The sequence below is a fragment of the Oncorhynchus kisutch genome, linkage group LG25 (genome assembly GCF_002021735.2).
Source record: "Oncorhynchus kisutch isolate 150728-3 linkage group LG25, Okis_V2, whole genome shotgun sequence".
NCBI lineage: Eukaryota > Metazoa > Chordata > Actinopteri > Salmoniformes > Salmonidae > Oncorhynchus > Oncorhynchus kisutch.
The window spans coordinates 8611459-8671415 of NC_034198.2; the positions used below are offsets into that span (position 1 = coordinate 8611459).

A 59957-nucleotide genomic window follows, 5' to 3' on the forward strand; every position below is an offset into this window, starting at 1 on the left:
TGACAATATTGGTAAAATTGTTTTTAAAAATAAACTGCAATGTTGCAAATGTTATGTTAAATAATATCTATATTAAATATTTCATATTCTTCTTTCAGTCTGTGGACATGAACCTGGCAATCGTCGACAAATTTGTCCCTAACCCTGTCAAGGTGTTGGAGTTGCTTCAACCCCTGTCACTTCCAGACATCAAAAAGCCCTTGACCACTATCCATGACAAAGTGCTGGACAACATCACAACACCCCTGGTTGATTCCCCAGTTAAGGTGGAAAACATCACAACACCCCTGGTTGATTCCCCAGTTAAGGTGGACAACATCACGACACCCCTGGTTGATTCCCCAGTTAAGGTGGACAACATCACAACACCCCTGGTTGATGCCCCAGTTAAGGTAGACAACATGGTTGATGCCCCAGTTAAGGTGGAAAACATCACAACACCCCTGGTTGATGCCCCAGTTAAGATAGACAACATCACAACACCCCTGGTTGATGCCCCAGTTAAGGTAGACAACATCACAACACCCCTGGTTGATGCCCCAGTTAAGGTGGACAACATCACAACACCCCTGGTTGATGCCCCAGTTAAGGTGGACAACATCACAACACCCCTGGTTGATGCCCCAGTTAAGGTGGACAACATCACAACACCCCTGGCCACTAATCCAGTCCACCTTAAGGTTACGGATGAACCAGTTGACCTCCAGTCAGGTGAGTTACATTAACACAGATCACTTTGACAGGTTTTCATTTCCCTCTGTAATATAAGGTATTAGCTATTGTTTTATTTTAACATGACAGTTTTATAACTAACTAATTTGTAACTAATTTAAGCTATTTTTTGGGTGATTGATCTTCTCCTTCTCATTTCCAGAAGATGTTGTGGTCATTAAACCAAAGAAAAGCAGAGTCATGAGATTCTTCCGTCGACTTTTCTGCTGCATATACGAAGATGATTTGATGGTGTGAACCTAACCAGCTTTTCAGAGGATGACTTCAGCTCACACACAAACACACTGGTGCGCACACACACACACACACACGCACACACACACCAGATGTTGTTTAACATGAGTTTCGCATGTTAAATATTTCTCTATAATTTTTCCTCATTAAATATTTTATTATGTCTTCATTCAATGACTATTTTTACTATTTACAGTAGCAATCAATTTGTATTGTTATTTTTTTGTAACTATTTACAGTTTCAATTCACATTTCATCACAAACTTAGAGTTTTTTACAATCGCTCGGACCCATTTCTCAATACTTAGGTCACTTTTTCAAAACTCTTCACACAGTGAGCATAACAGCAGTCTATGTGGGCTAAACTATGGATCATTTTTCATTGCTTTGGCACAAAATGCATTCAATGACTACATCTTTCAATTTTCATAAACTCTTTTCTCACTCAGACACAACCACCACCAAAACTCTATGTACCTACAGGCCAATTTGCACATGTTTACATACACTTTTCAAAACTGTTAAACTTAAAATCAAAACCTAAAATTACACAAAATTGAATAAGACATACATTTGCTACATTTCTACAGTAATAGCGAATTGAAATATTTTCCAAATCTATAAAATGAAATTCTATCAAAACAATTAGACCAACCACAGCTGATTCCCATTGTAGATGAACACCCACCCAGGTGTTAGTCTTTCAATTTCATTACCATCTATACAAAAGGGGACATTTTAGGAATAATGCTGTACTGTAATGTAAACATGGACCCAGCCAGAGATAGAGAAGTGGCTGACAGAGGAAGAAGAGTGGCTGGGAGAGGGAGAGGAGTACATATGAGTGGTGGAAGAAGACCGAGAGGAAGATCAAGAGCTGTAGTCTCAGATGAGATTAGGGCTACTATAATTGATCATGTAATATATTATGATCTATCAATGAGAGAGGCTGGTCTGAGAGTGCAGCCAAATCTGCAACACTCAACAGTGGCGTCTATTCTGAGAAATTTCCAGCAAAACAACAGGTAAGATGTGCATTCTGCAAGGGCATCTGACTGAACTGCACATTACAGAAGTGTATTGAGCAAAGCCTCCAAACCTACTTAACCTACTTGTAATTGTTTTTGTATTTCTGCTTAGGACCCAACGGTTACCTCCTACAGGCGGGAGAGGTAGGATTTTCACTGCTGTGCAGGAAACTGCAATCATTGATATGGTCACCAGAAGCAATGGCAAAAAACTCACAGAGATTCGGGACAGAGTGTTGGCAGACAATGTAAGCATGACAACTATTTCTAGAGTCCTGAAATAACATCAAGTCAGGATGAAGCAGTTGCGCACTGTCCCCTTTGAGAGGAACTCTGAACGAGTCAAGCAACTCAGGAACAAATAAGTCCAGGTAAGATGACTATAAAATATAGAACTGGTTTTGAACTAAACCAAACAGGGCAGAGGCAGAGGCACACAATGGCATGTTTTAAGGTATAATGTAAACTACCGTAGTAGCCTAACTCTTATGTTGTCTTGTGGATTTATTTTAGAGAGTATTCATCTTTGTGGATGAGGCTGGTTTCAACTTGGCCAAAACACGGTGGCGAGGAAGGAATGTGATTGGGAAAAGAGCCTCAGTGGATGTCCCGGGCCAGAGGGGTGCCAATATCACAATGTGTGCAGGGATATCCTCCGATGGATGGCTGTTACACAAACCTCTAATTGGGACATACAACACCGAGCGTCTCATTTAATTCCTGGATGACCTCTATGGAAGGGTTGTGCCAGGTGAGGAGAGGTTCACAGTGAGGCGAAAACGTTTGTAATTGTATGGGACAATGTGGCGTTTCACCACTCCTGCAGTCACAGAGTGGTTTGCAGCCCATTCCAGGATGATGTCATTTTTCCTCCTTCCTTATTCTCCGTTCCTCAACCCCATAGAGGAATTATTTTCCTTATGGAGGTGGAAGGTTTATGACCACCATCCACATGATCAATTGTCCCTCCTGGACGCAATGAAGGCTGGATGCCTGGACATATCTGCAGAAGATTGCCAGGGATGGACCAGGCATGAAAAAATATTATTTCCTAGGTGTATTGCCCAAGATGACATAAGATGTGACGTGGTTGAGAACCTGTGGCCAAATGCATATGACAGGGTTTACTAGCATTGCTACTGTATCTGTATCGGTAGATGGTGTATATACAAATTATTGTATTTTGGAATGACATGAGACATGTATGTAGTGTTTTGGTAGTTTTAGGGCATTTTGAACGTGAAATTAACTGCTGTGCCAAGCTGAAAGTTAGTTATGCTCACTGTGTGAAGAGTTTTGAAAGAATGACCTAAGTATTGAGAAATGGGTCCTAGCGATTGTAAAAAACTGTAAATGACATATTATTTATGCATCAACATGTATTGAACGTCTGTTAGCCTGAGTTTCCTAGTTTAATAACTGTATTTGTTCCGTTTTCCAGCAGATGGCAGTCTTGTCTAATATCTGGAGTCATGTATGTTACAGTAATTCGGATGACCTTGTGCCTTTGTATATATATTCTTAGTCATTATCATGTACTATAAAACAAATACTACATTGAATATATATATAAGTATATAACAAGCATGACCACAGTACAGTATTGACAAGCAAGACCACAGTACAAAGAACAATGGTCTTTATGTATATGCTATTAAACTAGTAGTCAGAAAGATAGGGCCATATCCAATAATCTCTCTTTCTTTGATTGCAAAATCTCTATGGGTAATAAACAGGGGTCCCTGTTGGACTAGATAGATTAGGGAAACCAAAGAAAGCTTTACAGTTTACTTTGCAGCAGGGAACTAGTAGGGAACCCCCCCCCCCCAGACCCATGCAGTCGCGGATCTACAGCTTCCGCCAATGCCCTCCATCCAGGTTTCCCACTTCTACTCTTTGACACACACACACACACACACACACACACACACACACACACACACAAACACACTGTGCCTGGCTTGCACTGAGGTGGGTTTCAAGTTTACAATGCACTTCTGTTGATGTCTGGCCAGTTCCTTTTTCCTTGTGAGGTATAAAAAGGTCACAAAGCAGCCATATGGCTCAGCTTTATAACATTTGCTGCTCTGTTCTCCACAATAACTCTTAGCCTCTCTGGTGTATGCTAAAGACTGTTCTCTAACGCTATGTAGCATATATCAGTGCTCTGTGGTCATCTCTGGTCAACAATCATATACATTATTGTTATTTCCAAATAGATTGTAGATGTAGGCTATATGCAAGTGTAAATAAATGTAGACTGTATTTATAGGCTAACCATTGCCATTGTCATTGATGTTTTGGTAATAAATACATGTTTGTATATTTAATTACACAGGAGTCAATCAAATCAAACAAATCATTTTGCTGACAATTATTCTTATGTTGATGTTTTCGTTATTTGATCATCGACATCATGCATTTTTGCATTAGCTTTTACGAGTGAGGAACGAGAGCGCAGCGCATCACCTATTATCGAACATGTAGCCTACGCAACAATACGCACAATCCATAACAGTATGTTCACAATCAATTTCTATGGAGATGGAATTTTTGATTTCTCCAGAATGTCAGAATGTTAGCTAAAAACATTAGTTTGCGCCAACCCAAGCACGAACACATTTGCGAATTAGCTACGATTACTCATCTTTATTTTGAGTTATTGTCAAAAGTCCATCTATCATTTCCTCAAATAATTCATGGATTTTAGCAATAAAATCCCGCGTGCCCTTTCTACATCTGCACAGGTAAATCCTATGATATATCTTATTTGAGTTTTAATAGTTCAATTATGTCCTTGTAGAAAGTCCTGGTATGTTTTTCTGTTCTCAAGATGTTCAGTCCGAGTGCTGAATACCGCCAGACTGTAGAGCGGTGCTGGGACAGGAACTACTACAATGAGCAGGTAAAATTAAATCATCTTCATTTCAGAAAACACTTACACCATATCGAAAGTGTATGTTACAGTGGAGTAAATGTGAATGTTGTAGTGAGTGAACGTTATTTATGATAAGACTTACATGGAGAAAATCGAACCATTCTGCAATTAAAATGGATGGCCCTCCCTTCAGCAAAATATATTTGACCTAAAATCCTACTTTAAAATATAGTGACCCTCCCATATACCCAAAATATTAACAAAAACAAAGTGGATAACAGATAACATGACTACCGTTTACCCTAACTTCTTGGACAGACAAGAGCTCTAGATTTAGGTTTATAAATTGTAACATGGGAACATGGCAACATGGGAATTTTGATAGCACACAGGGCTGTGGGCCAGAAGGTTAGGGGAACATAAGGACTGAATGCAAGTCTAATTTACACATCTCCATCTGGCTTTCTGGGATCACTATATTTTTAAATTGGAAACAGAGTTTTAAAGCAGCCTATCACTCTAATATCGTTGCTTTAAATCAGAGCACGAACAAGCAGTCTCTCCATCCATTCCATTCAAATTGCATACTGTTTCAGATATTTACAGTATATACTGTATATATAGCCTGTATATACAGTACCAGTCAAAAGTTTGGACACACCTACTCATTCCAGGGTTTTTCTTTATTTGTACTATTTTCTACATTGTATAATAACAGTGAAGACATCAAAACAATGAAATTACACATATGGGATCATCTAGTAACCAAACAATTATTAAACAAATCAAAACATATTTTTTATTTGAGATTCTTCAAAGTAGGGACCCTTTGCCTTGATGACAGCTGTGCACACTCTTGGCATTTTCTCAATCCGATTTTCCAACAGTCTTGAAAGAGTTCCCACATATGCTGAGCACTTGTTGGCTTTTCCTTCACTCTGCGGTCCAACTCATCCCAAACCATCTCAATTGGGTTGAGGTCAGGTAATTGTGAAGGCCAGGTCATCTGATGCAGCACTCCATCACTCTCCTTGGTCAAAATGCCCTTACACAGCTTGGAGGTGTGTTTTGGGTCATTGTCCTGTTAAAAAACAAATGATAGTCCCACTAAGCGCAAACCAAATGGTATCGCTGTAAAATGCTGTGGTAGCCATGCGGGTTAAGTGTGCCCTGAATTCGAAATAAATTACAGACAATGTCACCTGATTGGCTCAAACACATTAAAAAGGAAAGAAATTCCACAAATGCACTTTTAACAAGGCACACCTGTTAATTGAAATGCATTCCAGGTGACTACCTCAGGAAGCTGGATGAGAGAATGCCAAGAGTATGCCAAGCTGTCATCAAGGCAAAAAGGGTGGCTTTAAAATCTCAATATAAAATATGTTTTGATTTGTTTAACACCTTTTTGGTTACTACATGATTCCATACAGAGGAGGAAAAAGTATTCAATTGTCATGCTTGAGTATAGATAAAGATATCTTAATATAAAATGACTCAAGTAAAAGTGAAAGTAACCCAGTAAAATACTACTTGAGTAGAAGTCTAAAAGTATCAAATTTGAAATGTACTTAAGTACAGTGGTGGAAAAAGTATTCAATTGTCATACTTGAGTAAAAGTACAAAGTAAAAGTAAATGTTATAAATCGAATTCCTTATATTTGGCAAACCAGACTCCTTTTTTACAACTTTTTTAACTGCCATGGGCACACTCCAACACTCAGACATCATTTAGAAAGGAAGCATTTATGTTCAGTGAGTCCACCAGATCAGAGGCAGTAGGAATGAACAGGGACATTATCTTGATAAGTGTGTGAATTGGACATTTTTCCTGCACTGGTAAGCATTCCATTTGTAACTAGAACTTTTGGGTGTCAGGGAAAATGGATGGAGTAAAACATACATAATTTTCTTTAAATCAAATCAAATCCAATCAAATTTATTTATATAGCCCTTCGTACATCAGCTGATATCTCAAAGTGCTGTACAGAAACCCAGCCTAAAACCCCAAACAGCAAGCAATGCAGGTGCAGAAGCACGGTGGCTAGGAAAAACTCCCTAGAAAGGCCAAAACCTAGGAAGAAACCTAGAGAGGAACCAGGCTATGTGGGGTGGCCAGTCCTCTTCTGGCTGTGCCGGGTGGAGATTATAACAGAACATAGCCAAGATGTTCAAATGTTCATAAATGACCAGCATGGTCGAATAATAATAAGGCAGAACAGTTGAAACTGGAGCAGCAGCACGGTCAGGTGGACTGGGGACAGCAAGGAGTCATCATGTCAGGTAGTCCTGGGGCATGGTCCTAGGGCTCAGGTCCTCAGAGAGAGAGAAAGAAAGAGAGAATTAGAGAGAGCATATGTGGGGTCGCCAGTCCTCTTCTGGCTGTGCCGGGTGGAGATTATAACAGAACATGGCCAAGATGTTCAAATGTTCATAAATGACCAGTATGGTCGAATAATAATAAGGCAGAACAGTTGAACCTGGAGCAGCAGCACGGTCAGGTGGACTGGGGACAGCAAGGAGTCATCATGTCAGGTAGTCCTGGGGCATGGTCCTAGGGCTCAGGTCCTCAGAGAGAGAGAAAGAAAGAGAGAAGGAGAGAATTAGAGAACGAACACTTAGATTCACACAGGACACCGAATAGGACAGGAGAAGTACTCCAGATATAACAAACTGACCCTAGCCCCCCGACACATAAACTACTGCAGCATAAATACTGGAGGCTGAGACAGGAGGGGTCAGGAGACACTAGGGCTCCATCCGAAGACACCCCCGGACAGGGCCAAACAGGAAGGATATAACCCCACCCACTTTGCCAAAGCACAGCTCCCACACCACTAGAGGGATATCTTCAACCACCAACTTACCATCCTGAGACAAGGCTGAGTATAGCCCACAAAGATCTCCGCCATGGCACAACCCAAGGGGGGGCGCCAACCCAGAACAGGATGACCACATCGGTGAATCAACCCACTCAGGTGACGCACCCCTTCCAGGGATGGCATGAGAGAGCCCCAGTAAGCCAGTGACTCAGCCCCTGTAATAGGGTTAGAGGCAGAGAATCCCAGTGGAAAGAGGGGAACCGGCCAGGCAGAGACAGCAAGGGCGGTTCATTGCTCCAGAGCCTTTCCGTTCACCTTCCCACTCCTGGGCCAGACTACACTCAATCATATGACCCACTGAAGAGATGAGTCTTCAGTAAAGACTTAAAGGTTGAGACCGAGTTTGCGTCTCTGACATGGGTCAAACCATTCACAGAGACAAACTGATATCTTTCCGACAGATAAGATCTAAACCAGGCCAGACCAGGCCTTTAGGAATGTAGTGAAGTAAAAGTAGTCAAAAATATAAATAGTACTGTACAGATTCCCCCAAAAACTACTTAAAGTATTTTAACTTAAGTACTTTTCACCACTGATTCCATATGAGTTATTTCAGTTTTGATGTCTTCAATATTATTCTACAGAAAGTAGTAAATAATAAAGGAAAAACTGGAATGAGTAGGTGTGTCCAAACTTGTGACTGGCACTGTAGGCTACTTAACAGCTTCTACCCACAAACCATAAGACTCCTGAATAGCAAAATCAAGATGCTACCCGGCCTATTTGCATTGTCCCCACCCACCCACCCATTTTTACACTGCCGCTACTCTCACTGCTGCTACTCATTTATTATCCATGCATAGTCACTTTACCTCTACCTACACGTACATATTACCTCAATTACCTCAACTAACACACATTGACTCTGTAGCCCCGCACATAGACTCTGTACTGGTACCCCCTGTATATAGCCTGATACTGTTATGTTATTGTTGCTCCTTAGTTATTTGATATTTTTAGTTGTTATCTATTTATTTTTTACTTCAGTTAATTTTAGTAAATACTTTTTTAACACTTTTTTTTCATAAAACTGCATTGTTGGTTAAGGGCTTGTAAGTAAGCATTTCACTGTAAGGTCTACTACACCTGTTGTATTCGGAGAATGTGACAAATAACATTTTTGATTTGAAGAGCTTTTGCAAGCCTGGACTGTGCAATATTTGCACATTATTATTTCTGTTTTAATTCTTTAAGGTCTGTAGGAGGTGATAGGGATCATGGCTAGACAGCAATTTTCAAGTCTTGCCATAGATTTTCAAACAGATTTTCAAACAGGCCACTCGGGAACATTCACTGTCTTCTTGGTAAGCAACTCCAGTGTAGATTTGGCCTTGTATTTTAGGTTATTGTCCTGATGAAAGGTGAATTCATCTCCCAGTGTCTGGTGCAAAGCAAGTTTTCCTCTAGGATTTTTCCTGTGCTTAAATCTGTCCCATTTCTTTTTATCCTGATAAACTCCACAGTCTTTGTCAATGTCAAGCCTACCCATATAATGATGCAGCCACCACGATGCTTGAAAATAAGGAGGCAGTTACTTCGTGATGTGAAGTGTTGGATTTGCACCAAACATGGGCTATATTTAGGTCAAATAGGACGACATAATTATTAACTTGACCATGCTTAAAGAAATATGCAATGTCTAATTGTTATTGTTACCCATCTACCAAGCACTGCCCTCTTTACGAGGCTTTTGAAAACCTCCCTTGTCTTTGTAGTTGAATCTGTGCTTGAAATTCTATACTTGACTGAGGGACCTTACAGATGTTGTATGTACAGGGGACAGAAGAAAGGGTAGTCATTAAAAAATCATGTCATCCCCTTCAGACCTTGGGACTATACGTTTCTATATGTACAAAGCATAGATCTGAGATATTGAGCATCAAAGTGTTCACTTCGCAGATCTCAGAACTGTTTTGTAGTTCATTCTTCTTTCATAACCCAGTAAGGTCCTCACCTTAAAGGTACCTATAAAGTGCTGAGTATCAAAATCCTAAGCCATTTGTAAATCTGTTGTTTTAGAGGTGGGGGGTGGCTACGTTATGGCCATTCTTCTGAAAAAGTAAATGCAAAATGTAAGGTTTTGAGATAATGGGTATTAGTACAAACCCTGCCCACCTGTCAATTCAGACCGGCTAAAGCAAACCCTAGGTTGTCTTTTTGACAACATGATTTGTCTTGCAGAAGAAGCTGATGAAGCAGTTTTTGGTGCTCCAGAGACAAGGCCTCCAGAGTCATGTCCCTCACCACACCACCGTGGAGGACATGAGCAACTGGCTTATTAAGAACAAGTCCCTGGAGCGGTGAGTACAGCTACTTGTACTATGTATCATATAATTAGGAATCAGAATACCTGAATTGACATGAACCTTCATATGACAGTATAAAAGGTCAGCCATTTTGGTAAGGGAGTTGGTAAGCCAGTGGTCAGCCAGTGCTATGATAAAATATTGTGTAAAACAATGAATTTGAACATTATCTGCACAGTATGTTTGTTAGCTACAGTGGCGACCCGTCATTCAGGGCAGGTGGGGTAGAATTGTATCATTCTGAACTTTATCCACAACGTTATATTACATTTTGTTGCAACTCGAGGGATACCTCTCTGTCCATTCTTCCAGCAGGCTACACAGAGAATGGAACAGCTGCATAGGGGAAACAGCTTGATTCGCACAAAATGGAATAAAATGTTGTGGATACATTTGGAATGACACAATTTCATGTGTACAACATCTAAAGACCAGCATCGCTATATTGAGAGCATTTGTTCATGTTTTTTCAGAGCCCCAGTACTGCAAAACGATGATGAGGAAGTGAATCGCTGGTTGGGGTAAGTTTTTCAAAAACAAGTAAAATTACCCCAAAAATGTCAGGACCCTTCTGTAACATGCCATTTACATAAAAAAATAGATTTATTTTTTAAAAGCAGTCTATACAATATGTTATGAATTTGCAATACATATGATATGTTTCCGAATTCCACTTATTTGTGGCTAACGTCAGCTAGGTGACTAACGTTAGCAAGGCTAGGGGTTAGGGGTTATGGTTAGGGGAAGGGTTGTTTTACATGCTAAGTTGTTGCAAAGTAGCTAAAGAGTTCTAAGTAGTTGCAAAGTTGCTAATTAGCTAAAAATTATAAAATTGTCAATGATGTGATTCGAACACGCAACCTTTGGGACTTCCCCAATCAACCTCCCTCATTTTGTTTTTGGCTTAAATATCCTTATTTCTTATGTACAACGTAACATATCATACTAATTTGAGTGTCACAGATTTACATTTACTATGTTACGTCTAGTATTTGAGGCCAGGCTGCTGTACTGCAATTCACTCCGGTTTTCTCCCTGACCACAAAGGCTGCCATTTTCCTCCCATTCTGTAACTTTGAGCGTTTATGACATAGCCCTTATAATTTTATAGGATCTCAATGCCATGTACACTACCACTGTCATTCACTGCAAGGGCATAGACATTCCCACTGGGGAGCCAGGTCCACCAACTCGGCTTGAGTAAAGAAATATGTATATATCTTTTGAATTGCTTGTGTTCTGAATGGGACATGATTTTCTTTTTACCTAAACACCATCAGATAGAATTCATAGCAATCAGTGATTGTGATGAAATATAACAGAACAGATGTTCTGGAATGACATTCACTCTCCCGGGATGGGTTGCCAAAAATAACTAACTGAAAGCCACACTCCCAATAAGCCACAAATATGACTGCATTGAGGCATATTTCCCTATGCTTCTATGGCTATATGCACCATGCCACAGCCTATTTCATTTGTTCATTTAGCAAACAATTCAGCTCATAATTCAGTGCCTTTATCAGTCAACATATCTATATTGTAACTTCAGTTAGCTTTAAAAATGCATTTTCTCTCAGCCTCATGGCAAAATGTGTACAATAGCAGGAAGTTTCTGGCCCACCCAAATGTCTGCAGGCCCACCCACCAACAAATGTCTGGCTACGCCACTGAATCACCATCATAGGCTCAATGGGAAATCAATGTGAAAGTAGAGGAAGGATAAAAAAGGCAGGAATGTTCAGTTGCTCTGTATTTGATTTTAAGGTTCAGAAAGGAAGCAGAGGAAGGGAATGACATAAGTCACCTGGTAAGAGATTGGAAAGATCTCTACAGTATAAGTTAAGTGGAGATAATATACAGTTAGTGAGTTATCCTTTCTAATAAACAATGTCCTTATTTAGCATTGGCTCATGGTATGTTGATATCAATATTTTACCCTCGCTGCTATGGGCATTAATGGCACCCCCTGTTTCCTGTGACAGACCTGGGAGGTGAACACTCAACTCAGAATGAGGGACGTTGAACATGAGGCTTTTACTGAGTTGGCCACCGACCTTAGTCAGGCCATTAACTCACTTGACTTTACTGCTGATCTCTCCTACCTGTGAGTCACATTCACTCTTTATGTTACAGTTATTTGGTCTATGTATTATTCTATCCATCCACTGATGCTAAATGAAATGACGAGTGCAGGGGCCGATATCAATCGAACTTCATTTACTGTATGTAGCACATTTCTTACAGAGGATGCGTTTCAAAGTGCATAAAAGTGTTTCCTCTTCTCTCTATCTGGCTTGTATATTTTAGAAACCCTGAGGTCTGCGATGAAGTTGTAAGAGCTCTAAAGAGCATTTCCCAGAGCCTGGCCTTCCAGCCGTACTCCGAGCTGTGCTGTCCCTCTAAGGTGGTGGTGGACATCGTGTCCAGGCTGCTCCAGGCCCTCTGGTCCTGCCAGATGGAGAGCCCCTGTGACCAGTCCTCCATGGCCCTGAGTGACATGAGTGTCACCATAGTGCTGGCAGTAGTGGAGAACCTCTCTAGAGTTCTGAAGGCTCCTCCTGTCGCTCAAGTCTACTACTCCCGTTCCACTGGTGTCAGGATGGTCCACTCACTCAACCGTAAGATCCAGTGCCTAAACAGCCCTGAGGACCTTAGGAGAGCTCTTTTCACCCAAAGTTCCACCTTGATCAGCACCATCATTGAAGCTGTGAGCACCAAAGTCCAGAGGCTGTTTGAAGCTCCTGCTGACTACATTCCATTAAGCTCTATCCGCAGCTGGCTATCAGAGCCCAAGGCGAGCGAGGTTCGTCCAAAGTGCCCTGACCAGCTGGTAATCTCCTCGGAGCTCCTGAGGAACATCATTGGTATGATAGTTTATGTAGTCTTCGAAGGCCACCTAGAGGAAGACATCAACCTTCATTACTGGCCCCTCATAAACGACATAATCCACCAGCTGTCACTGTGTGGGGTCAAAGTCACAAAGAAAGGGGGCAAGGCCAACTGGCACATTGGCTGGTACCAGATCCTTGAGATGGTGACAAACATCCATACTCATCTTCACCGCTATACTGGCACAGAGCTGGTACTAAAGTTTGCAACATCTGCCAGGGCCACCATGCTAACGAGGCACATGGTTCACCATGTGGTCGAGGAGCTGGTAAAGCTGAAGGACGTGGATGAATGGACACTAGCTTCAGGGAGCAGTGAGGTAAGCAATGATTACAAGTGTTTATCTTTATGAAAGTCCACTCATACAAAGCATTTTTGTTGTTGTTGTTGTTGGTAAAAAGAAGATTTGCAATGTCGCAAATATTACGTTAAATATGATGTCCTTGTTGCTTTCAGTCTGTCACAGCACCCCTAATCACTAACCCCGTCAAAGTGGACAACATCACAACAACCATGATCACGACTCCAGTTGACCTCCAGTCAGGTGAGTTAAATTGACACGGATCACTTTGATAGGTGTCCATGTCTTACTGTAATATAACTTATTAGCTAATGTTTTGAAAATAGACAGTTTCGCAATAAGTTGTGTTTGTATGAGATGGATTTTCTCTTTCTAATTTCAAGGGAATGTTGTGGTAAAACACTCAGCACCCTGTATTCCACCTGCAGGCTTTGCCCCGGCACCATGCATATTACCCCCAGGCTTTGCCACTGCATCCTGCATCCCACCACCAGTCTTTGCCCCGGCATCATGCCCACTCCCAGCAGGCTTTTCCCCGGCATCATGTCCCCCACCACCAGGCTTTGCCCCTCTATCATGCCCCCCACCACCAGGCTTTGCCTCTCTATCATGCCCCCCACCACCATTCTTTGCCCCTCTATCATGCCCCCCACCACCAGGCTTTGCCTCTCTATCATGCCCCCCACCACCATTCTTTGCCCCTCTATCATGCCCCCCACCACCAGGCTTTGCCCTTCTATCCTTCCCCCCAACACCAGGCTTTGCTCCTCTATCCTGCCCCCCACCACCAGGATTTTCCCAGGCATCATGCCCCCCAACACCAGGCCTTGCCCCTCTATCATGCCCCCCACCACCAGGGTTTGCCCATCTATCCTGCCCCCCACCACCAGGCTTTGCCCAGGCATCCTGCCAGCCACCACCAGGCTTTGCCCTTGCATCCTGCCCCCCACCACCAGGCTTTGCCCAGGCATCATGCCCCCCACGATCAGGCTTTATCCCGGCGTCATGCCCCCCACCACCAGGCTTTCCCCCGGCATCTTGCCACCCACCACTCACTATCGCAGATCATATCTGCACTCTAATTCAGAGCATCACTGCCAGATCCAACAACATCGTCAACAAGGAGCTGGAGAAGTGTATCGACTCTTATAGTAAGAGCATCTGGGCTGACACTTTCTACTGCGAGTACATGAAGATGTACCCATCACCCCAGGGGATTGAAGCCTTCTCATTTGATGAGGAGAGATTTTTAGTGGTGGCCAACATAATCGGCAGAATATTGCTGAACAATCTCCAGCTAGAGATGCTCCTCTCAGTGGAAGACTTTAATGTGGATGAAGTAGGGAGCAGTGGGGTAAGCAACGATCACAAGTGTTTATCCTTATGAAAGTCCACTCATTCAATTTTCTCTGATAAAAATAAAGAGGTAAAGAGGAGATATGAAATGTAACAAATGTTCTGTTAAATATTGTGTCCTTGTTGCTTTCAGTATGTGGACTTGAACCTGGCGATCCCAGAGACCGCTAACCCTGTCAAAGTGGTAGACATCACAACACCCCTGACCACTAATCCAGTCAACCTTGAGGTTATGGATGAAACACTTGTCCTTCAGTCAGGTGAGTTACACTGTCACAATCACTTTGACAGGTGATCATTTTTCACTGTAATGTAACTTACTCGCTCAAGTTTTATAACTAGACAGTTTGGTAATTAAGTTAAAGACGTCCTCCAGAGATTGTTGAACTTTTCCTGTTGAAAAGCGATATCCCAAGTATAAATCCAGTAAAGTACACACACTAAAGCAGTGGTCACCAACTGGCCAATGGCAGTCGACTGGTCGATCTCCAAGGCATTCCTAGTCAATCACCAAACATGTATGTAAAAAACCCAACAATAAAGCCTTAAAGTTTTTATGTAAGACTGATCTTCACTTTGTCCGCCACCACCAGGCTTTTCCCCGGCACACTGCACCCCACCACCAGGCTTTTCCCCGGCACACTGCACCCCACCACCTGAATTTGCCCCAACATCCTGCACTCCACCCCCAGGCTTTGCCCTGACAATCTACACCTCGTCGCCAAGCTTTGTCGCTAATGCCATGCAGGGCTTTGGCACCAAAGTCATCCTGAAACAAATGGTCCTGCTATTCTTGGAGAGGCTCCCTCCTTCGTCAGAGGACCTTGAGTCAGAGTTCCTGACTATCACCGATCGTATCTGCACGCTGTTTCAAAGCATCACTGCCAGATTCCGCAACATCGTTAATGAGGAGCTGGAGAAGTGTACCGACTCTGACAGTAAGAAGTACTGGGCTTACACCTTCTACTGGGAGTATATGAAGAGGTACCCATCATCCCAGTGCCTGGGGATTGAAGCCTTCACATGTGATGAGGAGAGATGTTTAGTGGTGGCCAAAATGTTTGCAAAGAAGATGTGCCCCAAGATGCTCCCCTCAGCAGCAGACTTCGACGAGGCTGAAGATTCAGGGAGCAATGGAGTAAGCGAAAATTTCAAGTGTTTATCTTTATGAAAGTCCGCTCATGAAATTATCTCTGATAAACATACAAATATATGTCAATGTTGTGAAAAAGGAGATATGAAATGTAGCAAATGTTCTGTTAAATATTGTGTCCTTGTTGCTTTCAGTCTGTGGACTTGAACCTGGCGATCCCAGAGACCGCTAACCCTGTCAAAGTGGTAGACATCACAACACCCCTGACCACTAATCCAGTCAACCTTGAGGTTTTGGATGAAACACTTGTCCTTCAGTCAGGTGAGTTAAACTGTCACAATCACTTTGACAGGTGATCATTTTTCACTGTAATGTAACTTACTGGCTCAAGGTTTATAACGAGACAGTTTGGTAATTACGTTAAAGACGTCCTTGTTGAACTTTTCCTGTTGAAAAGAGATATCACAAGTATAAATCCAGTAAAGTACACACACTAAAGCAGTGGTCACCAACCGGCCAATCGCAATCGACTGGTCGATCTCCAAGGCATTCCTAGTCAATCACTAAAGATGTATGTAAAAAACTCAACTATAGACTGATCTTCACTTTGTCCGCCACCAACAGGCTTTTCCACGGCACACTGCACCCCACCACCAGGCTTTTCCCCGGCACCCTGCACCCCACCAACAGAATTTTCCACAGCACCCTGCATTCCACCCCCAGGCTTTGCCCTGGCAACCTGCACCTCGTCGCCAAGCTTTGCCGCTAATGCAATGCAGGGCTTTGGCAGGAAAGTCATCCTGAAACAAATGGTCCTTCTATTCTTGGAGAGGCTCCCTCCAGCGTCAGAGGACCTTGAGTCAGAGTTCCTGACTATCACTGATCGTATCTGCACGCTGTTTCAAAGCATCACTGCCAGATTCCGCAACATCGTTAATGAGGAGCTGGAGAAGTGTACCGACTCTGACAGTATGCAGTACTGGGCTTACACCTTCTACTGGGAGTATATAAAGAGGTTCCCATCATCCCAGTGCCTGGGGATTGAAGCCTTCACATGTGATGAGGAGAGATGTTTAGTGGTGGCCAAATTGTTTGCAAAGAAGATGTGCCCCAAGATGCTCCCCTCAGCAGCAGACGTCGACAAGGCTGAAGATTCAGGCAGCAATGGAGTAAGCGATGATTTCAAGTGTTTATCTTTATGAATGTCCACTCATTAAATTATCTCTGATAAAAATACAAATAAATGTCAATGTTGAGAAAAAGGAGATATGAAATGCAGCAAATGTTCTGGTAAATATTGTGTCCTTGTTGCTTTCAGTCTGTGGACTTGAACCTGGCAATCCTAGAGACCGCTAACCCTGTCAAAGTGGTAGACATCACAACACCCCTGACCACTAATCCAGTCAACCTTGAGGTTTTGGATGAAACACTTGTCCTTCAGTCAGGTGAGTTACACTGTCACAATCACTTTGACAGGTGATCATTTTTCACTGTAATGTAACTTATTGGCTAAAGTTTTATAACTAGACAGTTTGGTAATTAAGTTAAAGACGTCCTCCAGAGATTGTTGAACTTTTCCTGTTGAAAAGCTATATCCCAAGTATAAATCCAGTAAAGTACACACACTAAAGCAGTGGTCACCAACCGGCCAATCGCAATCGACTGGTCGATCACCAAGGCATTTCTAGTCAATCACCAAACATGTATGTAAAAAACCCAACAATAAAGCTTTACGTTCCTATTTTTTGTATTACTTTTACGCTGTTGGTGGTAGGTGCACTTGATTCAGCAGCCCTAGCGCCGGGAATGCATAGTGTTCCCATTTTGAACCATTTCATGTGTCTGGAGGTAGAACGCGTACCCGGCAGGCGCAGAGAGCAAATCAAATGAATTGGTGCATGAGGTGGAAATAATGCAGTGGGCCTTGAGTTTCACCCTCAGCTGGAGTGCAGAGGAGTCAGTTGAGAGGCAGCCTCACTGCTTCTCCCTCCCCCCAACCTGACCATCAGTCCTGTAAAAAAATTATAGGGAATTATTATGCTCACTCAGCTTTGCCTCCCAAATAATACAACACATTATCGTATTACCAGTGTTATCATATATTTTAAAAAAATATATATATTATTTAAACACACGGTGTGAAAAGATCAACAGATCAACAACTGCATTGTCGAACTAGAAGCACAAGCATTTTGCTACACTCGCATTAACATCTGCTAACCATGTGTATGTGACAAATAAAATTTGATTTGATTTGATATGATTTGATATGCACATTGGCAGGCCAATCCAAGCATAGCCAATATGCAGTCATAATGTATTGGGCCTACAGCCTACTGAACAAATCTCATTGCTACAGAACAGTTTAGAAATAGTTAATGTTGCATAGGTTAACTTTTTTTAAAGTCATGTTTTTAAAAAATCTGAGCGGTAGATCTGGACTTGCATTTTAACTCAGAAATTGATCTTGACTCAGAAAGTGATTTTGACTCAGAAAAGGTTGGCGACTATTGCTCTCAAGGGGAAAATAATACGTTTTTAGCAAAATACAGTTTCTTAGAGACAACTGCCAACTTCAAGGAGCAGGCTATTCAAGGTGTTGGTCTGATGGTGATCCGTGATGTCATCGGCTGCCCCCCTTTCTTGAGGAACAATAAAGAAGCAATATAGAACAAAAGAGAAATGGCCCACCCCCACACTTGTGCTATGTCATGACATACCTAGACCACCTGTTGAGAGGTGACTTTTGTTAAGTACATCAGGTGTTAACTGAGGTGAAAAGGACACTAGAGTGCCACTTCTAGTTTTTATGTAAGACTGATCTTAATTTTGTCCGCCACCAACAGGCTTTGTCCCGGCACCCTGCATTCCACCCCCAGGCTTTTCCCCAGCACCCTGCATTCCACCCTCAGGCTTTCCCCTGACATCCTGCACCGCATCGCCAAGCTTCGCCGCTAATGCCATGCAGGGCTTTGGCACGAAAATCATCCTGAAACAAATGGTCCTGCTATTCTTGGAGAGGCACCCTCCTATATCAGACGACCTTGAGTCAGAGTTCCTCACTATTGCCGATCATATCTGCACGCTGTTTCAAAGCATCACTGACAGATTCCGCAACATCGTTAATGAGGAGCTGGAGAAGTGGACAGACTCTGACAGTAAGCAGTACTGGGCTTACACCTTAGACTGGGAGTACATGAAGAGGTGCCCATCATCCCAGTGCCTGGGGATTGAAGCCTTCACATGTGATGAGGAGAGATGTTTAGTGTTGGCCACCTTGTTTGCAAAGAAATTGTACCCCAAGATGTTCCTCTCAGCAGCAGACGTCGACAAGGCTGAAGATTCAGGGAGCAATGGAGTAAGCAATGGTTTTAAGTGTTTATCTTATTAAAGTCCACTCATTCAGTTGTCTCTGATCCAAAAATGTATTGTTGACAATATTGGTTAAAAAATTTTTTTAAATAAACTGCAATCTTGCAAATGTTATGTTAAATAATATCTATATTAAATATTTCATATTTTTCTTTCAGTCTGTGGACATGAACCTGGCAATCGTCGACAAATTTGTCCCTAACCCTGTCAAGGTGTTGGAGTTGCTTCAACCCCTGTCACTTCCAGACATCAAAAAGCCCTTGACCACTATACATGACAAAGTGCTGGACAACATCACAACACCCCTGGTTGATTCCCCAGTTAAGGTAGACAACATCACAACACCCCTGGTTGATGCCCCAGTTAAGGTGGAAAACATCACAACACCCCTGGTTGATGCCCCAGTTAAGGTGGACAACATCACGACACCCCTGGTTGATTCCCCAGTTAAGGTGGACAACATCACAACACCCCTGGTTGATGCCCCAGTTAAGGTAGACAACATGGTTGATGCCCCAGTTAAGGTGGAAAACATCACAACACCCCTGGTTGATGCCCCAGTTAAGATAGACAACATCACAACACCCCTGGTTGATGCCCCAGTTAAGGTAGACAACATCACAACACCCCTGGTTGATGCCCCAGTTAAGGTGGACAACATCACAGCACCCCTGGTTGATGCCCCAGTTAAGGTGGACAACATCACAACACCCCTGGCCACTAATCCAGTCCACTTTAAGGTTACGGATGAACCAGTTGACCTCCAGTCAGGTGAGTTACATTAACACAGATCACTTTGACAGGTTTTCATTTCCCTCTGTAATATAAGGTATTAGCTATTGTTTTATTTTAACATGACAGTTTTATAACTAGCTAATTTGTAACTAATTTAAGCAATTTTTTTTGGTGATTGATCTTCTCCTTCTCATTTCCAGAAGATGTTGTGGTCATTAAACCAAAGAAAAGCAGAGTCATGAGATTCTTCCGTCGACTTTTCTGCTGCATATACGAAGATGATTTGATGGTGTGAACCTAACCAGCTTTTCAGAGGATGACTTCAGCTCACACACAAACACACTGGCGCGCACACACACATATACGCATGCACACACACACACACACACGCACACACCACACCAGATGTTGTTTAACATGAGTTTCGCATGTTAAATATTTCTCTATAATTTTTCCTCATTAAATATTTTATTATGTCTTCATTCAATGACTATTTTTACTATTTACAGTAGCAATCAATTTGTATTGTTATTTTTTTGTAACTATTTACAGTTTCAATTCACATTTCATCACAAACTTAGAGTTTTTTACAATCGCTCGGACCCATTTCTCAATACTTAGGTCACTTTTTCAAAACTCTTCACACAGTGAGCATAACAGCAGTCTATGTGGGCTAAACTATGGATCATTTTTCATTGCTTTGGCACAAAATGCATTCAATGACTACATCTTTCAATTTTCATAAACTCTTTTCTCACTCAGACACAACCACCACCAAAACTCTATGTACCTACAGGCCAATTTGCACATGTTTACATACACTTTTCAAAACTGTTAAACTTAAAATCAAAACCTAAAATTACACAAAATTGAATAAGACATACATTTGCTACATTTCTACAGTAATAGCGAATTGAAATATTTTCCAAATCTATAAAATGAAATTCTATCAAAACAATTAGACCAACCACAGCTGACCCATTGTAGATGTATTGACAAGCAAGACCACAGTACAAAGAACAATGGTCTTTTAGGAATATGCTATTAATGTAGTAGTCAGAAAGATAGGGCCATATCCAATAATCTCTCTTTCTTTGATTGCAAAATCTCTAGTGGGTAATAAACAGAGGGTCCCTGTTGGACTAGATGAGATTAGGGAAACCAAAGAAAGCTTTACAGTTTACTTTGCAGCAGGGAGCTAGTAGGGAACCCCCCCCCCCCCCCCCAGACCCATGCAGTCGCGGATCTACAGCTTCCGCCAATGCCCTCCATCCAGGTTTCCCACTTCTACTCTTTGACACACACACACACACACACACACAAACACACTGTGCCTGGCTTGCACTGAGGTGGGTTTCAAGTTTACAATGCACTTCTGTTGATGTCTGGCCAGTTCCTTTTTCCTTGTGAGGTATAAAAAGGTCACAAAGCAGCCATATGGCTCAGCTTTATAACATTTGCTGCTCTGTTCTCCACAATAACTCTTAGCCTCTCTGGTGTATGCTAAAGACTGTTCTCTACCGCTATGTAGCATATATCAGTGCTCTGTGGTCATCTCTGGTCAACAATCATATATATTATTGTTATTTCCAAATAGATTGTAGATGTAGGCTATATGCAAGTGTAAATAAATGTAGACTGTATTTATAGGCTAACCATTGCCATTGTCATTGATGTTTTGGTAATAAATACATGTTTGTATATTTAATTACACAGGAGTCAATCAAATCAAACAAATCATTTTGCTGACAATTATTCCTATGTTGATGTTTTCGTTATTTGATCATCGACATCATGCATTTTTGCATTAGCTTTTACGAGTGAGGAACGAGAGCGCAGCGCATCACCTATTATCGAACATGTAGCCTACGCAACAATACGCACAATCCATAACAGTATGTTCACATTCAATTTCTATGGAGATGGAATTTTTGATTTCTCCAGAATGTCAGAATGTTAGCTAAAAACATTAGTTTGCGCCAACCCAAGCACGAACACATTTGCGAATTAGCTACGATTACTCATCTTTATTTTGAGTTATTGTCAAAAGTCCATCTATCATTTCCTCAAATAATTCATGGATTTTAGCAATAAAATCCCGCGTGCCCTTTCTACATCTGCCCAGGTAAATCCTATGATATATCTTATTTGAGTTTTAATAGTTCAATTATGTCCTTGTAGAAAGTCCTGGTATGTTTTTCTGTTCTCAAGATGTTCAGTCCGAGTGCTGAATACCGCCAGACTGTAGAGCGGTGCTGGGACAGGAACTACTACAATGAGCAGGTAAAATTAAATCATCTTCATTTCAGAAAACACTTACACCATATCGAAAGTGTATGTTACAGTGGAGTAAATGTGAATGTTGTAGTGAGTGAACGTTATTTATGATAAGACTTACATGGAGAAAATCGAACCATTCTGAAATTAAAATGGATGGCCCTCACTTCAGCAAAATATATTTGACCTAAAACCCTACTTTAAAATATAGTGACCCTCCCATATACCCAAAATATTAACAAAAACAAAGTGGATAACAGATAACATGACTACCGTTTACCCTAACTTCTTGGACAGACAAGAGCTCTAGATTTAGGTTTATAAATTGTAACATGGGAACATGGCAACATGGGAATTTTGATAGCACACAGGGCTGTGGGCCAGAAGGTTAGGGTAACATAAGGACTGAATGCAAGTCTAATTTACACATCTCCATCTGGCTTTCTGGGATCACTATATTTTTTAATTGGAAACATATATTTTTTAATTGCAGCTGCAGAGTTTTAAAGCAGCCTATCACTCTAATATCGTTGCTTTAAATCAGAGCACGAACAAGCAGTCTCTCTCCATCCATTCCATTCAAATTGCATCCTGTTTCAGATATTTACAGTATATACTGTATATATAGCCTGTATATACAGTACCAGTCAAAAGTTCTTTATTTGTACTATTTTCTACATTGTATAATAACAGTGAAGACATCAAAACAATGAAATTACACATATGGGATCATCTAGTAACCAAACAATTATTAAACAAATCAAAACATATTTTTTATTTGAGATTCTTCAAAGTAGGGAACCTTTGCCTTGATGACAGCTGTGCACACTCTTGGCATTTTCTCAATCCGATTTTCCAACAGTCTTGAAAGAGTTCCCACATATGCTGAGCACTTGTTGGCTTTTCCTTCACTCTGCGGTCCAACTCATCCCAAACCATCTCAATTGGGTTGAGGTCAGGTAATTGTGAAGGCCAGGTCATCTGATGCAGCACTCCATCACTCTCCTTGGTCAAAATGCCCTTACACAGCTTGGAGGTGTGTTTTGGGTCATTGTCCTGTTAAAAAACAAATGATAGTCCCACTAAGCGCAAACCAAATGGTATCGCTGTAAAATGCTGTGGTAGCCATGCGGGTTAAGTGTGCCCTGAATTCGAAATAAATTACAATGTCACCTGATTGGCTCAAACACATTAAAAAGGAAAGAAATTCCACAAATGCACTTTTAACAAGGCACACCTGTTAATTGAAATGCATTCCAGGTGACTACCTCAGGAAGCTGGATGAGAGAATGCCAAGAGTATGCCAAGCTGTCATCAAGGCAAAAAGGGTGGCTTTAAAATCTCAATATAAAATATGTTTTGATTTGTTTAACACCTTTTTGGTTACTACATGATTCCATACAGAGGAGGAAAAAGTATTCAATTGTCATGCTTGAGTACAGATAAAGATACCTTAATATAAAATGACTCAAGTAAAAGTGAAAGTAACCCAGTAAAATACTACTTGAGTAGAAGTCTAAAAGTATCAAATTTGAAATGTACTTAAGTACAGTGGTGGAAAAAGTATTCAATTGTCATACTTGAGTAAAAGTACAAAGTAAAAGTTATACATCGAATTCCTTATATTTGGCAAACCAGACTCCTTTTTTACAACTTTTTTTTCACAGCCATGGGCACACTCCAACACTCAGACATCATTTAGAAAGGAAGCATTTATGTTCAGTGAGTCCACCAGATCAGAGGCAGTAGGAATGACCAGGGACATTATCTTGATAAGTGTGTGAATTGGACATTTTTCCTGCACTGGTAAGCATTCCATTTGTAACTAGAACTTTTGGGTGTCAGGGAAAATGGATGGAGTAAAACTTACATCATTTTCTTTAAATCAAATCAAATCCAATCAAATTTATTTATATAGCCCTTCGTACATCAGCTGATATCTCAAAGTGCTGTACAGAAACCCAGCCTAAAACCCCAAACAGCAAGCAATGCAGGTGTAGAAGCACGGTGGCTAGGAAAAACTCCCTAGAAAGGCCAAAACCTAGGAAGAAACCTAGAGAGGAATCAGGCTATGTGGGGTGGCCAGTCCTCTTCTGGCTGTGCCGGGTGGAGATTATAACAGAACATGGCCAAGATGTTCAAATGTTCATAAATGACCAGCATGGTCGAATAATAATAAGGCAGAACAGTTGAAACTGGAGCAGCAGTACGGTCAGGTGGACTGGGGACAGCAAGGAGTCATCATGTCAGGTAGTCCTGGGGCATGGTCCTAGGGCTCAGGTCCTCAGAGAGAGAGAAAGAAAGAGAGAAGGAGAGAATTAGAGAACGCACACTTAGTGTTGTGCACTTGAGTGAGGACCCAAAAGCGATTTAACAAAAACAGAGTCCTTTAATGTAAAAACACAGGGAAGACATAGATCCTCTTCAGATGTAGAAAATGGCAAAATAGACAACCCTCAGAGAGGGCGACAAATGAAACAGAAAGTCCTTCTGATATTTACAAAAGAGTCCCCTTCTTAGCAGCAGAGGAGAATAGCTGGGTTGCGGCGACAGACTGCTGGTCTCTCTGGGTAGGCGCGGGTCGTAGCGGACAGAGGTACCTGATCACACGTAGCATCAGAAGAACAGGCAGATTCCGACAGGATGGGACAAGGGTGAAGCAAACAAGACGATAGTCTGGTTCTGGCATGAGAAACTCAAACGAGAATCTGACAAAGAAAGAAGCAGGAACAGAGAGAGAAATAGAGAGCTAATCAGAGGGAAAATGGGGACAGGTGGGAAAAGGGTGAACGAGGTAGTTAGAGGAGATGAGGAACAGCTGGAGGAGGAGAGAAAGAGAAGGTAGCCTAATACGACCAGCAGAGGGAGACAGAGTGAAGAGAAAGAACAGGAACAAGACATAATATGACAAGACATGACACTTAGATTCACACAGGACACTGAATAGGACAGGAGAAGTACTCCAGATATAACAAACTGACCCTAGCCCCCCGACACATAAACTACTGCAGCATAAATACTGGAGGCTGAGACAGGAGGGGTCAGGAGACTTACCATCCTGAGACAAGGCAACTTACCATCCTGAGACAAGGCTGAGTATAGCCCACAAAGATCTCCGCCATGGCACAACCCAAGGAGGGGCGCCAACCCAGACAGGATGACCACATCGGTGAATCAACACACTCAGGTGACGCACCCCTTCCAGGGACGGCATGAGAGAGCCCCAATAAGCCAGTGACTCAGCCCCTGTAATAGGGTTAGAGGCAGAGAATCCCAGTGGAAAGAGGGGAACCGGCCAGGCAGAGACAGCAAGGGCGGTTCGTTGCTCCAGAGCCTTTCCGTTCACCTTCCCACTCCTGGGCCAGACTACACTCAATCATATGACCCACTGAAGAGATGAGTCTTCAGTAAAGACTTAAAGGTTGAGACCGAGTTTGCGTCTCTGACATGGGTCAAACCATTCACAGAGACAAACTGATATCTTTCCGACAGATAAGATCTAAACCAGGCCAGACCAGGCCTTTAGGAATGTAGTGAAGTAAAAGTAGTCAAAAATATAAATAGTAATGTACAGATTCCCCCAAAAACTACTTAAAGTATTTTAACTTAAGTACTTTTCACCACTGATTCCATATGAGTTATTTCAGTTTTGATGTCTTCAATATTATTCTACAGAAAGTAGTAAATAATAAAGGAAAAACTGGAATGAGTAGGTGTGTCCAAACTTGTGACTGGCACTGTAGGCTACTTAACAGCTTCTACCCACAAACCATAAGACTCCTGAATAGCAAAATCAAGATGCTACCCGGCCTATTTGCATTGTCCCCACCCACCCACCCATTTTTACACTGCCGCTACTCTCACTGCTGCTACTCGTTTATTATCCATGCATAGTCACTTTACCTCTACCTACACGTACATATTACCTCAATTACCTCAACTAACACACATTGACTCTGTAGCCCCGCACATAGACTCTGTACTGGTACCCCCTGTATATAGCCTGATACTGTTATGTTATTGTTGCTCCTTAGTTATTTGATATTTTTTGTTGTTATCTATTTATTTTTTACTTCAGTTAATTTTAGTAAATACTTTTTTAACACTTTTTTTTCATAAAACTGCATTGTTGGTTAAGGGCTTGTAAGTAAGCATTTCACTGTAAGGTCTACTACACCTGTTGTATTCGGAGAATGTGACAAATAACATTTTTGATTTGAAGAGCTTTGCAAGCCTGGACTGTGCAATATTTGCACATTATTATTTCTGTTTTAATTCTTTAAGGTCTGTAGGAGGTGATAGGGATCATGGCTAGACAGCAATTTTCAAGTCTTGCCATAGATTTTCAAACAGATTTTCAAACAGGCCACTCGGGAACATTCACTGTCTTCTTGGTAAGCAACTCCAGTGTAGATTTGGCCTTGTATTTTAGGTTATTGTCCTGATGAAAGGTGAATTCATCTCCCAGTGTCTGGTGCAAAGCAGGTTTTCCTCTAGGATTTTTCCTGTGCTTAAATCTGTCCCATTTCTTTTTATCCTAATAAACTCCACAGTCTTTGTCAATGTCAAGCCTACCCATATAATGATGCAGCCACCACAATGCTTGAAAATAAGGAGGCAGTTATTTCGTAATGTGAAGTGTTGGATTTGCACCAAACATATTTAGGTCAAATAGGACGACATAATTATTAACTTGACCATGCTTAAAGAAATATGCAATGTCTAATTGTTATTGTTACCCATCTACCAAGCACTGCCCTCTTTATGAGGCTTTTGAAAACCTCCCTTGTCTTTGTAGTTGAATCTGTGCTTGAAATTCTATACTTGACTGAGGGACCTTACAGATGTTGTATGTACAGGGGACAGAAGAAAGGGTAGTCATTAAAAAATCATGTCATCCCCTTCAGACCTTGGGACTATACGTTTCTATATGTACAAAGCATAGATCTGAGATATTGAGCATCGAAGTGTTCACTTCGCAGATCTCAGAACAGTTTTGTAGATCATTCTTCTTTCATAACCCAGCAAGGTCCTCACCTTAAAGGTACCTATAAAGTGCTGAGTATCAAAATCCTAAGCCATTTGTAAATCTGTTGTTTTAGAGGTGGGGGGTGGCTACGTTATGGCCATTCTTCTGAAAAAGTAAATGCAAAATGTAAGGTTTTGAGATAATGGGTATTATTCAAGTCCCAGATCTCAGAATTGTTTATTGATGTCTTCCTCTTCATGACTTAATAAATACAGTGCATTTGGAAAGTATTCAGACCCATTGACTTATTCCACATGTTGTTACGTTACAGCCTTATTCAAAAATGTATGTAAAAACAAATCCCCTCTTCAATCTACACACAATACCCCATAACGACAAATTAAAAACAGGTTTTAGACATTTTTGCAAATGTATAAAAATATAAAACAGAAAGATCACATTTACGTAAGTATTCAGACGCTTTACTCAGTACTTTGTTGAAGCACCTTTGGCAGAGATTACAGCCTTGAGACTTCTTGGCTTTTACGCTGCAAGCTTGGCACACTTGTATCTGGGGAGTTTCACCCATTCTTCTCTGCAGATCTTCTCAAGCTCTGACAGGTTGGATGGGGAGCGTCGCTGCACAGCTTTTTTCAGGTCTCTCTAGAGATGTTCGGTCAGGTTCAAGTCCGGGCTCTGGCTGGGCCACTCAAGAACATTCAGAGACTTGTCCCAAAGCCACTCCTGTGTTGTCTTGGCTGTGTGCTTAGGGTGGTTGTCCTGTTGGAAGGTGAACCTTCGCCACAATCTGAGGTCCTGAGCGCTCTGGAGCAGGTTTTCATCAAGGATCTCTCTGTTTTTTGCTCCATTCATCTTTCCCTCAAACCTGACTAGTCTCCCAGCCCCTGACACTGAAAAACATCCCCACAGTGTGATGCTGCCACCACCATGCATCAGGAATGGTGACAGGTTTCCTCCAGATGTAACGCTTGGCATTCAGGCCAAAGAGTTCTTTCTTTGTTTCATCAGACCAGAGAATCTTGTTTCTCATTATCAGAGAAACCTTTTGGTGCCTTTTGGAAAAATCCAAGTGGGCTGTCATATGCCTTTTACTGAGGAGTGGCTTCCATCTCGCCACTACCATAAAGGCCTGATTGGTGGAGTGCTGCAGAGATGGTTGTCCTTCTGGAAGGTTCTCCCATCTCCACAGAGGAACTCTGGAGTTCCTTCATATTGACCATCGGGTTCTTGGTCACCTCCCTGACCAAGGCCCTTCTCCCCCGATTGCTCAGTTTGGTTGGGTGGCCAGCTCTAGAAATAGTCTTGGTAGTTCCACAGTTCTTCCATTTAAGAATGATGGAGGCCACTGTCTTCTTGGAGACCTTCAATGCTCAACCCAATCCTGTCTCAGAGCTCTATGGACAATTCCTTCCACCCCATGGCTTGGTTTTTGCTCTGACATGAACTGTCAACTGTGAGACCTTTCCAAATCATTTACAATAATTTGAATTTATAACAGATGGACTCATCTCAAGGATGATCAATGGAAACAGGATGCACCTGAGCTCAATTTTGAGTCTCATAGCAAAGGGTCTGAATACTTATGGAAATAATGTATTACTGTTTTTTACCTTTAATACATTTGCAAACTTGTCTGAAAACCTGTTTTTGCTTCGTCATTATGGGATATCGTGTGTAGATTGATGAGGAAAATATGTAATTTAATAAATTTTAGAATAAGGCTGTAATGTAACAACATGTGAAAAAAGTCAAGGGGTCTAAATACTTTCCAAATGCGCTGTATATCACCTTACAGGCAATTATTTTTTACTGACAACCCAGTATTGTATAATTGGATTGCAGACAGAACCTAATAGCACCAAGTTAAAAGATGTTTGCTCAGACAGAACTTTCAGATTATACATGTTTCTTTCAATGTAAATGGAGTTCAAGAAAAATCGGACATATCTCACATGAAAAGGACCACCTAAAGGGAATCTCTATGTGAGTAACTCATTTTTGACAAAAATGTCAGAGAGAACTTTAGTTCCAAGGTCTTGCCCTATTTTTTCACACCGTCCAATGTAATTTATGTGATTTGTTAAGCCACATTTTACTCCTGAACTAATTTAGTCTTGCCTAAACAAGGGGGTGAATACTTATGCAACGACTATATTTTAGTTATTTAATTTTTATTCTTTTGTAAATGTTTCTTCTCACTTTTACATGATGGAGTATTTTGTGTAGATCATTGACAAAAAATCCCACTTTGTAATACAAGAACATTTGAAAACATCCACAAGGGGGATGAATACTTATGATTCCCACTGTACATAATTTACACACACACACACACACACACACACACACACACACACACACACACACACACACACACACACACACACACACACACACACACACACACACACATAGAAGTCAGCTCAGACAGATCCAGCTCAGTGAGGTCCAGCTCATGAGCTCCATCAACAACAGCACAATTTTATTTTGAAAGGAAAATGTATGTGTTTTTTCAACAAATGTCAGTGCATCGATTTGTTTTTCTTATCAAATCGCTTATAACTAAAACTTACTGATTCCTGCATCAAGACACACTACATATCAAATCACCTTGAAAGGGAAAGATGCACATGTATTTTACTAGGCAAGTTGACTGAGAATACATTCTCATTTACAGCAATGACCTGGGGAATAGTTACAGGGGAGAGGAAGGGGATGAATGTGCCAATTGGAAGCTGGGGATGATTAGGTGGCCATGATGGTATGAGGGTCAGTCATGACACTGTAGTTCATACCCCTACTCTTACAATAAGTGCCATGGGATCTTTAGTGACCAGAAATCCGGCACCCTACACAGGGTAATGTCCCCAATCAATACACTGGGGAATTGGGATATTGTTTTTTAGACCAGAGGAAAAAGTCCCTTCTACTGGCCCTCAAACACCACTTCCAGCAGCATCTGGTCTCCCATCCAGGACCAACCCTGCTTAGCTTCAGATGCAAGCCAGCAGTGGGATGCATGGTGGTATGCTACTGGCACATCCCTTGTACAAACCCTGCCCACCTGTCAATTCAGACCGGCTAAAGCAAACCCTAGGTTGTCTTTTTGACAACATGATTTGTCTTGCAGAAGAAGCTGATGAAGCAGTTTTTGGTGCTCCAGAGACAAGGCCTCCAGAGTCATGTCCCTCACCACACCACCGTGGAGGACATGAGCAACTGGCTTATTAAGAACAAGTCCCTGGAGCGGTGAGTACAGCTACTTGTACTATGTATCATATAATTAGGAATCAGAATACTAGAATTGACATGAACCTTCATATGACAGTATAAAAGGTCAGCCATTTTGGTAAGGGAGTTGGTAAGCCAGTGGTCAGCCAGTGCTATGATAAAATATTGTGTAAAACAATGAATTTGAACATTATCTGCACAGTATGTTTGTTAGCTACAGTGACGACCCGTCATTCAGGGCAGGTGGGGTAGAATTGTATCATTCTGAACTTTATCCACAACGTTATATTACATTTTGTTGCAACTCGAGGGATACCTCTCTGTCCATTCTTCCAGCAGGCTACACAGAGAATGGAACAGCTGTATAGGGGAAACAGCTTGATTCGCACAAAATGGAATAAAATGTTGCGAATACATTTGGAATGACACAATTTCATGTGTACAACATCTAAAGACCAGCATCGCTATATTGAGAGCATTTGTTCATGTTTTTTCAGAGCCCCAGTACTGCAAAACGATGATGAGGAAGTGAATCGCTGGTTGGGGTAAGTTTTTCAAAAACAAGTAAAATTACCCCAAAAATGTCAGGACCCTTCTGTAACATGCCATTTACATCAAAAATAGATTTTTTGTTTTTAAAGCAGTCTATACAATATGTTATGAATTTGCAATACATATGATATGTTTCCGAATTCCACTTATTTGTGGCTAACGTCAGCTAGGTGACTAACGTTAGCAAGGCTAGGGGTTAGGGGTTATGGTTAGGGGAAGGGTTGTTTTACATGCTAAGTTGTTGCAAAGTAGCTAAAGAGTTCTAAGTAGTTGCAAAGTTGCTAATTAGCTAAAAATTATAAAATTGTCAATGATGTGATTCGAACACGCAACCTTTGGGACTTCCCCAATCAGCCTCCCTCATTTTGTTTTTGGCTTAAAATATCCTTATTTCTTATGTACAACGTAACATATCATACTCATTTGAGTGTCACAGATTTACATTTACTATATTACGTCTAGTATTTGAGGCCAGGCTGCAATTCACTCCGGTTTTCTCCCTGACAACAAAGGCAGCCATTTTCCTCCCATTCTGTAACTTTGAGCGTTTATGACATAGCCCTTATAATTTTATAGGATCTCAATGCCATGTACACTACCACTGTCATTCACTGCAAGGGCATAGACATTCCCACTGGGGAGCCAGGTCCACCAACTCGGCTTGAGTAAAGAAATATGTATATATCTTTTGAATTGCTTGTGTTCTGAATGGGACATGATTTTCTTTTTACCTAAACACCATCAGATAGAATTCATAGCAATCAGTGATTGTGATGAAATATAACAGAACAGATGTTCTGGAATGACATTCACTCTCCCGGGATGGGTTGCCAAAAATAACTAACTGAAAGCCACACTCCCAATAAGCCACAAATATGACTGCATTGAGGCATATTTCACTATGCTTCTATGGCTATATGCACCATGCCACAGCCTATTTCATTTGTTCATTTAGCAAACAATTCAGCTCATAATTCAGTGCCTTTATCAGTCAACATATCTATATTGTAGCTTTAAAAATGTTTTTTCTCTCAGCCTCGTGGCAAAATGTGTACAATAGCAGGAAGTTTCTGGCCCACCCAAATGTCTGCAGGCCCACCCACCAACAAATGTCTGGCTACGCCACTGAATCACCATCATAGGCTCAATGGGAAATCAATGTGAAAGTAGAGGAAGGATAAAAAAGGCAGGAATGTTCAGTTGCTCTGTATTTGATTTTAAGGTTCAGAAAGGAAGCAGAGGAAGGGAATGACATAAGTCACCTGGTAAGAGATTGGAAAGATCTCTACAGTATAAGTTAAGTGGAGATAATATACAGTTAGTGAGTTATCCTTTCTAATAAACAATGTCCTTATTTAGCATTGGCTCATGGTATGTTGATATCAATATTTTACCCTCACTGCTATGGGCATTAATGGCACCCCCTGTTTCCTGTGACAGACCTGGGAGGTGAACACTCAACTCAGAATGAGGGACGTTGAACATGAGGCTTTTACTGAGTTGGCCACCGACCTTAGTCAGGCCATTAACTCACTTGACTTTACTGCTGATCTCTCCTACCTGTGAGTCACATTCACTCTTTATGTTACAGTTATTTGGTCTATGTATTATTCTATCCATCCACTGATGCTAAATGAAATGACGAGTGCAGGGGCCGATATCAATCGAACTTCATTTACTGTATGTAGCACATTTCTTACAGAGGATGCGTTTCAAAGTGCATAAAAGTGTTTCCTCTTCTCTCTATCTGGCTTGTATATTTTAGAAACCCTGAGGTCTGCGATGAAGTTGTAAGAGCTCTAAAGAGCATTTCCCAGAGCCTGGCCTTCCAGCCGTACTCCGAGCTGTGCTGTCCCTCTAAGGTGGTGGTGGACATCGTGTCCAGGCTGCTCCAGGCCCTCTGGTCCTGCCAGATGGAGAGCCCCTGTGACCAGTCCTCCATGGCCCTGAGTGACATGAGTGTCACCATAGTGCTGGCAGTAGTGGAGAACCTCTCTAGAGTTCTGAAGGCTCCTCCTGTCGCTCAAGTCTACTACTCCCGTTCCACTGGTGTCAGGATGGTCCACTCACTCAACCGTAAGATCCAGTGCCTAAACAGCCCTGAGGACCTTAGGAGAGCTCTTTTCACCCAAAGTTCCACCTTGATCAGCACCATCATTGAAGCTGTGAGCACCAAAGTCCAGAGGCTGTTTGAAGCTCCTGCTGACTACATTCCATTAAGCTCTATCCGCAGCTGGCTATCAGAGCCCAAGGCGAGCGAGGTTCGTCCAAAGTGCCCTGACCAGCTGGTAATCTCCTCGGAGCTCCTGAGGAACATCATTGGTATGATAGTTTATGTAGTCTTCGAAGGCCACCTAGAGGAAGACATCAACCTTCATTACTGGCCCCTCATAAACGACATAATCCACCAGCTGTCACTGTGTGGGGTCAAAGTCACAAAGAAAGGGGGCAAGGCCAACTGGCACATTGGCTGGTACCAGATCCTTGAGATGGTGACAAACATCCATACTCATCTTCACCGCTATACTGGCACAGAGCTGGTACTAAAGTTTGCAACATCTGCCAGGGCCACCATGCTAACGAGGCACATGGTTCACCATGTGGTCGAGGAGCTGGTAAAGCTGAAGGACGTGGATGAAGGGACACTAGCTTCAGGGAGCAGTGAGGTAAGAAATGATTACAAGTGTTTATCTTTATGAAAGTCCACTCATACAAAGCATTTTTGTTGTTGTTGTTGTTGGTAAAAAGAAGATTTGCAATGTCGCAAATATTACGTTAAATATGATGTCCTTGTTGCTTTCAGTCTGTCACAGCACCCCTAATCACTAACCCCGTCAAAGTGGACAACATCACAACAACCATGACCACGACTCCAGTTGACCTCCAGTCAGGTGAGTTAAATTGACACGGATCACTTTGATAGGTGTCCATGTCTTACTGTAATATAACTTATTAGCTAATGTTTTGAAAATAGACAGTTTCGCAATAAGTTGTGTTTGTATGAGATGGATTTTCTCATTCTAATTTCAAGGGAATGTTGTGGTAAAACACTCAGCACCCTGTATTCCACCTGCAGGCTTTGCCCCGGCACCATGCATATTACCCCCAGGCTTTGCCACTGCATCCTGCATCCCACCACCAGTCTTTGCCCCGGCATCATGCCCACTCCCAGCAGGCTTTTCCCCGGCATCATGTCCCCCACCACCAGGCTTTGCCCCTCTATCATGCCCCCCACCACCAGGCTTTGCCTCTCTATCATGCCCCCCACCACCATTCTTTGCCCCTCTATCATGCCCCCCACCACCAGGCTTTGCCTCTCTATCATGCCCCCCACCACCATTCTTTGCCCCTCTATCATGCCCCCCACCACCAGGCTTTGCCCTTCTATCCTTCCCCCCAACACCAGGCTTTGCTCCTCTATCCTGCCCCCCACCACCAGGATTTTCCCAGGCATCATGCCCCCCAACACCAGGCCTTGCCCCTCTATCATGCCCCCCACCACCAGGGTTTGCCCATCTATCCTGCCCCCCACCACCAGGCTTTGCCCAGGCATCCTGCCAGCCACCACCAGGCTTTGCCCTTGCATCCTGCCCCCCACCACCAGGCTTTGCCCAGGCATCATGCCCCCCACGATCAGGCTTTATCCCGGCGTCATGCCCCCCACCACCAGGCTTTCCCCCGGCATCTTGCCACCCACCACTCACTATCGCAGATCATATCTGCACTCTAATTCAGAGCATCACTGCCAGATCCAACAACATCGTCAACAAGGAGCTGGAGAAGTGTATCGACTCTTATAGTAAGAGCATCTGGGCTGACACTTTCTACTGCGAGTACATGAAGATGTACCCATCACCCCAGGGGATTGAAGCCTTCTCATTTGATGAGGAGAGATTTTTAGTGGTGGCCAACATAATCGGCAGAATATTGCTGAACAATCTCCAGCTAGAGATGCTCCTCTCAGTGGAAGACTTTAATGTGGATGAAGTAGGGAGCAGTGGGGTAAGCAACGATCACAAGTGTTTATCCTTATGAAAGTCCACTCATTCAATTTTCTCTGATAAAAATAAAGAGGTAAAGAGGAGATATGAAATGTAACAAATGTTCTGTTAAATATTGTGTCCTTGTTGCTTTCAGTCTGTGGACTTGAACCTGGCGATCCCAGAGACCGCTAACCCTGTCAAAGTGGTAGACATCACAACACCCCTGACCACTAATCCAGTCAACCTTGAGGTTTTGGATGAAACACTTGTCCTTCAGTCAGGTGAGTTACACTGTCACAATCACTTTGACAGGTGATCATTTTTCACTGTAATGTAACTTACTGGCTCAAGTTTTATAACTAGACAGTTTGGTAATTACGTTAAAGACGTCCTTGTTGAACTTTTCCTGTTGAAAAGAGATATCCCAAGTATAAATCCAGTAAAGTACACACACTAAAGCAGTGGTCACCAACTGGCCAATGGCAGTCGACTGGTCTATCTCCAAGGCATTCCTAGTCAATCACCAAACATGTATGTAAAAAAAAAACAATAAAGCCTTAAAGTTTTTATGTAAGACTGATCTTCACTTTGTCCGCCACCACCAGGCTTTTCCCCGGCACACTGCACCCCACCACCAGGCTTTTCCCCGGCACACTGCACCCCACCACCTGAATTTGCCCCAACACCCTGCACTCCACCCCCAGGCTTTGCCCTGACAACCTACACCTCGTCGCCAAGCTTTGTCGCTAATGCCATGCAGGGCTTTGGCACCAAAGTCATCCTGAAACAAATGGTCCTGCTATTCTTGGAGAGGCTCCCTCCTTCGTCAGAGGACCTTGAGTCAGAGTTCCTGACTATCACCGATCGTATCTGCACGCTTTTTCAAAGCATCACTGCCAGATTCCGCAACATCGTTAATGAGGAGCTGGAGAAGTGTACCGACTCTGACAGTAAGAAGTACTGGGCTTACACCTTCTACTGGGAGTATATGAAGAGGTACCCATCATCCCAGTGCCTGGGGATTGAAGCCTTCACATGTGATGAGGAGAGATGTTTAGTGGTGGCCAAAATGTTTGCAAAGAAGATGTGCCCCAAGATGCTCCCCTCAGCAGCAGACTTCGACGAGGCTGAAGATTCAGGGAGCAATGGAGTAAGCGAAAATTTCAAGTGTTTATCTTTATGAAAGTCCGCTCATGAAATTATCTCTGATAAACATACAAATATATGTCAATGTTATGAAAAAGGAGATATGAAATGTAGCAAATGTTCTGTTAAATATTGTGTCCTTGTTGCTTTCAGTCTGTGGACTTGAACCTGGCGATCCCAGAGACCGCTAACCCTGTCAAAGTGGTAGACATCACAACACCCCTGACCACTAATCCAGTCAACCTTGAGGTTTTGGATGAAACACTTGTCCTTCAGTCAGGTGAGTTAAACTGTCACAATCACTTTGACAGGTGATCATTTTTCACTGTAATGTAACTTACTGGCTCAGAGTTTATAACGAGACAGTTTGGTAATTACGTTAAAGACGTCCTTGTTGAACTTTTCCTGTTGAAAAGAGATATCACAAGTATAAATCCAGTAAAGTACACACACTAAAGCAGTGGTCACCAACCGGCCAATCGCAATCGACTGGTCGATCTCCAAGGCATTCCTAGTCAATCACTAAAGATGTATGTAAAAAACTCAACTATAGACTGATCTTCACTTTGTCCGCCACCAACAGGCTTTTCCACGGCACACTGCACCCCACCACCAGGCTTTTCCCCGGCACCCTGCACCCCACCAACAGAATTTTCCATAGCACCCTGCATTCCACCCCCAGGCTTTGCCCTGGCAACCTGCACCTCGTCGCCAAGCTTTGCCGCTAATGCAATGCAGGGCTTTGGCAGGAAAGTCATCCTGAAACAAATGGTCCTTCTATTCTTGGAGAGGCTCCCTCCTGCGTCAGAGGACCTTGAATCAGAGTTCCTGACTATCACTGATCGTATCTGCACGCTGTTTCAAAGCATCACTGACAGATTCCGCAACATCGTTAATGAGGAGCTGGAGAAGTGTACCGACTCTGACAGTATGCAGTACTGGGCTTTCACCTTCTACTGGGAGTATATAAAGAGGTACCCATCATCCCAGTGCCTGGGGATTGAAGCCTTCACATGTGATGAGGAGAGATGTTTAGTGGTGGCCAAATTGTTTGCAAAGAAGATGTGCCCCAAGATGCTCCCCTCAGCAGCAGACGTCGACAAGGCTGAAGATTCAGGCAGCAATGGAGTAAGCGATGATTTCAAGTGTTTATCTTTATGAATGTCCACTCATTAAATTATCTCTGATAAAAATACAAATAAATGTCAATGTTGAGAAAAAGGAGATATGAAATGCAGCAAATGTTCTGTTACATATTGTGTCCTTGTTGCTTTCAGTCTGTGGACTTGAACCTGGCAATCCTAGAGACCCCTAACCCTGTCAAAGTGGTAGACATCACAACACCCCTGACCACTAATCCAGTCAACCTTGAGGTTTTGGATGAAACACTTGTCCTTCAGTCAGGTGAGTTACACTGTCACAATCACTTTGACAGGTGATCATTTTTCACTGTAATGTAACTTATTGGCTAAAGTTTTATAACTAGACAGTTTGGTAATTAAGTTAAAGACGTCCTCCAGAGATTGTTGAACTTTTCCTGTTGAAAAGCTATATCCCAAGTATAAATCCAGTAAAGTACACACACTAAAGCAGTGGTCACCAACCGGCCAATCGCAATCGACTGGTCGATCACCAAGGCATTTCTAGTCAATCACCAAACATGTATGTAAAAAACCCAACAATAAAGCTTTACGTTCCTATTTTTTGTATTACTTTTACGCTGTTGGTGGTAGGTGCACTTGATTCAGCAGCCCTAGCGCCGGGAAGGCATAGTGTTCCCATTTTGAACCATTTCATGTGTCTGGAGGTAGAACGCGTACCCGGCAGGCGCAGAGAGCAAATCAAATGAATTGGTGCATGAGGTGGAAATAATGCAGTGGGCCTTGAGTTTCACCCTCAGCTGGAGTGCAGAGGAGTCAGTTGAGAGGCAGCCTCACTGCTTCTCCCTCCCCCCAACCTGACCATCAGTCCTGTAAAAAAATTATAGTGAATTATTATGCTCACTCAGCTTTGCCTCCCAAATAATACAACACATTATCTTATTACCAGTGTTATCATATATTAAAATATATATATATATATTATTTAAACACACGGTGTGAAAAGATCAACAGATCAACAACTGCATTGTCGAACTAGAAGCACAAGCATTTCGCTACACTCGCATTAACATCTGCTAACCATGTGTATGTGACAAATAAAATTTGATTTGATTTGATATGATTTGATATGCACATTGGCAGGCCAATCCAAGCATAGCCAATATGCAGTCATAATGTATTGGGCCTACAGCCTACTGAACAAATCTCATTGCTACAGAACAGTTTAGAAATAGTTAATGTTGCATAGGTTAACTTTTTTTTTAAGTCATGTTTTTAAAAAATCTGAGCGGTAGATCTGGACTTGCATTTTAACTCAGAAATTGATCTTGACTCAGAAAGTGATTTTGACTCAGAAAGGGTTGGCGACTATTGCTCTCAAGGGGAAAATAATACGTTTTTAGCAAAATACAGTTTCTTAGAGACAACTGCCAACTTCAAGGAGCAGGCTATTCAAGGTGTTGGTCTGATGATGATCCGTGATGTCATCGGCTGCCCCCCTTTCTTGAGGAACAATAAAGAAGCAATATAGAACAAAAGAGAAATGGCCCACCCCCACACTTGTGCTATGTCATGACATACCTAGACCACCTGTTGAGAGGTGACTTTTGTTAAGTACATCAGGTGTTAACTGAGGTGAAAAGGACACTAGAGTGCCACTTCTAGTTTTTATGTAAGACTGATCTTAATTTTGTCCGCCACCAACAGGCTTTGTCCCGGCACCCTGCATTCCACCCCCAGGCTTTTCCCCAGCACCCTGCATTCCACCCTCAGGCTTTCCCCTGACATCCTGCACCGCATCGCCAAGCTTCGCCGCTAATGCCATGCAGGGCTTTGGCACGAAAATCATCCTGAAACAAATGGTCCTGCTATTCTTGGAGAGGCACCCTCCTATATCAGACGACCTTGAGTCAGAGTTCCTCACTATTGCCGATCATATCTGCACGCTGTTTCAAAGCATCACTGACAGATTCCGCAACATCGTTAATGAGGAGCTGGAGAAGTGTACCGACTCTGACAGTAAGCAGTACTGGGCTTACACCTTAGACTGGGAGTACATGAAGAGGTGCCCATCATCCCAGTGCCTGGGGATTGAAGCCTTCACATGTGATGAGGAGAGATGTTTAGTGTTGGCCACCTTGTTTGCAAAGAAATTGTACCCCAAGATGTTCCTCTCAGCAGCAGACATCGACAAGGCTGAAGATTCAGGGAGCAATGGAGTAAGCAATGGTTTTAAGTGTTTATCTTATTAAAGTCCACTCATTCAGTTGTCTCTGATCCAAAAATGTATTGTTGACAATATTGGTAAAATTGTTTTTAAAAATAAACTGCAATGTTGCAAATGTTATGTTAAATAATATCTATATTAAATATTTCATATTTTTCTTTCAGTCTGTGGACATGAACCTGGCAATCGTCGACAAATTTGTCCCTAACCCTGTCAAGGTGTTGGAGTTGCTTCAACCCCTGTCACTTCCAGACATCAAAAAGCCCTTGACCACTATCCATGACAAAGTGCTGGACAACATCACAACACCCCTGGTTGATTCCCCAGTTAAGGTAGACAACATCACAACACCCCTGGTTGATGCCCCAGTTAAGGTGGAAAACATCACAACACCCCTGGTTGATTCCCCAGTTAAGGTGGACAACATCACGACACCCCTGGTTGATTCCCCAGTTAAGGTGGACAACATCACAACACCCCTGGTTGATGCCCCAGTTAAGGTAGACAACATGGTTGATGCCCCAGTTAAGGTGGAAAACATCACAACACCCCTGGTTGATGCCCCAGTTAAGATAGACAACATCACAACACCCCTGGTTGATGCCCCAGTTAAGGTAGACAACATCACAACACCCCTGGTTGATGCCCCAGTTAAGGTGGACAACATCACAACACCCCTGGTTGATGCCCCAGTTAAGGTGGACAACATCACAACACCCCTGGCCACTAATCCAGTCCACCTTAAGGTTACGGATGAACCAGTTGACCTCCAGTCAGGTGAGTTACATTAACACAGATCACTTTGACAGGTTTTCATTTCCCTCTGTAATATAAGGTATTAGCTATTGTTTTATTTTAACATGACAGTTTTATAACTAACTAATTTGTAACTAATTTAAGCTATTTTTTTGGTGATTGATCTTCTCCTTCTCATTTCCAGAAGATGTGGTCATTAAACCAAAGAAAAGCAGAGTCATGAGATTCTTCCGTCGACTTTTCTGCTGCATATACGAAGATGATTTGATGGTGTGAACCTAACCAGCTTTTCAGAGGATGACTTCAGCTCACACACAAACACACTGGCGCGCACACACACATATACGCATGCACACACACACACACACACGCACACACACACCAGATGTTGTTTAACATGAGTTTCGCATGTTAAATATTTCTCTATAATTTTTCCTCATTAAATATTTTATTATGTCTTCATTCAATGACTATTTTTACTATTTACAGTAGCAATCAATTTGTATTGTTATTTTTTTGTAACTATTTACAGTTTCAATTCACATTTCATCACAAACTTAGAGTTTTTTACAATCGCTCGGACCCATTTCTCAATACTTAGGTCACTTTTTCAAAACTCTTCACACAGTGAGCATAACAGCAGTCTATGTGGGCTAAACTATGGATCATTTTTCATTGCTTTGGCACAAAATGCATTCAATGACTACATCTTTCAATTTTCATAAACTCTTTTCTCACTCAGACACAACCACCACCAAAACTCTATGTACCTACAGGCCAATTTGCACATGTTTACATACACTTTTCAAAACTGTTAAACTTAAAATCAAAACCTAAAATTACACAAAATTGAATAAGACATACATTTGCTACATTTCTACAGTAATAGCGAATTGAAATATTTTCCAAATCTATAAAATGAAATTCTATCAAAACAATTAGACCAACCACAGCTGATTCCCATTGTAGATGAACACCCACCCAGGTGTTAGTCTTTCAATTTCATTACCATCTATACAAAAGGGGACATTTTAGGAATAATGCTGTACTGTAATGTAAACATGGACCCAGCCAGAGATAGAGAAGTGGCTGACAGAGGAAGAAGAGTGGCTGGGAGAGGGAGAGGAGTACATATGAGTGGTGGAAGAAGACCGAGAGGAAGATCAAGAGCTGTAGTCTCAGATGAGATTAGGGCTACTATAATTGATCATGTAATATATTATGATCTATCAATGAGAGAGGCTGGTCTGAGAGTGCAGCCAAATCTGCAACACTCAACAGTGGCATCTATTCTGAGAAATTTCCAGCAAAACAACAGGTAAGATGTGCATTCTGCAAGGGCATCTGACTGAACTGCACATTACAGAAGTGTATTGAGCAAAGCCTCCAAACCTACTTAACCTACTTGTAATTGTTTTTGTATTTCTGCTTAGGACCCAACGGTTACCTCCTACAGGCGGGAGAGGTAGGATTTTCACTGCTGTGCAGGAAACTGCAATCATTGATATGGTCACCAGAAGCAATGGCAAAAAACTCACAGAGATTCGGGACAGAGTGTTGGCAGACAATGTAAGCATGACAACTATTTCTAGAGTCCTGAAATAACATCAAGTCAGGATGAAGCAGTTGCGCACTGTCCCCTTTGAGAGGAACTCTGAACGAGTCAAGCAACTCAGGAACAAATAAGTCCAGGTAAGATGACTATAAAATATAGAACTGGTTTTGAACTAAACCAAACAGGGCAGAGGCAGAGGCACACAATGGCATGTTTTAAGGTATAATGTAAACTACCGTAGTAGCCTAACTCTTATGTTGTCTTGTGGATTTATTTTAGAGAGTATTCATCTTTGTGGATGAGGCTGGTTTCAACTTGGCCAAAACACGGTGGCGAGGAAGGAATGTGATTGGGAAAAGAGCCTCAGTGGATGTCCCGGGCCAGAGGGGTGCCAATATCACAATGTGTGCAGGGGCAGCTTGAGGGTTTAGAGGCCATGACTAGTTTCATGAATGTGTCAAAAGATATAGTATTAAAAAACTTGAGTGTCTCCATTGATCCTAGGTACTGGCAGTTCTGTGCAGACTCAGGACAACTGAGCTTTGGAGAAATACGCAGGTTCAAAGAGGAATCCGTCATCTTTTTCTAATGATCATGATCTTTTCATCAAAGTTGTTCATGAATTAATCACTGCTGAAGTGAAAGCCATCCTCTCGTTGAATGCTGCTTTTTAGTTAGCTTTGCGACAGTATCAAAAATACATTTTGGATTGTTCTTATTCTCCTCAATTCGCTTGTAAAAAAATAGGATGATCGAGCAGCAGTGAGGCCTCTTTGATATTGCACGGTACTGTCTTTCCAAGCTAGAAGACTTCCAGTTTGGTGGAGTGCCATTCCCGTTCCAATTTTCTGGAAGCTTGCTTCAGGGCTTAGGTATTTTTTGTATACCAGGGAGCAGATTTCTTTTGACAGTTTTTTTTTTTTTAGGGGTGCGACCTAGGGTATTATGCAAGCTTAAATTTAGATCCTTAGTTAGGTGGATAACCAATTGTTGTATTCCGACGTCCTTTGGTGGGTGGTGGGAGTCTGGAAGGGCATCTAGGAATCTTTGGGTTGTCCGGGAATTTATAGCACGGCTATTTATAGCACGGCTATAAATCCAGGGTGCGACTGTGGCAATGAGTAGGTCCGGAGAGATGTTGGACAAAACCCACTGAGTCGATGATGGCTCTGAAAGCCACCAAAAATGGGAATATTATCTGCCATGACTACAAAGTCCGATAGGAATTCAGGGAACTCAATGAGGAACACTGTCGACAGCCCAGGAGGCCTGTAAACAGGAATTATAAAAAGTTATTGAGTAGGCTGCATAGATTTCATGACTAGAAGCTCAAAAGATGAAAACACAGTCATCATGTCTTTTGTAAATTTAAATTTGCTGTTGTAAAGGATAGCAACACCTCCACCTTTGCGGGATGCGCGGGAGCTATGGTCACCAGTGTAACCAGGAGGAGAGGCCTAATTTAACACAGTAAATTCATCAGGCTTGAGCCATGTTTCAGTCAGGCCAATCACATCAGGATTATGATCACTGATTAGTTCATTGTCTATGACTGACTTGGTAGTGAGGGATCTAACATTAAGTAGCCCTACTTTGAGATATCACTATCTCTTTTAATAATGACACGAATGGAGGTCTTTATTCCAGTGAGATTGCTAAGGTGAACACTGCCATGTTTAGTTTTGCTCAACCTAGATCGAGGCACAGACATGGTCTCAATGGGGATAGCTGAGCTGATTACACTGACTGTGCTAGTGGCACTAAGCTGGCAGGCTGGCTAACAGCCTGCTGCCTGGCCTGCACCTGATCTCATTGTGGTGCTAGAGCAGTTAGAGCCCTGTCTATGTTGATAGACAAGATGAGAGCACCCCTCCATCTAGGGTGGAGTCCGTCACTCCTCAGCATGCCAGGCTTGGTCCTGTTTGTGGGTGAGTCCCAGAAAGAGGGTCAATTATCTACAAATTCTATATTTTGGGAGGGACAGACAACATTTTTCAACCAGTGAGCTTATCACTTCCACTAACTGGGAGGGGACCAAAGACAATTTGTATCAAATTTACACCCTGAAGCTATGTTGCACTTCATGACCTCTGACTATTTCATAAAAAAAAAAAAAAAAAACTTGATTTATAGATATAAACAACCAAAACAGTACAACCCCAACCCCTCATTCTCCCATCCTTCCATCTATCCATCCCCTCCCCCCCTCCAAACCACCAACCCACCCACCAAGGCATCTATAAAAGTAAGTCAAATAGGAAAGAAAAACAGAAACAAACAGTAATAGAAACAAAAACAATGGGAAAAAAAGTTCAATAAAAATTATTATCAGCACAAATGGCCACAAGAACAGATATGACTGCTTACCAAACTATACACTAAGTAAAAGACAGGCTCTCCACGTATTGTATTTTATATATATATATATATATATATATATATATATATATATATATATATATATATATATTAAAAAATCAGGTAGGCCAGTTGAGAACAAGTTCTTATTTACAACTGCGACCTGGCCAAGATAAAGCAAAGCAGTGGGACAAAAACAACAGAGTTACACATGGGATAAACAAACGTACAGTCAATACACAATAGAAAAATCTGTATACATTGTGTGCAAATTAAGCAAGGAGGTAAGGCAACAAATAGGTCAATAGTGGCAAAGTAATTACAATTTAGCAATTTACAATGGAGTGATATATGCAGATGAGGATGTGCAAGTAGAAATACTGGTGTGCAAAAGAGCAGAAAAACAAATATGGGGATGAGGTAGGTAGTTGGTTGGATGGGCTATTTACAGATGGGCTGTGTACAGCTGCAGTGATTGTTATGGAAAATATAGAATCAAATATTTCACCAATACCAGAACTTGTGAATTCAATTAGACTTTATTACAAACAGTAACAGCAATTCCATGGAAGAACTAACTCTTCATTCTTAGTACTTACATAGCATCGTCACTCCACTTTATGAATCTTGTTGTCTTACTTAGTTTCCATTCTCTTATTGGCTCAGGCATTGGGGCATAGATTCTATTGGTGGCATGACATGCACACAGGTTCATGTCACTGGTGCATACTGGTGCCCCTCACTGATTAGCTAATGTTCCTGTCCAAGTTCAGGCCGATGTTCTCTATGTATGATTGCAAGATCAGATATAGCCCAGCCCAGTCACGTATTGTTGGTCTACCTTGCCTCATCCACACAGATTCTGCTTAGGTTCTGTTTTTAACGTGTCTAATGGTCAATTTGATGTTGATCCAGCTTTGTACACTCATATGGGCTCAGCCTTCATTCTGCTTACCCATGTCTATTAATTAACTAGAGGTCGACCGATTAATCGAAATGGCCAATTAATTAGGGCCGATTTCAAAGTTTTCATAACAATCGGAAGTCTGCATTTTGTTTTACACCTTTATTTAACTAGGCAAGTCAGTTAAAAACACATTCTTATTTTCAATGATGGCCTAGGTACAGTCTGTTAACTGCCTTGTTTAGGGGCAGAACTATATATTTTTACCTTGTCAGCTCGGTGATTCAATCTGGCAACCTTACAGTTAACTAGTCCAACGCTCTAACCACCTGCCTCATGAGCCTGCCTGTTACGTGAATGCAGTAAGAAGCCAAGGTAAGTTGCTAGCTAGCATTAAACTTATCTTATAAAAAACAATCAATCAATCATAATCACTAGGTAACTACACATGGTTGATGATATTACTAGTTTATCTATTGTGTCCTGCGTTGCATATAATTGATGCGGTGTGCATTCGCGAAAAAGGATTGTCGTTGCTCCAATGTGTATCTAACCATAAACATCAATGTCTTTCTTGAAATCAATACACAGAAATATATATTTTTAAACCTGCACATTTAGCTAAAAGAAATCCAGGTTAGCAGGCAATATTAACCAGGTGAAATTGCATCACTTCTCTTGCGTTTATATTGGGTATACAGGTATGCAACAGTTTGGGCCGCCTGGCTCGTTGCGAACTAATTTGCCAGAATTTTACGTAATTATGACATAACATTGAAGGTTGTGCAATGTAACAGGAATATTTAGACTTAGGGATGCCACCCGTTAGATAAAATACGGAACGGTTCCGTATTTCACTGAAAGAATAAACGTTTTGTTTTTAAGATGATAGTTTCCGGATGCGACCATATTAATGACCTACGGCTCGTATTTCTGTGTGTTATTATGTTATAATTAAGTCTATGCTTTGATAGAGCAGTTTGACTGAGCGATGGTAGGCACCAGCAGGCTCGTAACCATTCATACGAACAGCACTTTCGTGTGTTTTGCCAGCAGCTCTTCGCTGTGCTTCAAGCATTGTGCTGTTTATGACTTCAGGCCTATCAACTCCCGAGATTAGGCTGGCGTAACCAATGTGAAATAGCTAGCTAGTTAGCGGGGTGTGCGCTAATAGCGTTTCAAAAGTCACTTGCTCTGAGACTTGGAGTAGTTGTTCCCCTTGCTCTGCATGGGTAACGCTGCTTCGAGGGTGGCTGTTGTCGATGTGTTCCTGGTTCGAGCCCAGGTAGCAGCGAGGAGAGGGATGGAAGCTATACTGTTACACTGGCAATACTAAAGTGCCTATAAGAACATCCAATAGTCAAAGGTATATGAAATACAAAAATCGTATAGAGAGAAATAATCCTATAATTCCTATAATAACTACAACCTAAAACTTCTTACCTGGGAATATTGGAGACTCATGTTAAAAGGAACCACCAGCATTCATATGTTCTGAGCAAGGAACTTAACATTAGCTTTCTTACATGGCACATATTGCACTTTTACTTTCTTCTCCAACACTTTGTTTTTGCATTATTTAAACCAAATTGAACATGTTTCATTATTTATTTGAGGCTAAATTGATTTTATTGATAAATTATTTTAACTGAAAATAAGTGTTCATTCAGTATTGTTGTAATTGTCATTATTACAAATAAATCAAATAAATCAAAAAATCGGTATCTGCTTTTTTGGTCCTCCAATAAATCGGAATCGGTATCGGCGTTGAAAAATCAGTCTAGATAATGGAAAATCAAACATAGTCATGAATTTTCACCAACACAATCGGTGAGTTGCTCTGACAGCTGACGCTTGAAGTTAGTGAGGGAGAAAAGTCTCCAACTTCAGTGATTTTTGCAATTCGTTCCATTCATTGGCAGCAGAGAATTGGCTATCAAACATCTCCAATCGAAAATCAAATCAAGAGTCGGCTTTCTATTCCGCAACAAAGCCTCCTTCACTCAAGCCGCCAAGCTTACCCTAGTAAAACTGACTATCCTACCGATCCTCGACTTCGGCGATGTCATCTACAAAATGGCTTCCAACACTCTACTCAGCAAACTGGATGCAGTCTATCACAGTGCCATCCGTTTTGTCACTAAAGCACCTTATACTACCCACCACTGCGACTTGTATGCTCTAGTCGGCTGGCCCTCGCTACATATTCGTCGCCAGACCCACTGGCTCCAGGTCATCTACAAGTCTATGCTAGGTAAAGCTCCGCCTTATCTCAGCTCACTGGTCACGATGGCAACACCCATCCGTAGCACGCGCTCCAGCAGGTGTATCTCACTGATCATCCCAAAAGCCAACACCTCATTTGGCCGCCTTTCGTTCCAGTACTCTGCTGCCTGTGACTGGAACGAATTGCAAAAATCGCTGAAGTTGGAGACTTTTATCTCCCTCACCAACTTCAAACATCAGCTATCTGAGCAGCTAACCGATCGCTGCAGCTGTACATAGTCTATTGGTAAATAGCCCACCCTTTTCACCTACCTCATCCCCATACTGTTTTTATTTATTTACTTTTCTGCTCTTCTGCACACCAATATCTCTACCTGTACATGACCATCTGATCTTTTATCACTCCAGTGTTAATCTGCAAAATTGTAATTATTTGCCTACCTCCTCATGCCTTTTGCACACATTGTATATAGACCCCCCCTTCGTTTTCTACTGTGTTATTGACTTGTTAATTGTTTACTCCATGTGTAACTCTTTGTTGTATGCTCACACTGCTATGCTTTATCTTGGCCAGGTCGCAGTTGCAAATGAGAACTTGTTCTCAACTAGCCTACCTGGTTAAATAAAGGTGAAATAAAAAAAAATCTAAATCAAAAATCAAATCAAATTTTATTTGTCACATACACATGGTTAGCAGATGTTAATGCGAGTGTAGCGAAATGCTTGTGCTTCTAGTTCCGACAATGCAGTAATAGCCAACAAGTAATCTAGCTAACAATTCCAAAACTACTACCTTATAGACACAAGTGTAAGGGGATAAAGAATATGTACATAAAGATATTAGTGAGTGATGGTACAGAGCGGCATAGGCAAGATACAGTAGATGGTATTGAGTGCAGTATATACATATGAGATGAGTATGTAAACAAAGTGGCATAGTTAAAGTGGCTAGTGATACATGTATTACATAAAGATGCAGTAGATGATATAGAGTATAGTATATACATATACATATGAGATGAATAATGTAGGGTATGTAAACATTATATTAGGTAGCATTGTTTAAAGTGGCTAGTGATATATTTTACAGTGAAAAATACCTGTTGGAGTGGGTGTTCCTATGGTGACCAGTGAGCTGAGATAAGGTGGAGCAATACCTAGCAAAGACTTATAGATGACCTGGAGCCAGTGGGTTTTGTTGGCGAATATGTAGCGAGGACCAGCAAATGAGAGCATACAGGTCGCAGTGGTGGGTAGTATATGGGGCTTTGGTGACAAAACGGATGGCACTGTGACAGACTGCATCCAATTTGCTGAGTAGAGTGTTGGAGGCTAATTTGTAAATGACATCGCCGATCGGTAGGATGGTCAGTTTTACGAGGGTAAGTTTGCCAGCATGAGTGAAGGAGGCTTTGTTGCGAAATAGGAAGCCAATTCTAAATTTAACTTTGGATTGGAGATGCTTAATGTGAGTCTGGAAGGAGAGTTTACAGTCTAGTCAGACACCTAGGTATTTATAGTTGTCCACATATTCTAAATCAGAACCGCCCAAAGTAGTGATGCTGGACGGGCGGGCGGGTGCGGGCAGCGATCGGTTGAAGAGCATATGCATTTTGTTTTACTAGTGTCATGACGTTGGCCTGGGGGGTAGGTTTATGACAGTCATAAATACCTCTTCCCCACTTTTTCCTCTCTCCACCTTACTGAGGATACATGTGCAAAACTCTTGGTTAACATAGAGATTCTGGGAACATCAGAAGGGGGGGGATTAACTATATTCTGGTAATCCGACCAATGGAACATATGCGATGGTACTTAATGAATATGATGGTTGTCATCTGGTTGTCATCTGAGACATTCTCATCAATGATAGGATAACATAAGGGCTCTGCTCAATCAGTGGCCCGCCCCTGTGAAGGGACATGGGCTATAAAACTTTTCAAACACGCCCTACTCTCCCTTCCTATATAAGCTGTTGACGACAAGAAAACCTCCTGTTCCGAGGACGTGAGGAGGACGGTCCTATGTCAGAATGGTTCAGATAATAACCACAGAACGAAGCCAACATCAGCGTGAGCTTTGGTTGCGAATGGTATGAACTTTGAACTCATATTCACTACAGAAGTGATTCCTCCTATCTGTTGAGTTAGCAACAGCAGATACAAATGAGGGTTAGGAAGGAAAAGACAGGGTATCCCGTCTATCAGCCAACAACGTTACTACAACGTATCCAATTGAAAACCAGAGACATTCTTCAAAGGACTCTGTTGGGCAACACGGCCTTCTACCACCAACCTACGGAAGCGCAGCTCAGAGTAAATATTTATTGCATTTTCCTTTTCCAAATGGGCGGTAATTTAGAATGCATAAGATACTGTATTTACGATAGCACAGCTTCGGCCTTTGTTCCTCAGTCTTCCAGCTCCTTCACTCAAACCCAGCCCCTTTTCTTTTGTGTAACAAGCTGTCATATCTGTTCCCGCCCGCTTAGGGACGTTTTCCTTTATGACGTCATTTGTAATCAAGTTATGATTTAATTATGTGTATGTGTAATTCTGTGTGATTAGTTAGGTTTTAGTAAATAAATGATTAAACCCAATTTTGTATTGCTGGTTCAACTTGTTAGCCAGGGTTCGTGCAGATAACCAAGAATTTTCAACTTTCAGATGAGTCTAAATTAAGATGACAATTAATATTGACTGCTATTGATGTAAAATATTACTAGGTCTTTAGGAGTTTATTCAGAAGATAACAGCTCTATAAATATTATTTTGTGGTGCCCAACTCTCTAGTTAATTACATTTAAATTATTTTATAGAATAGTACGTTATATCACTTAATCCGTCATAGACAAAGACACGACACTAGCATTTAAGAGCAGTTGGAGGCCATGGAAGGAGTGTTGTATAGCGTTGAAGCTCGTTTGGAGGTTTGTTAACACAGTGTCCAAAGAAGGGAGAAGTAGTTAGTGAACCAGGCAAGGCAGTCATTAGAGAAACCAAGGCTGTTGAGTCTGCCGATAAGAATACGGTGATTGACAGAGTCAAAAGCCTTGGCCAGGTCGATGAAGACGGCTGCACAGTACTGTCTTTTATCAATGTCGGTTATGATATGATTTAGGAGCTTGAGCAGCTCAGAAACCTGATTGCATAGCGGAGAAGTTACGGTGGTAATCTGTTCACTTGGCTTTCAAAGACTTTAGGAAGGCAGGGCAGGATGGATATAGGTCTGTAACAGTTTGGGTCTAGAGTGTCTCCCCCTTTGAAGAGGGGATGACCACGGCCGCTTTCCAATCTTTAGGAATCTCAGATGATACGAAAGAGAGGTTGAACAGACGAGTAATAGGGGTGGCAACAATGGCGGCGGATAATTTTAGGAAGAGAGGGTCCAGATTGTCTAGCCCAGCTGATTTGTATGAATCCAGATTTTGTCGCTCTTTCAGAACATCAGCTGTCTGGATTTGAGTGAAGAAGAAGCGGGGGTAGGGCCCAGTTGCTGGCCCAGTTGCTGCAGGGGTTGCAGAGCTGTTGGCCGGGGTTGGGGTAGCCAGTTGGAAAGCATGGCCAGCCGTAGAAAAATGCTTATTTAAATTCTCGGTTATCGTGGATTTATCAGTGGTGACAGTGTTTCCTAGTCTCAGTGCAGTGGGCAGCTGAGAGGAGGTGCTCTTATTCTCCATGGACTTTACAGTGTCCCAACACTTTGTGGAGTTAGTGCTGCAGGATGCAAATTTCTGTTTGAAAAAGCTAGCCTTTGCTTTCCTAACTGTATTGATTCCTGACTTCCCTGAAAAGTTGCATATTGCGGGGACTATTCGATGCTAGTGCAGTACGCCAGAGGCTGTCTTTGTGCTGGTCAAGGGCAGTCAAGTCTGGAGTGAACCAAGGGCTATATCTGTTCTTAATTCAACATTTTTTGAAAGGGACATTCTTATTTAAGATGGTGAGGAAAGCACTTTTAAAGAACAACCAAGCATCCGCTCCGGACGCGATGAGGTCAATATCCTTCCAGGATACCCCGGCCAGGTCGATTAGAAAGACCTGCTCGCAGAAGTGTTTTAGGGAGCGTTTGACAGTGACGAGGGATGGTCGTTTGACCGCGGACCCATAACGGACGCAGGCAATGAGGAAGTGATTGCCGAGATCCTGATTGAAAACAGCAGAGGTGTATTTAGAGGGCAAGTTGGTCAGGATGATATCTATGAGGGTGCCCATGTTTACGGATTTGGGGTTGTACCTGGTAGGTTCTTTGATAATTTGTGTGAGATTGAGGGCATCTAGCTTAGATTTTAGGATGACCGGGCTGTTAAGCATATCCCAATTTAGGTCACCTAGCAATACGAACACTGACGATAGATGGGGGGCAATCAATTCACATATGGTGTCCAGGGCACTGCTGGGAACTAAGGTTATAACAAGGTTATAACAAGCGGCAACAGTGAGGGACTTATTTCTGGAGAGATGGATCTTTAAAATTAGAAGCTCAAACTGTTTGGGCATAGACCTGGAGTGTTCTGTCATACTAATCTCTACAGTAGATTGCAATTCCGCCACCTTTAGCAGTTCTGTTTTGATGGAAAATGTTGTAATTGGGGCCTTCCTAAGCCATAATTCAGACACAGCTAGGACATCAGGGTTGGTGGAGTGTGCTAAGGCAGTGAATAAGGCAAACTTAGTGAGGAGGCTTCTGGTGTTAACATGCATGAACCCAAGGCTTTTACGGTTGCAGAAGTTATCAAATGAGAGCGCCTGGGGACACACAGGGCCTTGGTTAAGCTCTACATCACCAGAGAAACAGAGGAGTAGGATGAGGGTACGGCTAAAGGTTATAAGAACTGGTCGTCTAGTGCTTTGGGAGGGAGCAGATTTACGGGTGTGGTAGGATAGACTCGGGGCATAGTGTACAGACAAGGGTATGGTAGGGTGCGAGTACAGTGGGGGTAAACCTAGGCATTGAGTGACTATTAGAGAGGTTCCATCTCTGGAGGAGCCAGTTAAGCTAGTTGTGGTCTCTGCATGTGTGGTGGGGTGGGACAAGGGGGCTATCTGAGGCATGTTGAGTAGGACTAGGGGCTCCGCAGTAAATAAAACAATGAGAGCTGCCCTAAACAAAAGTATACAAGGCATTGGGACCAGGTTAAGTCCAACTTTTGACGGGACCCACGCACAGTGTACCTAACCTTCTTCAGAGACAGAGATGACATCACCTCCTTAATCCACTGCATAAAGGAGGGAGGCTTTGCAGACTTCCAGCGAAAGAGAACAAGGCAGCGAGCTAGCAGAGAGCTAGCAATGATGCGTGGTAGCATTCTGGTCTAGGGGAAGTATTCCAAAAATGGCAGTGACAGGGTTGGGGCTAACAGTTGTATTACACATAAGTGAGAATGCCTCAAAAATGGGGTCCCAGAGGCCACTCAAAGATTGAAGTGACCAGAAAATGTGTCCCACAGTCACTGGACACTGGTGGCATCTCAAACACTTGGGGTCAAAATGTGGGTATATTTTTGCCAATCTGTCATTTGAGTAATGGAGATGATACAAAACATTTAAACTGAATAAGCCCATGCCTTATGCAAAATGATGACGTGTGGATACGCTCAATAGTTTGTTGCCATATCATCAGGTAGCTCGCCACCTATGTCTTGCTCCCATGCAGATTTTGTATTGGCAAAGGAAGGCGGATTAATGTTCTGTATTATGTTGTATAATCTGGAGATTGTGCCCTTCTGATAAGGGCTAAGATCTACCCATCTCTCGACTGGACACTTAGTAGGCTTGAGTGGAAATAAAGGGAAATGTTTTTTTGGCAAAGTATGCAGGTATCTAAAGAAAGTGGCTATTGGGAATATTATAGTCAACTCTCAGAGTATTGAATGAGACTAATGTGTTATTAACAAATAGGTCAGAAAAAAATATTCAGACCGTTCCTATGCCAGAACTGGAATGCCGTGTCAATCTGTGACGCTGGGAAGAGATGATTCGATGTTAAATGGGGAGTTCTTAAGGGAGTTCTTAACAATGGGGTTCAACACATGGGTGCCAAGGTACATGGGCATTGGGGAGGACAGGAGTGAATCCCGGAGAAGTTGGAAGGCTTGACAGTAACTATGATGGCCCAGGTTGGGCCATCCTTGTTTTCAAATGTAGAAACCCAATAAACACATTTAGATATATATTTGCTGACCAGTAGTAGTGTAAAAAATTGGGAAGGCGTTTCTATAGATATACCTTTCGCATTCATGGATTTGACTTATTCCAAATGAAGTTGGAAATGTAGCTGTCCAGTTGTTTGAACATCAATTTTGGCAAAAAAAATGGGAATAATTTGGAATAAGTACAAAAACCCAGGTAGTATAGTCATCTTAACATAATTAATGTGACCTGTTAATGAAATGGGAAGAGACAACCACCAGTGTTTTGAAGTTGTTTAAACAGAGCCTTAAATGAGCGTGCAACCTTTATCTCAAAATATGTAAAGACCTGATCCTCCACCTTAAATGGGAAATTGGCATACCCAATTCCTTCTGCTAACTAATTAATGGGGAGGAGCACACTTTTGGTTAGGTTTAACGTATAACCAGAGAATGTCCTAAAACCGTGTAGCATGTACAAGAGATAGGGTATAGACTCCACAGGGTTAGAGATGTAGCAAATAAAATTGTCTGTATACAAGGACACCTTGTGAGTTATGTTTCCCCTTAATCCTCTCCTCAGCCCACGGTGTGACAGTAAGAGGCTCAATAGCCATATCAAATAGGAAAGGGGATAAACAGCAACCCTGCGTGGCCCCACCGTGAAGAGGGAGGTAACATTGTTGGTGCGAACAGAAGCCACTAGGGACGAGTACACCATCTTAATCCAGGAAAGGAATGATGGGCCAAACCCATAGTACTGTAAATAGATATTCCCACTCAACCCGGTCAAAAGCCTTTTCAGCATCAAGAGACATGACAACCTCTGCCAGAGTAGCTTCATCATCACTTATTGAGGCATCCATGTGGGTTTGTTCATCTGAATTGAGGCAGGGGATGTCCAAATTGTCTAGAAATGCATGCATCCGTGATGTGTCAGGAAGCGCCTCTGATGAGTAAAGAGCAGAATTGATTAAATTGATTAAATTGATTTCTTTGGGATTGGTTAAATCAGCTGCAATACAGATTTCAGGTATGGTGCTGCTAGCAGCGGATTGTCGAAGCTGGTGAGAACTTGCCAGCTTTCTGTGTTCATAGAATTTTTGCCTTGACTTAAACAGAAGCTGCCCCATTTGTTTGGTGGAAAGGTTGTCAAATTCCGATTGGTGTAGCAGTCTCTGTTTGTAGAGTTCAAGAGTTGGAGAAGAGGCATATCTGTTGTCCACATCTGGAATGAGTTGCGATAGCTCCGATAACCATTTGGTGTGCTGTTTATTGTCATACGCTGTGTATTAAATAATTTGTCCCCTTAGATATGCTTTTAACGACTCCCACACAGTGCCAGGGATGCAGTTGATCTGAAAAAAGATATCAATGTGAGTTGATATGTATTTTTTGAAGGCACTGCAGGATAGTATTAGAGGGTCAAGTCACCACGCGCGTTGACACAGTACTACTGTCCGGAAAGCGGATATCTAGCTGGACAGGGCTATGGTCTGAGATAATGATGCTGTGATATTAGCTATTAGTTACAAAAGGAAGAATTCTATTGTCCAGAAGGAAAAAGTCAACCCTAGAGTATGAGTGGTGGACTGGAGAAAAAAAGGAGTACTGTTTAGCAGTGGGATTGCTCTACCCATCCTCTCTTTAGTTTATCATGGTGGCTGGACCGGAGACGGGTCTCTTGGAGAAAAACAATGTCCGGACTTAAGACCAGCATACACTCGGCTACATTAATTCCTTTCACGTTCGTTAAAATAACATCAAATTGATCAGAAATACAGTGTAGACATTGTTAATGTTGTAAATGACTATTGTAGCTGGAAATGGCTGATTTCTAATGGAATATCTACATTGGCGTACAGAGGTCCATTATCAGCAACCATCACTCTTACCATTGACGTGCGACAGCCGCAGACCATCTCCGCTGCAGTAGACTGAAGAGCTGGGAAGGATGGATGTTCTCCTTAATAGTATGTAGAACACACACACGTGTGCACAGACAGACATGCACACACACACACACACCACACATTTAGTTTTTGTCTTTCTTTATTTGAATTTACATGTTCATTTTAATACCATATTTCTAATAGAAAAGTGTTAACGCTGGTTGTTTGAAATATGTAAGTAAGTGTCTAGCACTCAATTTTATAGATGCTGTAGGAAACTTCCTGTGCCCTGCGACCTCCCTCTCCTTCAATGGCTTCAAGACAGTCCTGGAGATTTACATCATGGGAATGTTTAACAGCTGCAAGGTGGTCTATGAGAAGTGATTCAAGGTACAGCACACTCAGTATGCACTGAGATTTTTCAATCAATTAACTTTAATCCAACTACTTACCTATTTACGTGACTTGCATGGATATTCCTGTTTGTTTTTCATTGTTGTGCTACCTCAGATAGTCATACACTACATGCCAAAAGTATGTGGACACCTCCTCGTCGAACGTCTCATTCGAAAATCATGAGCATTAATATGGAGTTGGTCCCCCCCTTTTCTGCTATAACAGCCTCCACTCTTCTGGGAAGGCTTATTTGGGAAGGCTTATTTTTGTCATCCTGAAACAGGAAAGAGCCTTCCCCAAACAGTTGGCACAAAGTTGGAAGCACAGAATCATCTAGAATGTCTTTATATTCTGTAGCTTTAAGATTTCCCTTCACTGGAACTAAGGGGCCTAGCCCAAACCACAAAACAGCCGCAGACCATTATTCCTCTTCCACCCAACTTTACAGTTGGCAACGGGTGTGGCTGAAATAGCCAAATCCACTCATTTGAAGGGGTGTCCACATACTTCTGTAGATATAGTGTACTTCTGGTAAACATGTATGGATAGATAGAATTGATTCTGTCTGATGTTTGCGTTCAGGACCATGGGGGTGCCATTGTGAACAACTCTGCCACCCGTGGCTACACGGATCTCCAGGTGCATGCTGGCTCTGCCAAGGCTGCCAATGGTAAAAACATGACTGTGTCTTAAGTATATGATTGTTGCTATATTGTTATGTACAGTGGCAAGAAAAAGTATGTGAACCTTTTGGAATTACCTCGATTTCTGCATAAATTGGTCATCAAATCTGATCTGGTCTTCATCTACGTCACAACAATAGACAGTGTGCTTAAACTAATAACACACACATTATTGTATTTTGTCTATATTGAATACACAATTGAAATATAGCTTATAGCTTATGTTGGAAAAAGTATGTGAATCCCTAAGCTAATGACTTCTCCAAAAGCTAATTGAGTCAGGAGTCAACTAACCTGGAGTCCAATTAATGAGACGAGATTGGAGATGTTGGTTAGAGCTGCCTTGCCCTATAAAAAACACTCATAAAATGTGAGTTTGCTATTCACAAGAAGCATTGCCTGAAGTGAACCATGCCTCAAACAAAAGAGATCTCAGAAGACCTAAGATTAAGAATGGTTGACTTGCATAAAGCTGGAAAGGGTTACAAAAGTATCACTAAAAGCATTGATGTTTATCAGTCCACGGTAAGACAAATTGTCTATAAATGGAGAAACTTCAGCACTGTTGCTACTCTCCCTATGAGTGGCCGTCCTGCAAAGATGACAGCAAGAGCACAGCTCAGAATGTTCAATGAGGTTAAGAAGAATCCTAGAGTGTCAGCTAAAGACTTACAGAAATCTCTGGAACATGCTAACATCTCTGTTGACGAGTCTACAATAGGTAAAATACTAAACAAGAATGGTGTTCATGGGAGGACACCACGGAAGAAGCCACTGCTGTCCAAAAAAACCCATTGCTGCACGTTTGAAGTTTGCAAAAGTGCACCTGGATGTTCCAAAGCCCTACTGGCAAAATATTCCTTAGACAGATTAAACTACAGTTGAGTTGTTTTGCAAGGAACACGCAACACTATGTGTGGAGAACAAAAAGGCACAGCACACCAACATTAAAGCCTCTCATCCCAACTGTAAAGTATAGTAGAGGGAGCATCATGGTTTGGGGCTGCTTTGCTGCCTCAGGGCCTGGACAGCTTGCTATCATTGACAGGAAAATGAATTCCTAAGTTTATCAAAACATTTTGCAGGAGAATATTAGACTATCTGTCCGCCAATTGAAGCTCAACAGAAGTTGAATGATGCACCCGGACAACGACCCCAAACACAGAAGTAAATCAACAACAGAATGGCTTCAACAGAAGAAAATATGCCTTATGGGGTGGCCCATTCAGAGTCCTGACCTCAACCCAATTGAGATGTTGTGGCATGACCTCAAGAGAGCAGTTCACACCAGACATCCCAAGAATATTACTGAACTGAAAGTGTTGCAAATAGGAATGGTCTAAAATTCCTCCTGACCGTTGTGCAGGTCTGATCCGCAACTACAGAAAACATTTGGCTGAGGTTATTTCTGCCAGTTATTAAATCCAAGGGTTCACATACTTTTCCCACCCTGCACTTGTGAATGTTTACACGGTGTGTTCAATAAAGACATGAAAATGTAGAATTGTTTTTGTGTTATTAGTTTAAGCATACTGTGTTTGTCTATTGTTGTGACCTAGATGAAGATCAGATCACATTTTATGACCAATTTATGCAGAAATCCAGGTATTTCCACAGGGTTCACATAGTCTTTTAGTTTCACCACATTTTCTCAGACATAACCTAGGAAGCCCACTGATAACTTTCCCTCTCTTTCTTCACCCCACTCCCCTTTTCCTGTCCACATCTCTCTCTCCCAGATGCCATGACCAAGCACCTGGCCGTTGAGTGGGGACCAAGTGGGGTAAGGGTTAACACACTGGCACCAGGTCCTATTTCGGGCACAGAGGGCTTCTGTAGGCTGGGTAAGGATCTGTGGCTGCCTAGCTGGGATTTGATACACACGTTTGATTTCTTAAGTCGTATGCCAAAATCACACATGGCCACACATACTTTTTTTGTGATTAATCTTGCCACTCTTCTCTAACTTTTAGTTAAGTAGGTTTTAGTATACACTTGATTAAGTAGGTCTGGGTAATTCTGTGTTATTTATATGCTAGTGAGGTCAAAGTTATCAAGAACAGAGCCTGAGGAGAGGTAAACTAAATGAAGTCCTCAGTCTCATTTCTCTTTGCCCCAAATTCTGTTTCTCACGCCCATCTCTCTTGTCCTCAGGTGGCAACAGAGCAGAGAGGATGGATGCCTTCTCATCCATCCCACCGCAGCGGGTCGGCAACAAGATGGAGCTGGCCCACGGTGAGCTGTTCCTGAACAGCCGCACCTCCTCTTGTTGACGGGCCACATCATGGTGGAGGACGGTGGGAGTTGGCTCACTTCGGCCAATGACATATCCATGCTGCTCGGTATAGCTTCCTCTCAATCTGCTAAACTCTTGACACGGCCCCTTCCCCCATCACAGGTGTGTTGGACAGAAGAGGAAGTGGGGATGTAGATCTAGGAGAGGAGGACGTTGTGAAGTTGTTTTGTGGATACTGTCAAGGAAAATAGGAGGTAAACACTCAAATATTAGCAAGAACATATTGACCTTCACATCCACATGTTGAAACTGGATATAAGGTCCAAATCATGTTCTAAGTGTTGGGTTCATTTGCATTAATCCACACCAGTTTTAGATTCTAATTATTCAACTACTTTGGATTAAGAATCAATATGTTGATGAACTCTGTAGTTGTTCCATCATGTAGTCTAGTTGTTACAATTGAATTGTAAAGCACTTACAATTTACACATACAATGTCCAGAACTTTCCTAATAAACCTTTTAATAATGACACTTAAAAACTGTGCCTGCATATTGAATATCACAACCTTTTCCCAATCTCTTAATCTGCGTTTGCAGTCTCTGAAAGTTATGTACTGAGTTTGAATATTCATACAGTAGAAAATTACTTCTCCAAGCAAACACTAAGTTTCTACAGTATGTCCTCATTGCTCAAGATAAAAAGTGAAAGAAACAGTAGCACCAATAGTATAGCCAGAGATGATACAGACTTTGGTGTAGCACCTCTTCTTTAGTTAAATATGCATTCACACAGATCCACCTGAGGGGGGCGCCAATGTGTAATGCAGCTGAAATGGGTGCCTTTGGTTTGGCTACAACTGTGCAGATCAGTGGTTCCCAACACTTTTTGGGTACTGTACACCTGCCTGAAGAACCCCGTCATGCGTGTGCGACCAGCGTGATTCCTAAATTAGGTGTACATTTGATTAAAAAATAGTTTTACGCACCCAGTCGAGTTGGGCAGACTTATTTTCAATGTCAGGGAATAAGGAGTTGAGCTCACTGTTGAGTTTGGCTAAATGTGAGCTTACTATTTGCACCATAGGAGCCCTGTCAACATCACCTGTAAAAAGGTAGGTGTCAAGTTGCTGGAAACAACTTCACATTTCCTCTCCCAACGTTAGATCTTCTTCATGAATCCGCTCACTTTGTCATACTTGTAGAATGTGTGTCTTTACCTTGCAGAGTTAGATTCACATTGTTCAGCATGCTGAACACATCAGCAAGGTAGGATACCCACTTCCACAAGGGGGTCTGAGTGCTCAGACAGAAAATCACTTCGGCACACAACTCAAAAATCCTTTGTAGCGTTTTCCATCTGATTAGACAATGGACCTCGGTGTGAAGCAGTAGCTGCTAGTGCTGTCATCACAGAGCCTTTAAAATATCTGGTGATTCAGAGGACTGGACATGATAAAGTTAATCACTTTCACTGCGTCATTCAAAACATAATGTAACTCAGG

At 42.1% G+C, this 59957-nt stretch overlaps 2 protein-coding genes across 2 annotated transcripts; both read left to right on the forward strand.

Moving 5' to 3' along the window:
- Positions 1-16673: 16673 nt before the first annotated feature.
- On the forward strand, positions 16674-30329 carry LOC116357427 (uncharacterized). The gene is made up of 6 exons (XM_031804573.1): positions 16674-16871; positions 17021-17147; positions 18549-19060; positions 19233-19400; positions 22021-22092; positions 30207-30329. Exons 1-6 carry the CDS (start codon positions 16674-16676, stop codon positions 30327-30329), a joined length of 1200 nt encoding a protein of 399 aa, XP_031660433.1.
- Positions 30330-32086: 1757 nt separating this feature from the next.
- LOC109869957 (uncharacterized) lies at positions 32087-58488 on the forward strand. Its single transcript, XM_031804574.1, has 15 exons — positions 32087-32124; positions 32300-32421; positions 32625-33525; positions 33663-33750; positions 34365-34861; positions 34997-35123; positions 35448-35992; positions 36142-36268; positions 36572-37116; positions 37266-37392; positions 38796-39307; positions 39480-39647; positions 56115-56202; positions 57955-58059; positions 58370-58488. The coding sequence occupies exons 2-15, from the start codon at positions 32327-32329 to the stop codon at positions 58486-58488; spliced, it is 4044 nt and encodes a 1347-aa protein (XP_031660434.1). The 5' UTR covers positions 32087-32124; positions 32300-32326.
- The last annotated feature ends 1469 nt before the right edge of the window (positions 58489-59957 follow it).

What these genes read in the sequence shown, in the direction of transcription:
- LOC116357427 (XM_031804573.1), top strand. Translation starts at nt 16,674, where the DNA reads ATGCAGTACTGGGCTTACACCTTCTACTGGGAGTATATAAAGAGGTTC. An exon ending in AAGATTCAGGCAGCAATGGA is followed by an intron (nt 16,872 to 17,020) that starts GTAAGCGATGAT and finishes TGTTGCTTTCAG; the next exon opens with TCTGTGGACTTGAACCTGGC. An exon ending in AACACTTGTCCTTCAGTCAG is followed by an intron (nt 17,148 to 18,548) that starts GTGAGTTACACT and finishes CGCCACCAACAG; the next exon opens with GCTTTGTCCCGGCACCCTGC.
- LOC109869957 (XM_031804574.1), top strand. Translation starts at nt 32,327, where the DNA reads ATGAGGGACGTTGAACATGAGGCTTTTACTGAGTTGGCCACCGACCTT. An exon ending in ACTGCTGATCTCTCCTACCT is followed by an intron (nt 32,422 to 32,624) that starts GTGAGTCACATT and finishes TGTATATTTTAG; the next exon opens with AAACCCTGAGGTCTGCGATG. An exon ending in TGGTTGATTCCCCAGTTAAG is followed by an intron (nt 39,648 to 56,114) that starts GTAGACAACATC and finishes GTTTGCGTTCAG; the next exon opens with GACCATGGGGGTGCCATTGT.